Source organism: Fukomys damarensis, unplaced genomic scaffold (genome assembly GCF_012274545.1).
Source record: "Fukomys damarensis isolate Sample0158 unplaced genomic scaffold, DMR_v1.0_HiC HiC_scaffold_6, whole genome shotgun sequence".
NCBI classification, from domain to species: domain Eukaryota; kingdom Metazoa; phylum Chordata; class Mammalia; order Rodentia; family Bathyergidae; genus Fukomys; species Fukomys damarensis.
Genome location: NW_022900918.1, coordinates 13,145,014 through 13,217,102, shown reverse-complemented (window position 1 = coordinate 13,217,102; position 72,089 = coordinate 13,145,014). Strand labels below are relative to the sequence as shown.

General features: G+C 36.0%; 1 long non-coding RNA gene across 1 annotated transcript; it reads right to left on the bottom strand.

Annotated features, from left to right (window-relative positions):
* Positions 1 to 31,452: 31,452 nt before the first annotated feature.
* On the bottom strand, positions 31,453 to 62,525 carry LOC117285113. The gene is made up of 7 exons (XR_004516086.1): positions 61,541 to 62,525; positions 60,337 to 60,422; positions 54,300 to 54,423; positions 45,829 to 45,935; positions 45,557 to 45,664; positions 32,969 to 33,295; positions 31,453 to 31,815 (listed from the first exon to the last, which is right to left on the bottom strand). It is a non-coding gene; the product is annotated as an uncharacterized LOC117285113 (long non-coding RNA).
* Positions 62,526 to 72,089: the final 9,564 nt, after the last annotated feature.

Genomic DNA, 72,089 nt, shown 5'->3' with positions numbered 1-72,089 from the left:
CAAACTGTGCCACTATAAACATGGGTACACATACATCACTGTGATATGATTCTTTCAGTTCTTTTGAAAAGATACTCAGCAGAGGGATGGCTGAGTCAAATGGCACCTCTAGTCCTAGTTCTTTGAGGTATCTCCATATTGATTTCCATAGTGGATGCACAAGTCTGCAAATCCCCCAACAATGGAGAAGGGTTCCTTTCTCCCCACAACTCCGTCAACATTTCTTATTGTGTGATTTCTAGATAGCAGCCATTCTTTGTGGGGTGAGGTAGAATCTCAGTGTTGTTTTCATCTGCATCTCTCACATGACCAGTATGTGGAACATTTTTCATATATTGACTTTCTGCTTTTACTTCTTTCTCTGAGAAATGTCTGTTCATTTTGGATGCCAATTTTTGAATTGGGTCTTTATATTTGGGGGAGCTGATTGTTTTGAATTCTTTATGTTTTATAGATAATAGTTCTTTGAGGAACAACTGGTAAAAGTTTTTTACCACATTGTAGGTGATCTCTTAGTTCTGCTGATGGCTTCTTTTGAAGTACAGAAGCTTTTTAATAAGATGAGATCCCACTTGTTGATTCTATCTGCTAGTTCCCATGCTGCTGAGGTTTTGTTCATAAAGTCTTTTCCTATGCCAATGTTTTCCAGAGTTCTGCCTAATTTACCTTCCAGCAAGTTTAATGTTTCTGTTTTAACATTTAGATCTTTAATCCACTTGGATTTTAATTTAGTGCATGGTGAAAGATAAAGGTCCAGTTTTATTCTGTGGCAGGTTGAGATCCAGTTTTTCCAACACCATTTATTAAAGAGGCTGTCTTTCCTCTACTGAAGATGGTCAGATCCTTTTTTAAAGATCAGATAGCTGAGTACATCTGGATTTGTTTTTGTGTCTTCCAGTCTGTTCCACTGATCCTCAGGCCTCTATCTATGCAAGTACCATGCTGCTTTTATCACAGTGGCTTTGTAGTATAGTTTCAAATTGGGAATTGTTATACCCACTGCCATGTGTCTGTTGCCTAAGATGGCTTTTGCTATCCTAGGTCTCTTATGGTTCCAAATGAATTTTGGGAATCTTTTTTCTAGTTCTGTGAAATATAGTATTTGAATTTCAATTGGCATTGCACTGAATCTGAACAGCAGTTTTAGTAGTATAGCCATTTTCACTATGTTGATTCTTCCTACCCAGGAGCAGGGGACATCTTACCATTTTTTTATATCCTCTTCAATTTCTTTTTTCAGAGTGCTATAGTTTTCAGTGTAGAGATCTTTTGCTTCTTTTGTTAGATTGATTCCTGGATACTTCATTTTTATGGATGCTATCGTAAAAGGAATTTTTTCCCTTATTTCTCTTTCAGTGAGTCTGTTATCTGTGTTTAAGAAGGCTATTGATTTTTTGGGTGTTCACCTTGTATCCAGCCACTCTACTGAATCTGTCAATTAAGTGTAGAAGTCTTTTGGTGGAGTTTTTTGGGTCTTCAATGTAGAGTATCATATCATCAGCAAATAATGACAGTTTATCTTCTTCCTTTTTTTATCTTTATTGCTTTAATTTCTTTCTCTTGTCTAATTGCTGTGGCTAATGTTTCCAGAATTATATTAAAGAGGACTGGTGATAGTGGGCATCCTTCTCTTGTTCCTGATTTTAACATGAAGGTTTTCAGTTTTTGGCCATTTAATATGATGTTGGCTGTTGGGTGTTTTTTGTTTGTTTGTTTGTTTGTTTGTTTTGGCACCAGGGTTCAAACTCAGGTCCTTATGCTTGCGAGGCAGGCCACCAAATTGCTGAGCTAAAGGCTGTTGGTTTTTCATAGATAGCCTGTATTAAATTGAGGTATGGACCATCTATTCCAATTTTTGTAGGATTTTATTATGAATGGATGTTGAATTTTATCAAATGCTTTCTCTGCATCTATTGAGAGGATCATATGGTTTTTGTCCTTGACTTTGTTAATATAATGTATTACATTTATTGACTTCCTTATGTTAAACCACCCTTGCATCCCTGGAATAAATCAGACTTGTTTGGGATTTATGATCTTCTTGATGATCCTCTGTATTCTGTTTGTTAGTATCTTATTAAGGATTTTTGCATCTATATTCATTAAGGAGACTGGCCTGTAGTTCATGTTTTTAGTTGCATCTTTCCCTGGTTTGGGAATCAAAGTAATACTTGCTTCCAGGAATGAATTTGGAAGTATTGCTTCCCTTTCAATTTCACTGAAAAGTTTGAAGTGTAATAGCAGTAGTTCTTCTCTAAATGTCTTGGAAAATTCAGCAGTGAATGCATCTGGGCCTGGGCTTTTTTTTGTTGGTAAATTTTTAATTACATTTTCAATTTCACTGATTGTTATTGGGGCATTTATAATGTTTTTATCTTCTTTATTCAAATTTGGTAATTCAAAAGTATCTAGAAATCTACCATTTCTTCTGTGTTTTTCATTTTATTGGAGCACACATTCTCAAAGTAGGTATTAATGATCCTCTTGATTTCTGTTGGATCTGTTGTGACTTCGCCTTTTTCATTACTGATCGAATGGATCTGAGCCTTTTCTTTCCTTTTTTTGATAAGATTAGCTAAGGATTTGTCAATTTTACTTATTCTTTCAAAAGACCGGCTCTTTGTTTCATTTTCTTAGTTTCCATTGCATTGATTTCTGTTCAGATCTTTATAATTTCCTCTCTTGTTCGAGCTTTGGATTTTTCTTGCTCTTGTTTTTCTAGGAGTCTAAGTTTCATCATTAGGTTGTTTATTTGAGCCCACTCTTTTTTCCTAGTGTGTACATTCAATGTTATCAATTTTCCCCTTAGAACTGCTTTCACTGTGTCCCATAGATTCCTGTACATTGTATTGGCATTTTCATTTAAATGTAAAACTGTCTAATTTCTTCTTTAATTTCCTGTGTAATGCATTGATTGTTTAGGAAAGTGTTGTTCAGTTTCCATGTGCTTGTGAATTTCCTACAGTTTCTTGTGCTATTGATCTCCGGCTTGATTGCACTACGATCTGATAATATACCGGGGATGACTTTAATTCTTTTCATTTATTCAGACCTGTTCTGTGAGCCAATATGTGTTTTATCTTGGAGAATGATCGATGTGCAGCCAAAAAGAATGTATATTCTGATTTTGTGGGGTGGAATAATCTGTAGACATCTATTTAGTCCATGTGTTCCAAAGTTTGGTTCAATTCTAGTATTTCATTGTTGATTTTTTGCCTAGATGATCTGTCAATTTGTAGTAGTGGGATATTTAAATCTCCCACTACAATTGTATTAGTGCTTATTTGGTTTTTCATGTTACTTAATATTTGTTTAATATAGTTGGGGGCATTTATATTTGGTGCATATATGGTTATGATTGTCATCTCTTCCTCTTGTATTGTTCCCTTTACAAGGATGTAGTGGCCTTCTTTGTCTCTCTTAATGAGTTTTGGGTTGAAATTTACTTTGTCTGTGAATAAGATTGCTACCACTGCTTTTTTCTGGGCTCCTGATGCATGGAGAATTGTTTAGCATCCTTTTACTTTCAATCTATGGGCTTCCTTTTGCACTAGGCGTGTTTCTTGTATACAACATATTGTTGGATTTTGCTTCTTAATCCATTTGCCACTCTATTGCTCTTGATTGGTGAATTGAGGCCATTAACATTGATGGTTATAACTGATATGTCTGACTTATTGTCATGTTATTGTCCTTTTGTTGATTCTTTTTACTTTTTCTCCCATCTCCTTTTAGTTTCTTGCCTTGCCTATTTGATTTGGTCTGTTGGGCCTCAAGGTATTGTGACCTTCATTGTCCTTTTCTAGGATATTGTTTAGAATTCCTTATAGTGTTGGTTTGTCATTCATAAAGTTTCTCAGGTGTTCTTTGTCTTGGAAGTATCTTATTTCCCTGTCTATTTTGAAAGAGAGTTTTGCAGGATACATCAGTCTAGGTTGGAGGTTGTTTTGTTTTAGGACTTGAAATACCTCACTCCAGGCTCTCCTTGACCTCAGGGTTTGTGTTGAAAAGTCAGCTGTCATTCTAATGGGCTTTCCTTTGCATGTGATTTGTTTCTTTTCTCTTACTCCTAGTAGTATTTTGTTCTGTTGGATTTCTGGGATCATGATTATTATATGTCTAGGTGTAAATTTTTTTTGATCATGGCTAGTTGGAGTTCTATATGCCTCACTTATCTGTATGTCTAATTCTTCCCTTCTGTTTGGGAAGTTTGCTGTCATTAATTCTGTGAAGAGCTTTTTTAAGTCATTTGTGTTTTCTCCTGCTATTTCATGGATTCCTATCAGTCTTATGTTATTTTTCTTTGCATCATCTAGAAGTTGTTGGATTGATTTCTCAAGTACAGCTATTCTGAGTCTAACAGTTAAAGCTCTGCTAGCCACCTAGAGTTTAATTAAAAGGTATCTTGTCAAACAATGAATTTATATTTTCTTTGAACTTCCTGCCTGAATGAAGTATCTGACTTAGATAATAATAATTTACTATTCTAAAAGACTTTGAAACCTAGTAAATGACATGCCAAAAATACCCACATCCCAAAGAAAATGCCCTTCCAAATAAGAATTTGTAAATATTTCTATTCCTTTGTTGTTATAATCTCTACATTCAAATGACTTCTCCCAAAATCCTGTATAGATCTACATAACAAACTGATTCTTCTGTTTATCAAAATTAGATACAGAGTAATAAAGTCTCAGGTTGTTTCCTGTCCTGAGAGACAAAATTGGTATTAAGAAAGGAAACAATAATCGCTTCTCAGCCTTTTGGCTAAGATCAAGTGAAGAAAGGAAACATAATATTTATATTTAGATATTGAATTGAATGACACTTTCTGAGGTATATACATATTTAGAATCCATACCACTATTATTATCTTGACTCTTCTCGGTATTTTCAGCATTTATTTTCAGGAGCTTTACAATCGTGAACTCATATTAGGTAGTTCAATAAGACATTCTAGTTCTCTCAGTTCTCACCACAAACATACAAGTCATGGTCACAAGACACTTTAATTTTAACTAAATGTAGCACCTTTTTTGGGTTAGGATGTTTATCTTTACCTGTTCTAGGAAATCCATCAATGTTCTCTCTACTCTGGTAGTCTGTAGCAACTTTTCATTGTTACACTCACATCTGATTATCTTTTTGACTTGTAAATTTTTTCCACCGTGTTTCTACTCTCAATTTGAATTTCTTTACAGTGTGACAGTCTTTCCATTTTCTGATAAATATTTTGTTTTTCTTTTATTTTTTGTTTTTTGTTTTTGTTTTTGTTTTTTGAGACAGGGTCTCACTATCTAGTTGAGACTGACCTGGAACTCCCTATGTAGCTCAGGCTGGTCTTGAACTCACAGCGATCCTCCTGCCTCAGCCTCCCAAGTGCTGGGATTACAGGCATGCACCACCATGCCTAGCCTTGTTTTTCTTTTTGATAAACTATGTCATCCTTAATTGAACCTCCTGGATTCCATCTCCCCAGTTGTCAATAATATCTCTACTGTGTAATTCCTTGGATTAAAATTGAAGAAATGTTTAGAAATTCCTAGCCTTTAATCTCTTAACATATTAAACAAATGATTTTTATTTTCTTCTGAGGCAGTCAAGGATTTAAAAATGATGTTTGCTTCAAAAAGGTGATTCTTGAGGAAGATAAGATTCAGGAAAGCGGCTCAGATATCAGATCTGCCTCTGGCCTGCCTGGACCCAGTCCACAGGTCCGGGTAGCCATGCCCTCCCTTGTGGGTGCTGCCACTGCTGCTCCAGCATCAGGAGGGTAGGCACACAGGAGATGCTGAGCACCGCCCCCAGACCTCCTGATTGTGCCAGTCTTTGGACCCACTCCACAAAGGCATAGCTGGTTATAAAGGGTAATTTTCTGAGCTCCCAAATTTGAACACCTTCAGAGAAAGGGTGGGGGAAAACTGTAGTAGAACTGTCTGGAGTTCAACCCTGCTGGAGGTCAGGGAGCTCACTGTGGGCCTTATGGCCTGAGGTCAGTCTGTATCATGGGGGGCTGCCATTGGCTAACTGAGATAGGGGATTAGATTCCGCACATGGCTTCACATGATGTGTATTATGACAGCAGAAATCTAGTCTGAAAGAGGCCCTTCAAAGTCATTTTTTATCCTTTTCTTTTCCTCACTCCACTCTGTAAACTCCTTTTTCTGTCCTCTTTCACCAACTCAGACTCTTGCTCAGCCATATTGTCCCTCATCTGCCTTTATGTTCCTGCTCTGGCCCTGACTCAGATTTCTTCTTTAATCATTTTTTTCTTAATGTTCTTTTTTTCTATCATTGTGCAGAACTCAAGGGTCAGTAGTTTCAAAGGAAAGTGAGCCCCTATTGCTGTTAAGAGGATATATTCTTGTCCTTATACTTGCACTCTATCCATTTTGAGTTTAACAGCTTCCTAAAGATTGTGTGGTCATTCTATGTCCTCTGGCTTCACTTGAAACCTTCTCTAATTCTTTTACTTATTTACTGTTCTCATTCTATCTCTGCCTAGGCCCCCATCCTAAATGGTAAATATGCTATGTTGAGGAGTTTGTTCACTGCAAACATATTTTGGGCTGCTTCTCGATTTTAATTTAATTTACATGGTTTAAAGGTGATAGATAAATAACTACCACAAGTGGTCCATTTGCAAGGACTGATTGATCCTATTGTGTTGCTGATTGTATCAACTGGGATAAAGGATAGGGATTGATTTAATGAGTTGTTTTCTCTGATATTGTGAAAATGAGAATGGCTATGAGTCATTAGAGAATCAAAAGCTAAAATGCAATTATTTCAGGAAAATTTGATAACCCAAAGATTGAATCATGGGCAACCCAACAGCAAATATAAAAATGAGAAAACACTTAAGCAAGACACAAACACAGACTTACATTTCACCAATTGCAAACAGTAGGGCAAAGGAGGATGAAAAGTCTGACAGTGAACCACCAGGACACTCAGAACTCACAGCACAGGAAGTAACAAAACAGAACAATAAGGTTCTAGAAAAATTCAAAACAGAAATAATTTCCCAGATAATCATAGAGATGGTGAACAAAATGAAAGTCATGATTCCAGACTCTAGAACAGAAACTGACAAAAAAAAATAGATGAGCTCAGGACCATGAAAGAAGCCATGAAAGCCCACTATAAGAAAGAAATGGAAACAATGAATGCCCAACATAGGAAAGAAATGGAATCCATTAAGCAGATTCAAACAGATATCCAGGAGATTAAAAAGTCTATTGAAAGTGTGCACAACATAATAAAAGAATGTGAAGATAGAATCTCAGATACAGAAGATAGGATTGCAGACAGTGACAGTGAAAAGAGAGATCTTTTTTATTTCAGCTTTAATTGAGTTTATTGGTACATTTTAGGGATACAGTACAGTTGCATTCATTGTTGGGATCATGTATCTCTACATGACAAGTCTTGATTCTCATTTTTTCCCCTTACCTCTGCCCTCCCTTCACCCCCTCCTGCCCTCCCCATCTACAAACACTTTATTTTCATCTTTTCATTCTCTCACATTTTTTTCTTTTCCCTTTTTACTCTTCCCCTACCCATCCCACCTTCCCTACACCTTTAGCTCCTTTCTTCCCATTTCTAAATGTCAGTAATCTTATTAGAATCCTATGCATTGTTGCAGATTATTCACACCAGGGAAAATATTCGGTATTTACACATGTGTTACTTATTTATTTCACTTAGGAGTATATCTTCAATTTGTATCCATTTTCCTATGAATGAATCTAATCTCTCATTCTTTATGGCTGAGTAATATTCCATTTTATAGAAAAACCACATCTTCTTTATCCAGTTTCCAACGGATGGGCAAATAGGCTGTTTCCAAGATTTAGCTATTACAAACTGTGCTTCTATAAACATGGGTGCACATAATTCTCTGTGATATGATTCTTTTAGTTCTCTTGGAAAGATACCCAGCAGAGGGATGGCTGGGTCAAATGGAACCTCCAGTCCAAGATCTTTGAGGTATCTGCATATTGATTTCCATAGTGGTTGCACTAGTCTGCACTCCCACCAACAATGGAGAATGGCTCCTTTCTCACCACAACCCCGCCAACATTTGTTATTGTGTGATTTCTTGATAGCAGCCATTCTTTGTGGGGTGAGGTGGAATCTCAGTGTTGTTTTCATCTGCATCTCTTGAATGACTAGTGATGTGGAACATTTTTTCAAATATTTTCTTGCTGCTTTTACTTCTTTGTCTGAGAAATGTCTGCACATTTTGGATGCCCATTTTTGAATCCGGTCTTTATATTTGGGGGGACTGATTGTTTTGAGTTCTTTATATATCCTTGATAATAGTCCTTTGTCTGAGGAATAGCTGGTAAAAATTTTTTCCCACATTGTAGATTGTCTCTCAGTTCTGCTGATGGTTTCTTAAGGGAAGCTATACTTCCAAATTCATTCCTGGAAGCAAGTATCACTTTGATTCCCAAACCAGGGAAACATACAACTAAAAAGGAGAACTACAGACCAATCTCCTTAATGAGTATAGATGCAAAAATCCTTAATAAGATACTAACAAACAGAATACAGAGGATTATTAAGAAGATCATCCATCCTGACCAAGTTGGATTTATTCCAGAGATGCAAGGGTGATTCAACATATGAAAGTCAATAAATGTAATACATTATATTAACAAAGTCAAGGACAAAAACCATATGATCCTCTCAATAGATGCATAGAAAGCATTTGATAAAATTCAACACCTATTCATGATAAAAACCCTGCAAATAGAATAGATGGTCTATACCACAATTTAATAAAGGCTATCTATGAAAAACCATCAGCCAACATCATATTGAATGGCAAAAAACTGAAAACCTTCATGTTAAAATCAGGAACAAGACAAGGATGCCCATTATCACCACTTCTCTTCAATATATTTCTGGAAACATTAGCCACAGCAATTAGACAAGAGAAAGAAATTAGAGCAATAAAGATAGGAAAGGAAGAAGTTAAACTATCATTATTTGCTGATGATATGATACTCTACATTGAAGATACAAAAAACTCCACCAAAAAACTTCTAGACTTAATTGACAGATTCAGTAGAGTATCTGGATATGAGGTGAATACCCAAAAATCAATAGCCTTTCTATACGCAAATAACAGACAGACAGAAAGAGAAATAAGGGAAAAAATTTCTTTTACAATAGCATCCAAAAAAATGAAGTATCTAGGAATCAATCTAACAAAAGAAACAACAGATCTCTACAGTGAAAACTACAGCATTCTGAAAAAAGAAATCGAAGAGGATATAAAAAAATGGAAAGGTATCCCCTGCTCCTGGGTAGGAAGAATCAACATAGTGAAAATGGCCATACTATCAAAATTGCTATATACATTTAATGCAATGCCAATTGAAATTCCAACACTATATTTCACAGAACTAGAAAAAAAATCCAAAAATTCATTTGGAATCATAAGAGTCCTAGAATAGCAAAAGCCATTTTAGGCAACAGACACATGGCAGTGGGTATAACAATTCCCAATTTGAAACTATACTACAAAGCCACTATGATAAAAACAGCATGGTACTGGCAAAGAAATAGGCCTGAGGATTAGTGGAACAGACTGGAAGACACAAAAACAAATGCAGATGTACTCAGCTACCTCATCTTTGACAAGGGAGCTGACCATCCTCAGTGGAGGAAAGATAGCCTCTTTAATAAATGGTGTTGGAAAAACTGGATGTCAACCTGCCACAGATTAAAATTAGACCCTTATCTTTCGCCATGCACTAAATTAAAATCCAAATGGATTAAAGATCTAAATATTAAAACAGAAACATTAAACTTGCTAGAAGGTAAGTTAGGCAGGAACTAGCAGAGAGGTCTTTTAAAATAGTACGGGATCATGAGGAATCGTTCCAACAACTCCTAGATGATGCAAAAATGAATAATATAAAACTGATAGGAATCCATGAAGTAGCAGGAGAAAACACAAATGACTTTAAAAAGTTGTTCACAGAATTAATGACAGAAAACTTCCAAAAAAGAGGGAAAGAATTTGACATACGGATAAGTGAAGCATATAGGACTCCAATTAGCCATGATCAAAAAAAATCTACACCTAGACATATAATAATCACGATCCCAAAATCCCAACAGAATAACAAAATACTAAAAGCAGTAAGAGAAAAGAAACAAGTCACATGCAAAGGAAAGCTCATTAGAATCACAGCAGATGTTTCAACACAAACCCTCAGGCCAAGGAGAGCCTGGAGTGAGGTATTCCAAGTCCTAAAACAGAACAACCTCCAACCTAGACTGATGTATCCTGCAAAACTCTCTCAAAATGGATGGGCAAATAAGATACTTCCATGACAATGAACACCTAAGAAAATTCATGAATGACAAACCAAGACTACAAGGAATTCTAAACAATATCCTAGAAAAAGATAATGAAGACCACAACACCATGAGGCCCAACAAAGCAAATCAAATAATCAAGGCAAGAAACTAAAAGGAGAGGGCAAAAAATTAAAGAGTCAACAAAAGGATCATAACATGACAATAAGAAGTCAGTACATATCAGTTCTAACCATCAATGTTAATGGCCTCAATTCACCAATCAAGAGAAATAGACTGGCAAAATGGATTAAGAAGCAAAATCCAACAATATGTTGTATACAAGAAACACACCTAGTGCAAAAGGTTGCCCATAGACTGAAAGTGAAAGGGTGGAAAACAATTCTCCACATGACAGGAGCCCAGAAAAAAGCAGGGGTAATAATCATATTTGAAGACAAAGTAAATTTCACACCAAACCTGATTAAGTGAGAAAAAGAAAAAGAAGGCCACTACATACTTGTAAAGGTAACAATTCAAAAGGAAGAGATGACAATCATAACCATATATGTACCAAATATAAATGCCCCCAACTATATAAAACAAATATTAAGTAACATGAAAAGCCAAATAAGCACTAGTACAATTGTAGTGGGGGATCTAAATATCCCACGATAACAAATAGACAGATCATCTAGGCAAAAAATCAACAATGAAAGACTAGAACTGAACCAAACTTTTGTTTGTTTTTTAATTGAGTTTATTGGTACATTTTACGGAATACAGTACAGTTACATCCATTGTTGGGATCTTGTGCTTCTACATCACAGGTCTTGGTTCACATTTTTCCCCTTGTCCCTGACCTCCCTTCGCCCCCTCCTCCCCTCCCCATTTACAAGCACTTTATTACCATCTTTTCATTTTCTCACATTTTTTTCTTTTCCTTTATTATCCGTCCCCTACCCATCACACCTTCCCTACACCTTTAGTCCCTTTCTTCCCATTTCACAATGTCAGTTACCTCATTAGGATCCTATGTACTATTACAGTGTATTCACACCAGAGAAACTATTTGGTATTTGTATGGGTGTGACATTTATTTCAATTAGGAGTATATCCTCAATATGTATCCATTTTCCTATGAATGAATCTATTTTCTCATTCCTTATGGCTGTGTAATATACCACTTTAAAGAAAAAACAAATCTTCTTTATCCAGTTTCCAAGTGATGGGCAAATGGGCTGTTTCCAAGTTATAGCTATTACAAACTGTGCCACTATAAACATGGGTGTGCATACATCACTGTGGTATGATTCTTTTAGTTCTTTTGGAAAGCTATGCAGCAGAGGGATGGCTTGGTCAAACGGCACCTCTAGTCCCAGCTCTTCGAGGTATCTTCATATTGATTTCCATATGGTTGCACCAGTCTCAACTCCCACCAACAATGGATAAGTGTTCCTTTATCTCCACAACCCTGCCAACATTTGTTATTGTGTGATTTCTTGATAGCAGCTTTTCTTTGTGGGGTGAGGTGGAATCTCAGTGTTGCTTTCTTCTGTATCTCTCAAATGACCAGTGATCTGGAACATTTTTTCAAATATTTACTTGCTGCTTTTACTAGGTTGTGTCTTAGTTCTGTTGATGGTTTCTGTTGCAGTGCAGAAGCTTTTTAATAAGATGAGATCCCATATGTTGATTATTCTGCTATGAACCAAGCTTTTGAATGCATGTACTTATTTGATGTCTATAGAGTGTTCCACCCCACAAAATCAGATATAAATTCTTTTCAGCTGCACATGGGTCATTCTCCAAGACAGACCACATACTAGCACACAGAGCAGATTTGAATAAGTGCAAAAGAATCAAAGTTATTCCCTGCATATTATCAGATCACAGTGCAATAAAGCTGGAGATCAGTAGCATAAGACACTGTAGGAACTTCACAAACACATGGAAATTGAACAGAATCCTGAACAATCAATGTATCACAGAGGAAATTAAAGAAGAAATCAGACAGTTTTTACAAACAAACGAAAATGCCAATACAACATACAGGAAACTATGGGACACAATGAAAGCAGTTCTATGTGGAAAATTCATAGCACTGAATGCCCACCCTAGGAAAACAGAGTGAGCTCAAATAAACAACTTAATGATGAATCTTAAACTCCTATAAAAACAAGAGCAAGAAAAACCCAAAGCTCAAACAAGAGAGGAAATTATAAAGGATAGAGCAGAAATCAATGCAATGAAAACTAAGAAAATAATACAAAAAATAAAGGAATCAAAGAGTTGATTTTTTCAAAGAATAAATAAATCTGATAAACCCTTAGCTAACCTTATCAGAAAGAAAGAAAGAAAGAAAGAAAGAAAGAAAGAAAGAAAGAAAGAAAGAAAGAAAGAAAGAAAGAAAGAAAGAAAGAAAGAAAGAAAGAAAGAAAGAAAGGAAGAAAGAAAAAGATCAGATCCATGCATTCAGGAATGCAAAAGGCGAAGTCACAACAGATCCAACAGAAATCAAGAGGATCCTCAGTACCTACTCTGAGAACCTGTGCTCTACTAAAATGGAAAACACAGAAGAAATGGACAGATTTCTAGATACTTATGAATTACCAAAGTTGAACAAAGAAGATAAAAACATTTTAAACACCCCAATTACAATCAGTGAAATTGAAAATGTAGTTAAAAACTTGCCAACAAAGAAAAGCCTAGGTCCTGTTGGTTTCACTGCTCAATTTTACAAGACATTTGCAAAAGAACTACTGCCATTGCTCTTCAGACTTTTCAATGAAATTAAAATGGAAGCAATACTGCCAAATTTATTCCTGGAAGCAAGTATCACTTTGATTCCCATACCAGGGAAAGATGCAACTAAAAAAGTGAATTACAGGCCCATCTCCTTAATGAATATAGATGCAAAAATCCTTAATGAGATACTAGCAAACAGAATACAGAGGATCATCAAGATCATATATCCTGACCAAGTTGGATTATGGATACAAGGATGGTTCAACATATGTAAATCAATAAATGTCATACACTATATTAACAAAGTCAAGGAAAAAAGCCACATGATCCTCTCGATAGATACAGAAAAAGCATTTGACAAAATTCAACACCCATTGATGACAAAAATCCTGCAAAAAATCGGAATACATGGTCTATATCTCAACTTAATAAAGGCTATCTATGGAAAACCAACAGCCTACATCATATTGAATGGCCTAAAACTGATAACCTTCATGTTAAAATCAGGAACAAGATAAAAATGCCCACTATCACCACTCCTCTTCAATATAGTTCTGGAAATATTAGCCATAGCAATTAGACAAGAGAAAGAAATTAAAGCAATAAAGATAAAAAGGAAGAAGTTAAACTGTCATTATTTGCTGATGATATGATACTCTACATTGAAGACCCAAAAAACTACACTTAAAGACTTCTAGACTTAATTGACACTTTTAGCAGAGTAGCTGGATACAAGGTAAACACTCAACAATCAATAGACCTCTTATACACAAATAACAGACTCACTGAGAGAGAAATTAGGGAAACAATTCGTTTTACAATAGCATGCAAAAAATGAAGTATCTAGGAATCAATCTAATGAAAGAAGCAAAGGACCTGTACACTGAAAACTACAGCACTGTGAAAAAAGAGATCAAAGAAGATACAAAAAAGTGGGAAGATGTTCCCTGCTCCTGGGTAGGAAGAATCAACATAGTGAAAATGGCCATACTACCAAAACTGTTATACATATTCAATGCAATGCCAATAGAAATTCCAACACTGTATTTCACAGAACTAGAAAAAAGAATGCCAAAATTCATTTGGAACCATAAGAGACCTAGAATAGCAAATGCCATCCTAGGAAACAGACACATGGCAGTGGATATAACAATCCCCATTTTGAAATTATACTACAAAGCCACTGTGATAAAAGCAGCATGGTACTGGCATAGATAGAGGCCTGAGGATCAGTGGAACAGACTGGAAGACACAAAAACAAATCCAGATGTACTCAGCTATCTCATCTTTAACAAAGGAACTGACCATCTTCAGTAGAGGAAAGACAGCCTCTTTAATAAATGGTGTTGGAAAAACTGGATCTCAACCTGTCAAAGATTAAAACTAGTCCCTTATCTCTCACCATGCACTAAGTTAAAATCCAAGTGGATTAAAGATCTAAATATTAAAACAGAAACATTAATCTTGCTGGAAGATAAATTAGACAGAATTCTGGAAGACATTGGCATAGGAAAAGAGTTTATGAACAAATCCTCAGTAGCATGGGAACTAGAAGAATCAACAAGTGGGATCTCATCTTATTAAAAAACTTTCTGTACTTCAAAAGAAACCATCAGCAGAACTAAAAGGCAACCTACAATGTGGGAAAAATTTTTCACCAGCTGCTCCTCAGACAAAGGACTAATATGTAGAATATACAAAGAATTCAAAACTATCAGCCCCCAATATAAAGACTCAATTCAAAAATGGGCATCTGAAATGAACAGACATTTCTCAGACAAAGAGGTAAAAGAAGCAAGTAAATATATGAAAAATGTTCCACATCACTGGTCATTTGAAAGATGCAGAGGAAAACAGCACTGAGATTCCCCCTCCCCCCACAAAGAATCTCTGCTATCAAGAAATCACACAATAAAAATGTTGGCGGGGTTGTGAGGAGAAAGGAACCCTTATCCATTGTCGGTGGGAGTTGAGACTGGTGCAACCATATGGAAATCAATATGGAGATACCACAAAAAGCTGGGACTAGATGTGTCATTTGACCCAGCCATCTCTCTGCTGGGTATCTTTCCAAAAGAATTAAAGGAATCATATCACAGTGACATATGTGCACCTATTTTTATAATAGCACAGTTTGTAATAGCTATAACTTGGAAACAGCCCATTTGCCCATCAGTTGGAAACTGGATAAAGAATATGTGGTTTTTCTATAAATGGGTAACTACTCATCCATAAAGAATGAGAAATTAGAGTCATTCATAGGAAAATGGATATATATTGAGGATATACTCCTAAGTTAAATAAATAAGTCACACATGTGTAAATACCAAATAGTTTGTCTAGTGTGAAAAACTATAATAGTACATAAGATCCTGATGAAGTAGTCAACAATGTGAAATAGGATGAAAAGGCCTAAAGGTATAGGGAAGGTGGGAAAGGTAGGGGAAAGGCAGTAAGGGAAAAGAAAAAACTATGAGAAAAAGAAAAAATGGAAATAAAGTGTTTGTAAATGGGGAGGAAAAGAGGGGGTGAAGGGAAGTCAGGACCAAGGGGAAAAAATGAGAACCAAGACCTGTCATGTAAAGTTGCAATATCCCAGTAATGAATGTAACTGTACTGTATACTTAAAATGTACCAATAACCTCAATAAAAATGGAAAAAATGTGATACTTTATTTTGGCCTACATGTGCCAATAGATAACTACAAGCAAAACAAATGACCTTCATTTTGTCCTTTTTTACCTTGAAATTTTGTATCAGATCTTTACTTAGCTCTGCATACACACATGTTAATTATGTAGGGACGATCTGCTAAAAGTTGACAGAATAAGTTTATTAGCTGTATTTTTTAAAAACTATTTATTTCATCCCCCAAGCTTTAAGATCAAAGACACCAAAATAATAAATTCAACTATCAAAGCACACTCAGAAGTCTCCAGTCACTAAAATTACAGTTATGTGAATTCCAGGAAAAATAATCTCATAGAGCCTGAATTGCTCCCTCAGATAATGAGGACTTTTCTTGGAGCCACCCTGTGAAACCAGAACTAAGATACTAATCAACCAGATCTTGGCCTGCCTCAACAAATCCATAAAGGCTGGTCCCCTTCTTTTGTTAAAAGTTCAGTCAGATCTTCTGCATCAGATCTATGCCTCCTTTGATCCTTCCTTTGATCTATGCCTCCTTAAATCCCTTCTCTACTTTCTAAAACTGCTTCATAAAAGTGTCTGTGCCTCTCCCTAGCATGTCCTAAAACACTTTCCTATGAGGAGAGTTGATGAATCTGCTTCATGTGGGATGAGTTGATGTACCCATCTCCCCTCTGGTTAACCTCCATGGACCTTATCTAGTGACAATCTTGCAGAAGGAACTAGTAAGTGACACACAGAGATGCAGAAGTGGGTAAAATGAAAACCTTTACTGTGCTAGCAAAGGGTCGGACTGCACCAAAGGCTGTGCAATATGACCAACCACAAGTTGGTTTACAACTTGCCTTTTATAGGAGTTTCACAATCATGACCTCATTTTAGGTAGTTGATAAGACATTCCAGTTCTCTCAGTTCTCATCAAAAATATACAAATCATGGTCACAAGACACTTTAATTTTTTCCCAAATGTAGCATCTTCTTTTTCGTTAGGATGTTTATCTTTAGAATTCACCTAGTTAGCTATTATAGCCCACAAAAGTGGGGGTCAGAGTTAGAAAGCAGAACTGGTGACATTCTTGTCATCTTAACTCTTTTACAGTCATATGCAGAAAGCTTAGGGTTTACAGTCTAAATGTACTTTGCTTGTAAGGTATGACGATTGTTATCTTAGTTTGAACATGTGGTCTCACCCTCAGGATTCAGCTAAGCACCTTCAGCATTCATTAGTCTTATAACATTTTAAACTGGGGCTATGTGCCATCAGGCTTTGTAGTTAATGATGAAACCTCTGGTATTTTTGTCCTAAGAAACAAGCAAATCAAAGCAAACTACAGAAGTAAAACACAGTAGCTATTCTATATTTCCTTAACATTTTGTGTGTTTCAGACTATTTATAGAGGTTTTCTTTATCAACAGATCTACATACTAAAGAGCCTAATGCTAGAGCTAAAATTTTCTTTCTGCCCATGAAATCACAGAAATATGGGACTGGAAGAAACTTTGATTTAAGATAATTTCAGAAATTGTTTTATGACTTTTCATGTAGCAATAATTACTCTACCTAGCAATTGCTGACAAATTTTATAATAGCTATTTTGTCTTTCAAACAACAATTATATACCTTTCCCTCAAGCTTCCAACTATCTTACTAGGAGTACATTGTTTGTAATATAATACAAGGTGTGATGCTTATCGCTATGTACAATGTAGATCTCTGTTCTTTCTAAGTCTACTATTACTCTCCAGGATCTTAACCCAAATGAAATGATATCATAACCATGTTTCCATCTTTTTAAAGCTTTGTCTTTGTACACAATTTTGTTTTCTTAAGAATAATTCCCAAACTTTTGGCATGCATCACTGTCACCTAGAAAGTCACCCTGACTTTCTGATATAGTAAGTCTACACAGGGGTTTCAAACATTGCAATTATAACACAGCCCCAGCTAGTGGTGCAGTGCTGTGACCACAATTTGAATTCCACAATTAAGGAGTTCTGATATAAGAAACACATTGTCTCAAAATGTCAAAATTGCTTTCAAACCCACCTGCTATTTTCCATATCCATTTTCTTGTCTTAACATTTCTCCCTATAGTAGTAGTCAGAATAATTATCTACAAATAAGCCATAAAGGATTGTTGAGCTTGTTTTTTCCTTTAGCTAAACTCTTCAGAATCTTTCCTTTGCTTCTGAAGTAAAATCTGCTCTTCTATATGCCTCCCTGCCCAGTATGGATTACAGTGATCAGCATAATCCACTTCCTTTTCTAACTCCTTTGAGTGTTATACTTAATCATGAGAGATTATAGAGAGTCACCTCCACTTTGAGACTAGTTTGAGTCCTTTATTGACAGTATTCCAGAACAGCTCACTCTGGAAAAACTCTCAACAAGGAAAAGCACCTTGCTGGCTTCTTTTTAGTTGCTCTTCTAGTAGGGAAAGGTTCAGTGAGGTGGGAGTGCAAGCTGAATTTCATAGAAGCAGAAATTTGCTAAGTTAGTGGGGATCAGGAGAAGTTTCACAGTTTAGATGAAGTATCCTGTTTACAAGGCTGTGAAGATTCTACCACGTGGAAAGTTGTAAAGGTCACATATTGTTGCAGATTGTAGGATGCAGTGGTTTGTCATGCATTAAATGAGGAGACTCCCAGGGTAGGAAAGGGGAGGTACCACTGGGAATCACTGGACTTAGACAAATGGGGTCAGGTTGGCTATCACATGAAGAGCCCTCCATTTCTGGTCCTTTCTCACTAAGCTATTTTCCATCTTGGGCTACTAATTCACAGAAATGCTCTTCTAATGATTCTGGAGCTGCTGACCTCCATGCATGTAGGAGTCAACTCTTTTTCAGAGGCTTTTTCTGACTTCTCACCCTGATCATGGATTCCAGATTTACTTGCAGTGTAACTCTCCTAGTTTGCCCAGGACTGAGGTAGATCTCATAAAATGAGACTTTTAGGGCTGAAATCAGGACAGCCCTGGGCAAATCAGAAAATTAATCAAGTTTTCAACTCCCCAGTTGCAATTTTACTCTTACTTCTTAGCTCCTACATAATTTATAATTGTATAATGTGTGATCTTTTTAGGTGCCTAATATTTAATTAGACAGTAACTCCCTAAGGGATTAAGTAATATCCTTTTCTGCAACCCTCTTGTCACCAGAACCTCATATTTCACTTAACACCTGCTTAATAATTGCTGTTTTTGAATTGTTGGTTACCTGCACCATAAAAAAGAATGCTGGAGCTCAAGTTATGCAACAGTTTGCATTCTTCTTCCTTACTATACAAAACATATCTCACCTGATCAGAACACTTTGCAAATGTAATATCTCTTTTCCCATGGCTCCTAGACTTTTAAAATGTTTCCTAGTTAGCTAGTGCTTGCCCATTCAATTTATGTACCTGGTCTCAGACTTTTGATTTTCTCCACTAAGAGAGGCTGAAGTTAAAAAAGAATACATAGAAGGACACACACACACACACACACACACACACACACACACGCATACACACAGCCACATATCTGATCTAGTGACTCTTAATAATAGTGGAAACTTATTAATGTATGTATATACCCATACCAGTATCTGGGTTAAGCAATACCCATATATTACCCCTTTCAAATGTATACTTATATTGTCCAGGTTCTACAGAGGAAATCGATAAAAAATATATGTCTAATTATACAGAGGCTTGAAAGATCAGAGACAGAATCCATAATGGTCATCTGTAACCTAGAGAGCCAGAGAATCCAGAAAATATTTAGCCCAAGAAGATGAAAGCCACAGAATATTGGAGACAAAGGGTGGGTTAATCTTACTGGGATCTGGAATATCCTTTTAAAGGTGATTTTTTTTAGTTTCTTTCTGTCCTGAAAAAAGAACTGAAGGAAACAAGCATAAACAGTGGCAAAGTTTTTTGTTTATCAAAGTTAGGGGAAAACAATGCTGTATAGAGCAAATCTGGGCCAAGCAAAAGTAGGAAAAGGGAAAAGAAAATATGCTTGTAACATAGGATGGGCTACTGTGAATAGACATGATAGACAATGCTTAACGATGGCTGTCCCTCTTTTATAGCTGCCATGTGACATCTTGTCCAAGTCATGCTATCAAAACCCAGTTCAAGTTGTCACAGGAAGAGCACATGCAGAGCTTTGGCAACTGTTCTGTCCATGTGTCCTAAGATGAATAGACTACAACTACTTTCCCAGCTAGTCTTAACCACACCCTACCTCCCTGTCTCATTAGGGTAACTGCTCATGTGGTACAGATAAACTGCTTTTGGAAATTAAGTGAACTATACTGTAAAGGCAATACCTCCTTCAGTCATCACAATTTATGAGGTAGATAGTGATATTTTCCACTTTTTATTGCTAACAGAACTGAAGCACACACACAAAAAAAATAAGAAAAATATTCCTAAGGTTATGCAATTAGTAAATGATAGAGCTGTAATTGACTGAAAAACTTTGATTCCTGAAATATATTTGTCACTTGTTTTCATGAATTAAATGGTTTTGCAGTTTTTTGTTTTTTTTTCAGGTGTCTCTTTCTTATTTCCACATTACTTGGCATAGCTGGATACCAGAATATGTGGAAGTATCTTTCCATGAAGACTCTGCTACAAGAGGAGGCACTTGGTAATATCTCCAAATATTCATTCTTACATTGCCCATTTCCACTCCCCTTGGCAGGATGATAACAAACCCCCAAAAGCTATTCTTCCTCTCAAGAAAAATAGATTCTTTCTTCTCCTCAAGATCTTACAATCATAAAACCTTGACTAGAGTCTAAAAAAGAAGCCAATACTCCACATTCAACTTAACATGGCAGACTTCAGGATAATCAACACATCTTTTATATGTTTCATACTTCAAATATTCATTATATTGGTTAATTGCCTTTAATTGATGGAGTGAAATCCACAATCACTACAATTCCATGTTGCTAACTGAAACCAGACTTTGGTTCTTTCCTCTCCTTTCCATTTACTGATTTGTACTACTTCCTCCAGGTCTCATATAGATCAATCTGCACTTTTCTTGTAACTGAGTTGTGGGGATAAGGAAACTTTAGAAAGACTTAAAAAATTATTTTCCCTTGTGAAAAAGTAGAAAAGTACTTTTAGTATAAATCACATTTTCAGTTTTTTCATAAATTTTTTGTATCAAGAAAAGGAAAATTGGGATTTTTAAAAAATGATGTAAATGGAATAATTCATCTCATAAATAAAACATTGAATTTGCTAAAGTTGTAGATTTGATTTAATAACCCATTTTTTAAACTCCTCCCTATTTAGTATTTCTCATCTTCACTTTTCTCTGAAGAATTTTCCTTTTCCTATAGTCAAGATAAAATCTGTAGAAAATGATGTAAAGAAAATAGTGTTTCCAGTGTTTACAGATGTAATCAAAACCCCAGAGAGAAATAGTGCTCCTCTTAACACATGGAAATGGTGATTAAATATGCATGAGAGGTAGAGACAAAGAAAAAGACAACATCCACAGAAAATGAGAGAGAGAAAGGCACATTTTCACTAAATCTAGGAATTCTTCCAAAGACAGTGTTCCACAATCTCAAATTATGAGGAAAAATTCCCTGGCAAGCAGTTACTTGCAGTGGTTTGTAAGAAATTGAATAAAATGCTGCTTAACAGCATCAAATGTCATTGGTTTCACTCAACTGTCAAACAACTCACATAACAATAATTGGCTCTGGTTAGTTCAACAAAGATGCTCTTGTGATGGAATTAAGAGGGATATGTTTTTCTTCTTCCTCCTTGGTTTAGGGGATGGAAAAAACAGAGACATAAAGTCAAAGGAAGCCATAGCTTCTTCATCTTCCAACTAGAAATATTTAGAGCAATATTTTATAAAATACTTATTACCCTCAAGGGTAAAAATAGCCAAATTTTTATAGTGGAATTGTACTTTGCTCAAAATAAAGTAGCTATCTAAGGAATAAATGAAGGCAGTTCTTCCAAAAAGATTTCCATGTGACTGTTGGTCAGGTGGCAAAAATGCTTTTAGTTTTGAAAAAATTGCCATTAGTGAATTTTCATCTGGGTTTAACAGAGAATAACAATGATAAGAACAAGCCACTGGTTACAATGAGGCATGATTTACATCTATTTGGGTCAGAATTACTTTCTTTCCTATGAACTCTCAGAAAAAAGAAAGATGTCAAAGTCTCTGCCACCATTTGAATTGGGTATTGATGTCCTTGCTGCACTGGATCATTTGTCAGTATTATTTATTCATGTCAGCTAAAAACTAAATTAAGGAATTAATGGATGACTGGTTTAGGTAGAAGTTGAAGACATTAAACAAAGAGAACTTTAGTAAGAAGTATCTTTCCAAAAGAATTAAAAGAATTATACAACAATGATATATGCACACCTATGTTTATAGAGACATAGTTTGTAATAGCTAAAACTTGGAAACAGCCCATTTGCCCATCAGTTGGAGAATGGATAAAGAAGATGTGGTTTTTCTATAAAATGGGATACTACTCAGCCATAGAGAATGAGAAATTAGATTCACTCATAGGAAAATGGATACATATTGAGTATATACTCCTAAGTGAAATAAATAAGTGATACATGTTTAAATACTGAATAGTTTCTCTGGTGTGAAAAACTATAATAGTACATAAGATCCTAATGAGATAATTGACCATGTGAAATAGGAAGAAAAGGGCTAAATGTGTAGGGAAATTGGGAAGGGTAGAGGAAAGGTAATAAGGGAAAAGAAAAATATATGAGAAAATTTTAAAATGGAAATAAAGTGTTTGTAAATGGGAAGGGAAAGAGGGGGTGAAGGGAGGGCAGGAACAAGGGAAAAAATGAGAACCAAGACCTGTCATGTAAAGGTACAAGATCCCAATAATGATGTAATTGTACTGTATAACTAAAATGTACCAATAAACTGAATAAAATTTAAAAAAAGAGTGTCACTACAAATATCACTACTGGAAACGCAGGGATATTTGCTCAAACATAGTTTCTTTGAGAGACTAAAAATAATTGTTTCTGTTTGTAATAAATACAGTGACATTTGAAAAATTTACTCTGTCTCTTTGCTTTTTTTATATTAAAAATAGTAACAAATTACGTATGGGTGTGCATGTTTGTGTAAGTGTGTGTGTGTGTGTGTGTGTGTGTGTGTGTTCTTAGGACTGTAAAATTAAGTACCAATAACTGGGGTGGCTTAAAATAACAGAAATTTATTGTCTCAGTTTTGGAGAGAAGAAGTCCAGAATTAAGGTGACAGTAGAAATGGTTCATTCTAAAGACTGAAGGAGAATCTTTTCCATCCCTCTCTCCCAGCTTCTAGTATTTTCCTGGCAATCATGGCATGCAGATACATCCTCCAAATCTATATCTTCATGTTCCCATTATTAGTCTCCCAATATTTCTGTCTTTGTACATCTTTCCCATTCATGCCTATCTGTGTCCAAATTTCCCTTCTTTATAAGGAAATCAATCATAGTAGTTTAGACCATATCTTAATGATCTCATTTTAATTTGATTATGCAAATTTTCTACTGAAAGATTTCTGACCACCTCACCCCAGGAAGAATGGCTGCTATCAAGAAATCAAAAAATAACAAATGTTGGTGAGGTTGTGGGGAGAAAGAAACTGTCCTCCATTGTTGGTGGGAATAAAAGCCAGTGCAACCACTGTGGAAATCAATATGGATTTCCACATTTGACCCAGCTATCTCTCTGCTGGGTGTCTTTCCAAGAGAATTAAAAGAATCATACCACAGTGATATGTGAGCACTCATGTTTATGGCAGCACAGTTTGTAATAGCTAAAACTTGGAAACAGCCCATCTGCCCATCAGTTGGAGACTGGATAAAGAAGATGTGGTTTTTCTATAAAATGGAGTACTATGGAACTAGAGTCATTCATAGGAAAATGGAAGCATATTGAGGCCATATTCTTCAGTGAAATAAATAAGACACACGTTTAAATACCAAATAATTTCTCTGGTGTGAAAAACTAAAAGTGTAAGTAATATCTGAGTTGTATAACTGACAATGTGCAATAGGAAGAAAAGGGCTAAAGGTGTAGGGAAGGTGGAAAAGGTAGGAGAAAGAAATAAGGGAAAAGAAAAAAATATAAGAAAATGAAAAAATGAAAACAAAGTCTTTGTAAATAGGGGAGGTTGGAAGAAATGAAGGGAGGGCAGAGTTATTGGGGAAAAAATGAGAACCAAGATTTTTCATGTAAAGGTATAAGATCCGAATGATAAATGTAATTGTACTGTATACTTAAAAAGTACCAATAAACTCAATGAAAAAAAAAAAAAGAATGATTTCTGAAACCACCAGCTCACGACAGCTGAAACCTGCTGAAGTTATTGTGGACTAGAAAGCTGTTCACTTTAGCCTGGGATTCAGCTGTGACTATCTTGCAAGCACAAGGTCCTGAGTTTGATCCCTCATAACACACACACACACACACACACACACACACACACACACACACACACATACACACACACACAGCTGTTTACATTGTACACAGTGAAAGAGTGGTTTTTGTAGAAAAAGAAGCTGTGCTAGCTCCCTTTTGCTTCCAGAAATTTCAGAAGCTTTATTTAAAGAGAGAAGCTATAGAAACTTCACCCATAGAGTTGAGAAGGTAAAGTAGGTGGCTCCTTCACTTGCTTGTCCAAATTCACAGGCAGCAGTGAGTCTCCTTACTCTTTATTCCTAAGGCTTCAGTCACAGTATTTTGGCACCACTATCACCTACCTAAAAACATTTGCTTTTGAAGTTCATACTCAAAAACTCCTCCTCTCCTTTCAATGGTTTGCTATCCTCTGTGGCCCATGCTTAGGTACTGAAATGATAACTACCACAAGCTTTGGAATTTATTTCTACTCCTTTTCCATTCTTGGTACTATAGCCACATTTACTACAATTCTCTGAATTATGTGCAGTTCATTGATTCTATTCATTACATCCACACGCACCCAAAGAGATACACATCAGGATACAAATATACACACATCACATCAGGATATCTATACATACATATATATTTATGTATGTATGTATGTATGTATATACTGATTTATGTTAATAGAATGAAACTCATTAATAAATGCATTTAAAATTATAATCAGTTATTTATGAAAGGATTAAGGCAAATTAAAGTTTACTAAAGGATTTTTGTTTCTGTCATTACTAGTCATAATTACCTAATATAGAGTTAATGCTTTTCAACTTAATTTGCATAATAAAATTATTATTTTATGCTAAGTAAGTGGATGGACTTGGGCAAAATTCTTAACCTCTCTGTGTCAGTTACATCAAAATAGAAATATATTTATCTACCTGGATTTATTATAATGAATTGACTCATGAATTTTGGTAGCCAACTAAGTAATGCAAGTCCTAGTCTTCAGAACAGAAGGTAAGGAAAGAAAGATAATGAGCAGGCTGGAATCCAATTAATACAAGATGAATTTTTTTAAATCTAAAAGCAAGAGTCTCTTAATTTAGCTCTTTTAAAAGCCTTCCAACTAAGTCTGGCCCATCCATATTAACTGGACTAGTTTCTTTTTATATTAAATTGAAATCAGCTAGAGATTTTAACAGCATCTGCAAAATCCCATCACAACAGCATCTAGATTGGTGTTTGCTTGAATAACTGGGAGAGGATGTTTCCTGAAATTAATGTGACAAACATTCTAGGAGGGAGATGACAGTCACTCAGCTTAGTAAGTGGATGCATCAAAGGCCACCATAAACAGATAAGCACATAGGCATACTAGTTCTGCTTGCCACATTTTGGTACCTGGTGACATTATTCATTGATGATCATTCAAAATCTGGCTGGTAAGACAATTAAGAGTGATAAGATGAGAAAATAGAAAATATAATTAAATCAATATTTTACATATGATTATTAGTAAAACAATATGCCAATTAGAAGCAGCCACAAATACTGAGATATTTGCACAATAATAATGACAATGGTTTTTATCTTTCTTAAACTTCACATCTTTTGAATAAAAGATATTGAGCCATATCAAATACAAAATTCATACTACTGAAAGTAAAATATCAGTTAATTGTATGATCTCCAAAACATTAAAATTTGATTGGTAAAACTTAAAGTGAAAGATTATAAGTATGTTTTAGGAAGGAGAAAATAAGATGAAGAAGATTAAGATCACTTTAATAAATGTCATTTATTGCAAGTCAAGGCACAAATAATTTATATGCGTTGCCAATAGCCTTCATACAACCCAAAAGGCCACAGAGCTGGAAAGTGAATGATCTAGAATTTAGTTCTGTTCAGGGCTGCTCTGTCTTCTGCATGCTTTTAACCATGCTATAGTGCCTCTGAAAGTTACTTTTGGTTGTCTGTTTGACTTACCTGTTGGCAATGTGCTTTTCTCCCTCCCTTCCCTTAATGCTCAATCTCTAAACTGCTGTCATGATGTCTTATGGTTGGTTGACACTGGATACTCTGTTACTAATTGTTATAATAGACAGTTCTTTTCCTGGTTTAGTCCTCTTGGTACTTGATGAATGAACATTACAGAAGGCAATTTAGGGCAATGGCTTCCCTCCATGATTTGTGAATCCATTCTACGTAAATAAATAACTGTGTCTGTCCCAGTGTCATCCCCACTCTTCACATCTGTTCTCTTGACCCATTTAAGATGTATTTTGACTGATAAACAAAAGACTGTCTGTAACTGTCTGATCCTTTATTAAAATATCAGCTCCCAAAACAAGTGATAATAGTGTCTTCATTCATAAAAACCACTGCAAGGGGTTTGCACAACCAGCTCCAATAGCCCCCACATTTCCACAGGGAATGCATTTCAAGCCCCCCAGTGGATGTATGAAATGGTGAATAGTACCAACTCCTGTATACACTGTGCCTTTTCCTACATGTACATATCTATATATGCTTTTTCCTATATATACATATTGATACTAAGCTCAATTTACAAGTTAGGACAATAAGATGTTAACATTAATAAAGAATAATTAAATAGAATAATTATAACTATACACTATACTAAAAGGTATGTAAATGTGCCCACTGTCTCTCAGGATACACTACCTTATTATGCAGTTTTCACTCTTCACTGATGATGGGTGATGATACTTAAAGGAAGTTCTTGGACATGACAACTTCTGAGGTATAGTTTCTCTTCTCTACTTTGTCGCCTGCTCCAGTGTGTTCGTGTTCACTTACTTCCTTTTGTCATTCCTCCTTGGTTTTCTCATTTGCATCAATCATTAGGGGCATTATACTCATCACTTGCCTCTCAGAGCTTAGGGAAGATAAATGAGATAATGTGCTAAAAACCTATTGGACTCCTCAGAAACAAGGTGGTACATATGCACAGTATTTCATCCTTATTTATCTCCAGTTTTAAAGAAAATGAAATAAAATGAATGCAGCTGGGGCTTGAGTCAGAGTGAGAATCAGGAGCTGAAGCAATCATTTGGGAAAGTTATTCCTTACTTTAGGGACAGATTTTCTTGTCAAGAACCTTAAAAATTAGATCCTGAACACTTTTCTTTCCTAACCAATTCTGTGCACATGGTGATTTTTACTGAAGCTCATTATAATCTCATAGTTTCCTTGTAGCTTGTTAAGATTGTACTTTTCTTAGAAATTTATAAAAACTTTCTTACAGAAAATGGAGGATTTTTAAAAACAAAAAATGGCAAGATAAAATATTCAAGATAGCTTTTATGAAAAAGAATGAGAAAAAGACATACTTCTATCACTCTGCTCTTTCAAGAAAGAATGTCCAGACATAGAAGCTAGACTTTCAAAACTGTACATGTACCTACCAATACCAAAGCAATTCCACTTCTCAGGGTAAAGATTAGATCTTTCTACATACATTATTAATCCATGGGTTTTTGTTTTGTTTTGTTTTGTTTTGTTTTTGTTTTGGTACCAGGGATTGAACTCAGGTCCTTGCACTTGCAAGGCAGGAGGTGGCACCACTGAGCTAAATCCTCAGCCCTAGATTATTGGTCTAAAGAGAGAAGATTCATAAGAAGCTCTCAAGCCTGGCCCCTTTTACCCCAAGCATAGAGGAGACCCTGTAGCCAACTTTAGAACTAGATTTTTTTACGGAATGCTTGCAATATTTCTTATAATTATATACAGCATTCTGTTTCGCAGTCACAATTTCACTATTTCCCTTATTTCCAAAATTAGATTAAATAACTTGCCTGTGTCCACACAGATAGGAAGTAGGATACCGTGCATCGAAAATGACATGGCATGTCTGTAGCTATCGTTGTTATATTATAATGTTTCTGAAAAGGAATTCAGGAACCAATTCTATATTCAAAATATATCTTATAAAACTGAGTGCATGAGTAAGTCATCCCATTGGCTCCAAGCACTTTTGAGGGCTTTGAATATAATTTGTTTATCTTTGTGGAAAACTCAATCTCAAGTTTAATGTACGTCCACATGAAGAATGTCTTCAGTAAATGGTTATAAAGGAAATACTATAATCTCCTTCATTCAGATTTCAAAAACTGAGGATTTAAGATGTGAAGCAATTATGTCCACAGGTTCCTTTAGCTGGTAAGGACTAAAACCAAGATTTCAGGCCAGGATTTGTGACTTGTTTCTGGTTCTCCTTAAGATTCTGAAGCCTCAACCACTCTTTCCCCGTTTTGATCCCAGGTTTCTAATTTTGTAAGGTTCTGGATCATGTCTTTAAAATATCTACATAGGAAATTTGGAGAAAATGCTGTACTATGTACATTGAACCAATAGGCAGCTCTAGACATTAAAAGACAGAGGAGTAGGTAGAGATTTTTTTTAAGTTCCTACAAGATACCAGATACACGGCTAGATGCGATACTAACCTCATTAATATAAACATTGTAGCTATTACAAAATGTAGTTACTATGGCCCTATTTTATAGATGTGGAAACTAAGTAAATTACTCTTTCAAGGTCACATAATCAGTGTAAACTCAAGTCGCCCAACTCTAAAACCCAAATTCAACTATACAAAACAAGGATGACATAGAACAGAGTCTTTCAGAGCTTTATTTTAATTGAATTATGGAATGAATGACAAAGACTATTTCTATTTTCTTTATTTAAAAGAAAGGATAGATTTTACTGGATCTTGGTATAGTTGTAAACTTTATTATCAAAAAAGTATTATCATTGAGATGTTTGGATATGACCACTATGCATTTATGAAATGAACTGAAAAGTAACAGAAACTGGTAGCAGAAACAATAGGCCTTTGGAGAGGGCCAAAAGTATTGGTATTCATTTGTTCACCTTCTTCCATGTTTCCATGAGTGTCCACCCTTGAAGACCTGCCAGCTCTGTCAAAAGACCACTCTCTCATCAGTGTCAGGTAATAGCTGGTTCCATGTGTCCACCCACGTGGCCATCCATTACAAACCACTGGCATTCTTTCATTCAGTGAGAGCCAGGAACTGCAGTTCCTTTCTTTCTTCAGCCTCACCTCCCTCTTTTTTTTATGTAGAGAGACTTAATAGCTACACTTAAAAGAGAAACTTGTCAGAATGTAAGCAGATTCCACCTTTTGCGCTGCTGCTGTGGCTTCTGGCTAGAAGCCTACGCCAGAGACAGGTGGGTCACAGTGAGCTTCTGGGCACACCTGGGAGAGGAACCTGCTAGGACAGAGGGGTGATGATGACAAATTAAAATACTGTTGAAGCAGAGTGGAACAGCAGCTGGTGTGTAGAGGATGTCATTAAGGCTCTAAATGGGGTCTGAAGGTATGTTTTGAAAATGTAATGCTTCAAATGAAACTTAGAAGCTGAGAATTTATTTTTATGGTTATTTTGCTTCAGAATAAAGAGATGAGATGCCACATATCTGTCAGGTTGTGAAAATTTTTCAAAATTTGCTGAATAATTGCTTCCTTGATTTTTGGATACAGACCACAGTATATTTTATATATCCGTAATGCCAAACTTTGTAAATTTAAAATAAAGAATCTTTCTCACTCCTCAGAATGAATGCTAAACACTACATATATCATACCATAGAATTCCCATATGCACACTGTTGTCCAGGAGAATACTTGTACCCTCTGCATCCCCTAACTCAGAACTCAGAACATTCCTGATGAGACTAGAGAGGCCATACCTGCCCCAGGAACTGGCCAGGATAGTCCTGAGTGTCCTGTGCAGCCAGATTTGGGGCTACCTACAGAGTTTTACGGGTCTTTTTTACTGACTTAAGCTGGGTCATGGGATGGAGAAAACAGAAAACAATCTACTTTATTTCTCCAGTGATATGTTCAGTCAAAATCTACCAAAAATGAATTGGTCTCTCATGTGGTCAGTCTTTTAAAGGGTACCTTCTATTTAAAATAAAAATGCAAGATCCCAACAATGAATGTAACTGTACTGTATCCTAAAATGTACCAATAAAGTCACTTAAAGCTGAAAAAAAAATTTAAAAATGCATCTACTGAGACCAAATGTCATTATCTTGCCAACTCAATATAACTGCAGCTGAGTCATCTTTCCTTGACCCAAATTTATGTATTATGAAGGTCTTTTCTTTCTTGTTTTTGTGAAAGATAATTCCCTGCTTTAGTGTTTCACTCAGTCAAAAAATGTTTTGCAGCTTTAGCCTAGCTTACACAGGTCCACATCTATTCTAGTTACTTAGCACCAGCGGCCCTTCTCCAAAGAACCAGTCTTTCAGCAGAATCACATGTTGTTGGTTTCCGGTTGACTCTCAAGCCCAGACATTCAGTGCCACGTCAGGAAGGCACACGCTGCTATTGAACTGGCTGCTTCCAAATGCTACTGTATAACTTGCCAGCTGCGGCCAATTTAACCTAAACTCTCATCCTGGTCTCTCAAGTTTGAAAATTGAGATGATTTCTGTCACATAGACCATATAGTGGAGGATGTTAGGCACTGCTGGTCCTCTGGATATGAATACCCTGAACACCAAACCCTGACAGCCTGGGATCCACACTTTCAGGCAGGCATTGTCTGAACAGCTGTTAAACTTCACCATCAGCAGCATGACTACATTGAGAAGAGATAACAAGAGGAAATGACGCAAGCATGCATATCAACCAGAAAGACTAGGCAGGGGCTCATCTGAAATTCTAGCTATCTCTAATCAACTAGACAACATCCCATCCACTCCTGAAATGTTTGAAAGAATTCGTAGTTGCAGAGAGAATATACTACAAATAGGAATGAAGCCAAATAAACCTTGTGAATATTAATAATGTTAGCTTTATATTTCAAGGGATGTTGTAACATATGAAACATCTGTTTTACATTTAAACAGTTCAGCCAACCCTCAGTCATTTTACATACAGCCATCCCTTTGACTATAGAACTCATTTAGGATGTGAAGACGAAATAGTTAAGCTAAATCATGTGATTTCCAGAATCGATAATAATTATAAGCTTTTAGATTTCTCTATTCCTCTCTTTCCCTTTAAGATTTTCACTTTCACAACTGCAATAATTTCACCTTGAAATTTAAGTAAGTGAAGAACAGAAAAACTCAAATAGGGACCTAAACACAGATCATGCAAACTTAAATTGCATTTTTAGTCATATATACAATGTTTTTATGCTCTTTTTATTTCTACCACTATGACATTGGCGAATTATGATAAAGTCTATACTTTCAAGGAATGTGAACAAAAGACTATATAATACTTTCACAGTTAAATTCCTTCCCACCTTGACTTCCAAATTTCAGTACAATATTGGCACAAATCAGGCAGCTAAATGGCTTGTTTCATGAGTAAAAAAATTATTATTTGTGGTATCTAATTCTTTGCTAACCTAAGAAATTCTGTTGTGGAGAAAAAAGAATATTTAAGTGGGAGTCAGGAAACCTGGATTACAATCCCAGAGTGACCTTGTATTAATCGGATGATTTCCCTTCTTGAAAAATCACGTACCTTATTTGTCCATTGAAAGAACTGGCATTCATTAGTTCTCTCTCCACTGCTAATGCTTTAAGGATTTTATTGAATCAATAGTGTAGCAGGATTATAGTATCAATAGTCCTCCTCTGAAATCTAATGCAGGCAGAGTGTTTCAGAAGGCAGGGCTGGAGAAAAAATGAAATGTGGAAAGACAAGGAACGATGAGGAGAAGAGGAGAAGAAGATGAAGGGGGAGAAAGCAAAGGAAGGCTCCTTTGGAAGTCATACAGTGCCAGACTGAGGTGAAACTCCAGATGACTATGGTTTGTCTTTTCATTTCTCCCTCTTCTTTATTCATTCAGTTCCTAGCTCCCAGGTTCTCTCCCTCGATATCCAGACAAACCCTGTCTTGCTGATGGTATTATCATCACATCCTCCCAATATCTGCTGTGCCCAAAAGATCCGCACCTCCAAAATCACACCTTTATTTTCTCAACTCAATAACCCATGTATCTGACTTTGGACTCAAGTTGGGAAAGGCATGAAGTATCCCCTAACTGAGAATGATTTATTCTTTAACATTTTCCCACCTACTCAGTTACACATTTTTAAAAAGAAAGTACTTGCAGCTTGCATGTTAAGCAGAGCACAAAGCGAAGGCAAATTCAGGAGATTGGCAGCAGCATTATGTAACTGCCACCAGAGGCATCTAGGTTTCCTAAACTTCTGATCTGCCCCTTCCTCAGAAACTCTCTGGCTTTCCTTGTCTCTTCCCATCTTTTGCATGTGAATACGTAGATGCTTGGAAGCCAGGGTCACATTACACAGCTCCCTTGAGCATCACAAATTCTTCATGAACTGAATCACAATTTACTATAAATAAGCAAACATAACCAAACAAATGAATAAATAATCAACAGTTTCCATGGTGATGACATTAGGGGCTATGCCTCTGAGAGCAGAAGAAGTGTGGGGCTTCTCCTTAAGTCAAAGGAAACTTAGATACACGTAGCAGCAAACTGAGAGAAAGGTGGGCAAGCAAAGTTGATCTGAAGTGGGAAATAATTCAAGGGATGTCTCAGCTCCCCACCCCCCAGAACAGGACCTTGCTCTTGCCAGGCAGGTACTGTGCCACTGAGCTAAATTCCCAGCCCACATCTCTGCTTTTTTTCCCCCTCATTTGAGTTTTGGTACATTTGGACCTTGCTCTTGCCAGGCAGGTACTGTGCCACTGAGCTAAATTCCCAGCCCACATCTCTGCTTTTTTTCCCCCTCATTTGAGTTTATTGGTACATTCTAGGTACACAGTACAGTTACATTCATCATTGGGATCTTGTACCTTTACATGGCAGGTCTTGGTTCTCTTTTTTTCCCCTTGTTCCTGCCCTTCCTTCTTTACCTCTCTCAAACAATGAAGAGTGGGTAACAAGTAGAGCTGGAGGACCAAAGATTTTCCAAGACATAGGGCTTGACTACACCAGGAAAGTCTCGGTGCTTCATTTATTGTGCAGCTGAAAGCCAGGCTTGGGACTATATCTTCCTTCAGAGCCTGTCAGCTGCTCCAGTGCCTGGCCTGTGAGGAACACACATATCCTCTTCTCTTCATGGAGGTTCCCTGGGATGATGTTCCAGAAGTTTTGATGCTGTCTTTTCACTTTCCTTATTTCTACAAGAAGACATAGAGCAAATAATTCACAGCCTAGATTATTACTTATTGAACAATTTCTATATTCCTGGAACAAATATCCATACACAGTCCAGAAAGCCTTCCTACAATTCCCAGAGGTGTTTGGATGGGCTTACCCTAGGCTCCTTGGATTCTATTGGGACAGGCAAATCTAGAGATATCAGATACTGCTGATGGACGTATGGGTGAAGGTAGAGCAGACATAATCTGGTAAGGTAACAAATACCATAAACATTTTATATTCGCTCTATCTTCCCAGACACTCAACCTAAAATGGTGCTTCCTCTTTTCTTTATGGTTCTATCCTTACATTATACATTTCCTTTTGCAAAACACATACCACTACTTCAAATAAGGTGGGAAAATAGGATTCCATTTATTTTGAAAAACATGTTCAGTCTATTTTAAAATAATATACTTAGTGTGTTTTTTAATTCAAATTTACACATATTTTTACTTGATGTAACTCTAAGTTTAAAGCAATGGGACCATTTGTTCATCTCAGAAGTACAATAAAGTATTTTTCTGTTTCTAGATTTTTTGAGTTACTCTTTAGTATTTTATTATATCGCTAACTAAATTTAAATAAATCTCATTAAGAAAATGGGGACTAAAAACACATTAATATGGATACATGTCTATTTGAGTTCATCAATAACATTAGTTATTACATCCACAGTTATGACTGGAATACATAATCTCAAATTCTATTAAATCTTATTCTTCTGGGTCCCAGCAGGTTCCCATATCAACTAATTAACACAAAGGTCATTGGCTCTCATTTTCAGAATACCAACAGATTGCGAAAACACAACACTGATTATGCTACTAGGTTTGGAAATGTACAACAGGAAAAGAATCTTAATGAGAAGGGAGGAGTAGGATCCTTCTAATTATGGCTAAAATTTAATAAAAATAATAACATTCCAATCATATCTCTGAATAGAGAACACCGGACATTGTTGTTAGCACATCACTTCTGCCTGTGGAATTTCCAAGATCCTTATAAAAATGGCGGCCCAGTATATCATCTCAGCAGAAAAGTGACTCAGTAAAGAAAATGTATCACATGCCTTAGTGTTAGCGATGTGCCGGTGGGGTAACACACTGAAGAAGAAAGAACTCCTACTTCTGCTTTTTTAGAGTTCACTCGGAGGTGAACACTAAAATTGGGAATACCAAGATACTCTAATATAAATTGGAAGGTGATCCATGCCAGAAAAAGTTTATGTTCCATTGCGTGACAGAAAAGGAAAAGTTGAGAGGAAACTATTTTTAGTTGGAGAGGAAATATGCAGGGCTTGTATTGTAATACCTAGAAGTATAATGAGCACACAGATAATAGCTCATACAAGAACAAATTACAAAATTACTTAGAAATCTTTCAGCTGGGTCTTGAGAATGAAAAGAATTTGCATATGTAGTGATGAAGAAAAGTGTATTCCAGCACATGAGCACAGGGATAATACAGATGATCCCCAGATATGCAAAGCATAATGTTTATTTATTCAACCACGAGGGACCTGTCATTTCTACTGTCCTAAGTCTTCTCCAGTCGTGTCTTCCATAGATAGGCCTCAGCTTGGCAAAGGCAGCAGAGACCCAAAGGAGTTCTCATTAATGCAGCATGATGGTTCTATTTTGCTGACAAATGGTGGAAAAATAATTGATTGATGAAGGTTCTTTGCAATCACAGAAGCATAGCCGAGAATACAAATTAATGTGACATCTTTGGGAGGAAATCTTCAAACTCTGCCATCAAGTAGGGAAGTTCACCACAATTAGTTATTCTGGCTTTCAGGTGGTAGAGAAAGTAAATAATGGATAACAGTTGTCAGATCGATACAACAACCTGTCTTGAGGACATGGAGGCCACTCTCAAGGCTGCAAGGCCTCTGAGTTAGGTCACCCAGGGGTTTGGAGGAGCCAAAGAGTGGGAAAATCTGCCAAAGAAACATACCAAATCATGTAATCTCTTGAATGCAATGGTTTATTGAGCATTTATCATATTCACACCATGACATGGGGCAATCTCACCCATGGCATAGACTGGAAGCTGGAGGCAGTGCTGACAGGGCAACATCTTGTTTCACCTAGTCTACACACTGTGAGAACACAGGGTGGGAGTGCCTAAAGGGCAGAACTGAAACTTAGAGCCATCTGGAGACAGCACTGGAAATCTCAGTGATCTGGATATGCCGACCAAGCACTGGAACTCACTGAGATCTGGAGATCAGTACAGCCAGAGGGGACGTTCCGGACAAGCCAAGTGATGGTCACAGACAGTTGCAGAGCTAGAGTGGCAGCTCTGTGAAGAGCAGTATGAGAGGCAGGCAGAGTCCACTTGCATGCAACCAGAAAATTTAGAGGAAGGGCAGCCAGAGGCTTCTTCTTTTGCACTTTAGACAGTTTGCTACAAACAACAAGTGCTACTCTTACAGTGGTATACCTATAGCATGTGCTAATCTTGTGGTGCTAAAAATATATTTTTCTTTATGGTACAAATATATGATGGCACTGAAGACCTCAATTACTTCTGTGAGGAAAGGAAGGCTATGAGCAGTGGAAGTTTCAGGTTGTTTCTCATATCACCCACCATCTAATTAGATTTTCAGCGCTTATGGTTGATATGAAGGCATGCTTTTATAAGCTATCTTGTGGCCATTTGAAATGTAATTATTTTGGCATTATTTAGAAACCTTCTCCAAATAAATAAATAAAGTGTAATAACCTAGAATTTTATATTTGCACCATGAAACATAATTCACTTATTTTTAAAAAATGAGTTAGTTCTAGTGACACAGAGTAGTTTCCATTAGTATGAAATCAAGTTAGAGGGGTAAAACTGGAATGAAGCCTATTTTATTTTTGTACAACAAACTATTTTTTAGAAAATATATTTTTATAAGTCTCTTGAAAGTGTACACAAGATAAGTTTTGGCATGCAGGCCATATGGTTATCACACTATATGGTTTCCACACAAGTTTTCTCACAGGCACACTGGTCATTTGACTATCATGAGCTGGTTGAGACCCATACAGTAAGTGTAGAAGCAGACAGAAGCAAAAGATAGTTTCTGTCCTGCTCACACCATAACTCCTCTTCAACTGTATACCTAAAATTTACCAATAACTTCAAAGAGAGAAAAAATAAAATAAAACAAACAAAACCAAATTGCTATTTGGTAATTGAAATAAATCAAGTTTCTACCATTTGGGACTAAAGAGCAAAGGAGAAGTCATGGGGACAGCTCATATATGAAAAAAGCTGACATATTCAGGAAGCTCGGCTTCAAAAGATTGTACTTGGAACACGAGAAAAACAGAAAGAGTACCAGGTAGGATAATACAATGAAAGAGAATCCAGTCTTGATCTTATTTGAAATTCAATATAGCTTCCTACTAAATTTGCATGCACTTTAACTCATTTAAAACTCCTATAATTATATTCTAAGTGTACTCACATGTAAAATTTACATGCATTCATAAATGCAATTACTACACATGTATTTTTTATTTTTAAAGTGTGATATTTTATACTTTTATACTATCTTCCTATCTTCCTTCCACCTATATAATTTTCTACTCCAAGTAACCTTATGAACACATTGTATGTTATTCTACATTTTCTTCATGTTCATTTAATAATTTATATATGTATAAGTAGACATGTATAGGGACTTTTGCAGTCTGTTGTATACAAAAATAGGCTTCTCATTAGTTATACTTCTCTATCTTGATTTCATACTAATGGAAACTATTCTGTGTCACTAGAACTAACTCATTTTTTAAAAAGTAAGTGAATTATGTTTCATGGTGTGAATATAAAATTCTAGGTTATTATACTTTATTTACTTGGAGGTTTCTAAATGATGCCAAAACAATTATATTTCAATTGTCCACAAGATAGGCTTATAAAAGCATGTCTTCATATCAACCATAAACACCAAAAATCTAATTAGATGGTGGGCATTATGAGGAGCAACTGGAGAATTCCACTACTCATATCCTTCCCTCGTGGAGGTAATTGAGGTCTTCAGTGCCACCATATGGGCAGCAGAACAAATAATAAAGACCCACATTTAAATCAACCCTCCAAATTAAACTAGTGTTTGGCCGTTTTCCACTATGTATTCACTTAATAACTAAATTCTGCATAGTTGGAGTTTTCTTTTTTATATAGACAATTTTTGTCTCAGGCTTACTTCTAATATACTAGATTCTCCAACCCACCTGCCATGTCATCAAAAGTACAAACTTCTTTTTTGCCCGCTCGTCCCCTTTTGTTTGCTGTAGTAAGTTTGGACTTCCAGTTGTATAGATGGAGTGATGTAAACAATAAACACTGGTTTCTCACAGTTCTGGAGGCTGGGTAGCCTAAGGTCAAAGTGCCAGCCAATGCAGTTTCTAGTGAGGGTCTCATTCCTGTTGTGCAGAAGTCTCTGCCTTTTGTTGCCCTCTCACATGTCAGAGAGTAGAGAACCATGGCTAGCACTTCTGTCTCTTCTGAAGAGCATTAATCCTATTCATGGGGGCTCCAGTCTTCTCACTCAAAGCTCCACCTCCAAATACCTTGACTTTGGGTATTAGGCTTCAACGTATGATTTAGGGCACATAGTCAGTCCACAGCACTTTCCATGCCAAGATATTTTTCTGGTTCAGTCATCCCCATCCCTGAACTAATCCTCTTTCTCATGTTCCCTGTCTCCTCAGTTTAGTATCTCTGGCTCCCATTCCTCATTATAGACATCATCATAAAAATCATCCTCCTGATTTTCAAGCAGTTAAATTAGAACCAAATCCCTGAGTGCCCTGTCTTTATTACCTTACTCAGTTTTGTGGGCCCAGACACTGCACAGTTTATGGGTCTCCTGCGTGGTACATGCCCAATAGACATTTGTTGGGTTGGCATTGTTGTGTGGTGTTGTAGTTGTATTTTCAACAGCTTCATGGCGACTTTGGCTCACATAGTCAGTCACGTCTGAGCTGTTGGCTCCACACATGCTCCAGTCACTAGCTACCTAGGAACATCACTTTTGCTTTTATTTCTCCCACTTTCAGCGCTTCAGGATAGCTCAATATTTTCCTCCTGGACCACTGTACAAAAGTTCTCTGAGTGGAGTCCTGCTTTCCTCATTCTCTTCTTTCATCTGAGCTATTGAATATTTAGAAATCTCAGCTGTTTAATATGTGCTTCATTTTTTTTTCTCTTTAAAGATGGACCCATCTCTGTTTGTTCATAACTTACCTATTGTGGAAGATTTTGAAGTTTACCACTAGATTCCATACCCTCAGTGAGACCTGCTTAGGTTTCTTTGAACCAGCCATTGCTGCCTAATAGCTCCATTATTTTTTGTTCATGCCACAGCTGTGATTCCTTTTATTATATGTATTTATGGATCCTTATACATTCTTGAGTGTATATTAAAAGCAGCCCATAAATCTATTACATTTAGGTATAACATTTCATTTATAATCATATATATATATATAAATCTATACACAAATGAATACATCAAATACATGGAGGTATGTCCATATATACTTATCATTCTTTTCATTACATATATTTGGTTCCTAGACTATAAATTTTTGAGACTACAGACAGGTACATGCTATTTTTAATCTTTGTTTCTTGCATTACCTGTTTCAAATAGCTTTCTTAAACTTCAATACTTTTTAAAACTTTAGCTACTTTTTATAAAATCCTCAGTAACTTTAGGCATGTTTTACAGAATTTAATAACAGAAAGTTACAACCAGAACTCCGTGTCTAAATATGTAGTATCATAAGATGTTTGTTATGAAACTTTCTAAATTTAAACAAAAAATGACTCTTTACCTACATATTTAAAATAATACTCATGGATATAGAAATCTATCTCAATGAGATATCGTCTACTAATTTTGTGGTGCAGTAGTTTTAGAATATCTTCGGCATATTCAAATTTTTCTAACATATACTATTCCATATGGCATGTTCACTCTTGAAATAATATTTACAGAAAGCATAAATGTCAGAACTGAGCATTTCTCTCCATTTTTTAACTTATTCCTTTTTAAGTTTTAATTTAAAAAATAGCTACATTCCAACTTAAGTAAAAACATATGCTGCCTATGTCTTTATTATGTACAATTATTAGTTTCTAAGAACTGCTTTAATGAGAAAATTTTCAATTAATAAATGAATTTTTTATTCTTATCAGAATCATTTGTGTAATAGCAAGAAAATTTTTTGTGCCAACTGAATCAAAGGATGAAAAGGATTTCTCAGTATCACAGGATATAAGAAGGATTGATAGATAGGCTATCTAGAGACATCCAATCAGTATTCAACCAAATTTTTTTGTGTAAAATTCTATTACTAGGTATCTTTTCTATATGTGAAGTTACAGTTTTGTTTGTTTTGTGTGGCATATTTGACAGTAAAGTAAAATCAAAACAGATAAAATTCAGGGAACTCTAGTTGTTGATCTAATATTCCTTCTCTAAATTCCTGGTGTGTCAGGGGAAGAATCTTCCAGGAAGATGCAAAGTCTCTTCTTATTCAAGCATCTATGCAGCTCTTTATTAATTGCCAGAATTTTCACTGTGAGAATTGAAAGGGAATAGTGATGCTCAACAACGAGGCCACACACACACACCGAGAGGTCCGACTGGAGATTTTATTCAAAGGGTGAGAGGAGAGAGACAGAGCAGAGAGAGAGAGCAGAGAGAGAGAGGAGGAAGAAGACGCAAAAGGAGAGAAGAACAAAAAAGAAAGGTCCTTTTATCAGTTTTGGGGTGGGCTATTGCTTATGTATGAGGAGTGAGCTACTTTTAAGCTATCACAGGCCAGGTTGCTTTTTATGGGTGCAGCCCTGCAGACACAGGTATCAACTTCTCCGGACTGCTGTGGCCTTGGGGAGGGAAACCAGAGATAAGGGCATGAGGTCATTTTAGGAGCCAAGAAGTACCAGGAGAATGCGGCCTGTGAGGCGGCGTCACAGAATACTTTAACATGATCAATTCCCTAACAAGAATTAGAGTGAAAGCACTAGGACTTCAGAGCTCTCAAAGGCACATCTCAGCATGGTGAAATGATAACTCTGTTTTACTTTGCTTCATACCCCCACACATCAGGAATTATGTATTCTTCCAAATATATAATTACTAATATAAGTGCTCCTATTTAAATTTGATTTTTATTTCATTTTGGCTAAGAAGCTTATAGGCAGTGAGGGCTTCTATTTACCTACTTCTAGCCAATTGGATAGTAGCCCACATTAATAGCAGTGTGACTGCTAAAATTCAGGCTAAGTGTTACAGATGACACAGGCAACCAGCACTCTCACGCTCTCTGCTATTTTTCTCAGGACTAAAAGGGAGAATCTTTTAAAGTAGTTTATCTAGAATCTAATTTTCTTGAGACAATTCACAAATTAGCATCAGCTCCAAACATTATACCAAAAAGATATACTAATAAACACAAACCAGCAATTCCTAAATGTAGATTACACTTTCTTATTTAAAAACTATAATCCCCCCCACTCTATCATCAGTACTTTATTTCCCCCTCTGACCTTGAGAATCTTTTAAAGTAGTTTATCTAGAATCTAATTTTCTTGAGACAATTCACAAATTAGCATCAGCTCCAAACATTATACCAAAAAGATATACTAATAAACACAAACCAGCAATTCCTAAATGTAGATTACACTTTCTTATTTAAAAACTATAATCCCCCCCACTCTATCATCAGTACTTTATTTCCCCCTCTGACCTTGGGCTGCTTCTCAGGCCATTTTACTCTTTTCAACTCTCTCTCTCTCTCTCTCTCTCTCTCTCTCTCTCTCTCTCTCTCTCTCTCTCTCTCTCTCTCTCTCTCTCTCTCTCTCTCTCTCTCTATTTCAGTCTATCCTTAGGTGCTAATTAAAATGGCAGGTGTTAAATTGATCATTAGCACATTTCAGCTACTGCTCTGAGCGCAGAAATCCCTCAAGTGATTCTTGGTTTCTCTCAATACAACCCATCTTTCTACAGGCATTTTCTCTGCTTCTTTTCCTTGGTAGTTCTAACTGCTTCTTAAAGAGAAAGCAGATAACATACTATGCCTGCACCAGCTGTTCCACATTTATTTCTCTGGCTCATTTTCTCTGAGGAAATGATACAATCCGATTTGGAGGGGGTGGTAAAGAACCAGTATTTTATTATTTGGGGGGTAATAAAATTCAAAATCACATTATGTGTTCCATGTGCTCCTTATTCAAGCTTCACAATACCATGTGAACAGCATCCACAGGATACCACACTTGAGATCCACACCTTAACAAAGTCCTAAGAGCACAACACAGTATTGTTTAGTGTGGGTACAGTGGTGTACAGGGGAGGTCTAGAACTCACTCATCTTAACATGGTTGATACCTTATACCAGTTGCCCGGCAGCTTTTCTCATTTCCCCTCTCTCCAACTCCTGGAAACCCCTGTCTTACTCCTGTTCCTATAAGCATGACTACTTTAGGTACATTACATAAGTGAATTTATGCCACATAAGGCAAGGTTTCCTCATTTTAGAGTTAAATAATATTCCATTGTTTGAATAGATCACATTTTCTGTCCTGATTCATGGATGGATGGATATTTGGGTTGTTTTCACATCTTGGCTATTGTGATAATGCTGCAATTAACATGAAGATGCTAATATCTCTTCCAGATCCTGATTTCAATTGTTTTAGCTATATACAATGAAATGGGATTACTGGCTCATATAGTAGTTCTATGGCTTTTTTCCCCACTAAGTCTTTTGGTACATTTAAAGCAAACAATACAGTTACATTTATCATTGGGATCTTGCACCTTTACATGATATATCTTGGTTCTTGTATTTTTTCCCATACCCCTGCCCTCCTTTCACCCCCTTTACCCTCCCCTATTTACATGGCACAGTTTGTAATAGCTAAAACTTGGAAACAACTCAAATGCCCATCAACTGAAGACTGGATAAAGAATATGTGATTTTTCTATAAAATGGAGTACTTTTCAGCCATAAAGAATGAGAAACTAGAAACAGTTATAGCTAAATGGATGCACATTGAGGATATACTCTTAAGTGAAATAAATAGGCTTTTGTTAAAGGAAACTCCAGAGTGTTCTATCTCCACTGGCAAAGTCGGATGCAATACATGCTTTGCTTCGACCGAAACAATGACATCCTTTCTCCAACTTCTAAATAAAGTAGATGCTATTAGAGGTTTTCTGGTTCCCAAGAATCCAGGTGAATGAAGAGAGAAACAAGGTGCTTTTCCTGCAGCTGACTCAGTAAATGGCTGAGGCATATAAAGTTTAGCAATTCCTGTACTAAAATAACAAAGTAAGTTTACCATGTTTGAATGATATTTGTGATTCAATATCTTACTTTCTCTTAGGGCAATATTTCTCAAAATTACCTGCACAAAATTTACCTCCAGAGACCATGATTTAGTTTGGGATGTGGCACGGGTTTTAGGATTCTTAAAGCTTCCCAGGAAAACCTAATGTGAAGCAAGTATTAAGAAGCACTTAGGACACCCTTCAACTTTCTTTCAGACTTTGGCTCACACCTGGAACACAGAAAGGAGGCCTGGAGAGCTGCAGCCATCTTGCAATTATAAGGAGGTTGTTCTCACCCTGGGTCAGTACACTAGTGCCTTCCTGCTGGTCCAGCTGGGAGCCTGGCAGGGTTGGCACAGGAAAGGGTAGTGTTTGTCTGCTGAGTGGAGAGTACGCCCAGCTGAAGAGTTAGACACTCTACCCAGGCAGAGAGAGGTCCTGCTGGGGACCAGCAACATGGAGAAAATTGTCCTCTTTCCAAGTTGCTTTACCCCATCTCCAACAGGTCTGCCTTTTTGTTGGAGGAGATATTTTTTTAACTTCCAATTACATGATTCTGTGAGTCTGTCTCTACTTGTATCTAAGAAGGCTTTGCCGGCCGTCCTGAGTGTGCCTCACAGTCATAGCTCCCGTGCTGAGGGGTACCTTCCAGGAAGAGGTCTGCAGGCTCTGGCCATAGCTCATACACTGGAGGACTACATGCTCTTCCTGGGTTTCATGCTAAAAATGTCATCACTTTAACACCTAAAGTTGTTTATGATTGCTCTGAGAGTTCTGCTTTACATGATATTAAAATGCTAAATAATGTGCTCTAACTTTCCAGAAAACAGCTCAAAATGACACAATTTACAGATAATCACCTAATCTGGAGAAATTAACTTCTACAATGTTTATGACATGATCACCATGGAAACTTTGACACAAATAAATAATGTAGTCTATTGTATTAATTCCATGCTCCTAAAAGAATTTCAGTTGGGCAACATAAAATGAAAGCAAAGTTACAAAGTACATATTCCTGTGTGTATACTTCAGTAAAAATATTGTAAAGTGGAAGCCCCATGACTTCCAACCACGGCTCCTTCCTGGCTTTCACACAGACAAGGACTCAGAGAAAATAGGGCTCTTGACTTGTGGCATACAAATGTGTGATTTAATCATAATAAGCAAAGGAACTTTACTACATATATAAGTCAGAAATGGTTATCTGGTTTTCCAGTGACATTTCAATGTTTTATACATTCATAAATCCCAAGACATTGACTGAGACATTAATTATGTACCTTCTGTCTTCCTCCTAGGTGTGGTGTATTTTTGCCTAATTGTGCACACAGGTATTTTTTCATATCTGAGGCAATAAAGAGAGCAAGAGATTTGCTGTAAAACAGCATTAGAAATGTGTGTCTTCACTTGAGTAAATACTGAATAGTTTCTCTGGTGTGAAAAACTAAAAGTTTAAATAAGGTCAAATGGCAGAATTGATAGTGTGAAATAGGAAGAAAATGTCTAAAGGGGAAGTGGGAAGGGGAAGGGAAAGGGAATAAGGGAAAAGAAAAATGTGAACAAAGGAAAAACAAAGTCACTGTAAAAAGGGAAGGGTGTAGGGGGTGAAGGGAGGGCAGGTGTATGGGTAAAAAATAAGAACCAAGACACATCATGTAAAGGTACAAGATACCAATGATAAATATAACTGTATTGTTTGCTTTAAATGTACCAATAAACTTAACTGGGGGGGGAAGAAGCATTCTTCTACCTCAGTTTACCCTGTCACCTATGTGTAATGAGAACCAGAATAAAGAATAAGACTTGTCTATTACCACCTTGGGAGTTTCACATTGTACCTGGAGTTTCACATTGCTACCAATGAGAGAAGCTCTAGTCTTAGACTCCACCATGAAGAGACAGTGACTAATCCTTACATAAGTGTAATTCAGTTGCTGTTTGGGTGAGCCATAATAAAACTTTGCTGTCTATAAGTTGATTATTTCACATACTTATTATAGCAATGGAAAACTCAGCAATATGGGAACCAAAGCAGAAAATTGAGGAGAATAAAGAGAAACATAGCACCGCCACACAAGTAGTTCCACTTCACTCATCAAATTTATTCATCAGACAAGCACCTGTATGAGGCCCTCTACATGGATTAAATAGATAGGTTATTTAAATGGATTATTTGGTCTTTATTCCTGGACAGACAAGGTAACTAAGATTGTCTGAAATATGCAAATTTAGGCAATCCTTTTAGGAGGCAAAAGCCTTACTTTATAAATCCAGTACCAATTTTACGGTTAATCAGTGTATAAACTTCTTTAACAAATGTTAAGTGAACACATCTTCATCACGAGATACAAAGGTAGAATAATAGGGACTACCCTGAGTAAACTACAAATTCATAAATTGTCCTTTCATATTAAAAGTCTGAGTTTTCCTGTTAGCCCACAATTGCTTGTCTGAAGAGCCAGAAGTTAGTGTGTAGGAATGAAACAACTCCCCTCAACAATGGCTACAGCAGAGGTCTCAATGATCTATGACATTGCGATGTCTTGGATGGCAAGACAATGGTCCAGGTAAGGGTAACATGACTCATACACAAAACTTCTGTAGAAGCAAAAATTAATCTATGGGGAAAATAAACAAGTTTCCCATTAATCAATGAGGTGTTCTTGCTAGAATGTCTTGTTCCCTTGTTGCTAGGACCCTGCTCGCATCAGCGCTCTCCACTCCACTGTTCCCTACAATACCCCTTGCTCCTTTAAGAAGCTGTGTGCTTAATAAATCGTGGCGAGCTCCAGGAGACAGTCTCTTCATCTGATAAGAGCTCTGGCCTCCCTGGGCTCCCCATTTCTACAGCAAAGATCCTGCCTTGTCTTTTGTTACCCTGCCTCCATACCTTGGTTAGGTGAGTGGAAGTTCACACAGCTTCCAATAGCAGAAGTTCTGCTTTTGAGGCATTTCCTGTCTTGCAGGTGGAGAAACATCGTGAGGGAGATGACAAATACTGTGAAGGAAGTTATGGAGGGGATATCAGAAAAAAGGAGTCACATTTAGTAACAGTAATAAACACGCACTGCATGCTTACTGCTACCTTACAAAGCTGATGCTGTTTTTTATTTATATTTTATAAAAGATAAAATTGAGCTACAAGCAGTATTTGGAACTTACTGAGTGCAATGGTTGGTTGGGCCTCGGAGTGGAGTTTTTACTGTGAAGCTCTGGTCTTTGAGGATGTGTCTGTATGCAAGTTTTCAAGATAATGCAGTTCTTTTCCTCTGGGGGAAAAAAAAAATACATGACAAGGGCAATTCAGAAAGAACAAAGCTGTGTGACAAAGACACATGAGAGTTAAAGAACTTTTTAAAGTCTTACTCTGAAAGCACTTACATAATAATTAAGTGAAGAGTTCCACTGAGCAGGAAGACACAGCAAAGAAAATATAGCCAGGGGCCAATTCGTGATGGTACACAATTTATCATGGTTCTAAAATTGGGTTTTAAGCTAAAAGAAATTCAGATACCTTGAACGAATCTAAGTAGAACAAAATTTAATCCATTTTGTGTCTCAGAAACATGCAAGGATGACCTGCAGGGAGTTGAAGGTGGCACCAGAGAACTCAATTAGCAGATTCTTGAATTAAGCCACATTGGAGAGAAGATCTAAACTAAGGCAGGAATAGTGCAGAGGAAGGATGACAATAGATAGAGTACATTAAAGAGTGAAATTTGTGACTTGAATGATTAATGATAAATCATGTTTGTGGGAGAGGAAAGAAAGAAGTCTAGGATTATTGAGTAGATGACACTGATATTTACCCACGCATACATTCAGTTAAACAGCATGTATTAATTAAGTGCTTCTGTGTGACAGACACTGCACAAAAGGTTGGAAAACAGTACTGACCAGCACAGTCTGTCTTTAGGAGTGAACATTAGGTAGAAAGCAAACAGGATACAGTGAAGTTAATTAATAACAAGATAATTATAATGACAAATGAAAGTCTAGAAATAGTCTGATAAGAAAGTAGAGAGAATAACAGTTTTAGTTGGAAAGGCAGAGACAAAGAAAACCTACTTGGAAAGGGGATGCAAGAGCTAAAACCTGAGTAATGAGTGTTAGGGAATTGATCATGTTAAAGTATTCTGTGATGCCGCCAGCACAGGCTGCATTCTCCTGGTACTGCTTGGCTTCTAAAATGACCTCATGCCCTTATCTTTAGTTTCCCTCCCACCAGGGCCACAGGGAATCAGAAAAGTTGAAACCTGTTTCTGCAGGGCTGAACCCATAAAAGACAACCTGGCCTGTGATAGGTTAAAAGTAGCCCAATCCTCATGAATAAGCAATAGCCTGCCGCCAGCACAGGCTGCATTCTCCTGGTACTGCTTGGCTTCTAAAATGACCTCATGCCCTTATCTTTAGTTTCCCTCCCACCAGGGCCACAGGGAATCAGAAAAGTTGAAACCTGTTTCTGCAGGGCTGAACCCATAAAAGACAACCTGGCCTGTGATAGGTTAAAAGTAGCCCAATCCTCATGAATAAGCAATAGCCTAGCCCAAAACCAATAAAAGGACCTTCCTTTCTTTGTTCTCTTCTTCTCTTCTCTTCTCTTCCTCTCTTCTTCTTCCTCTTTCTCTGTCTCTGCTCTCTTTGCTCTCTCTCTCTCTCTCTCTCTCTCTCTCTCCTTTTTCTCTCTGCTCTATCTCTCTCTCCTCCCACCCCTTGAATAAAATCTCCAGTCGGACCTCTTGGTGTGTGTGTGGCCTAGTTGTTGTGGCCTCTTCCCTTTCAATGAGGACTCAGTCCTATAAAGAAGAATTGAGACTAAGGAAACCGAAAAGAGAAAAACTCTGAGGAATAAGAAATGGTCTGGTACAGAGATAGTTTATTCTGAGGATGTTTAACGTACAGCAGGATAAGAGAACATAGAACATGAGGAAGACAGGTTTACACAGGCTCCGGATCACACAGTCCTGTGTACCAAAACTAAAGAGTTCCGATTTTATTTCACAGATAACTTGAAAACTGGAGATTTTTAAGTTGGGCATGACACAATCTGAATTAAGGAAACAGAGGAAGAAAAGTTAGTTTTGGAAGGAAGGTGAGAAGCTAATCCTGGTCATGTTAAGTTTGATTAGCCAGTAAGATACTCATGAAGGCTTTTTAATAGGCAGTGCAGAGTATAGGTACGGGACAAGGAAGACTGGTCTCACCCATGGCATCCAGTTTGGGTGTGATCAATACAGATGGCATAGAACCGAGGGTAGAGGGAGAACAGAGCCAGTAATATGACCTAGAAGACACTGACATTGGCAGGACAGAAGAAGAGGGTATCTTGGGAAGGCAGCTGGTGCAGCCAGATTCTGATTGGACGGGTAACTCAAAGGGGGTTATCAAAAATAATTTCAAAGTTTGATATGTTCATTTTCCCCCAATTTATCATGTCATAAAGCTTCAAGGCTTATTTTGATGAAAGTTACAGTGTCTACATTTTAATCACAACCTGTGTATCTAATAAATTCAAGCAGAGATAAGCAGAACTAAGAGATTAAAAGAAAGAGCCCTAATAAAATTATTTGAACTTCCAGATCTATAAAAATTAAGGAAGTCCTGAATAAATGAAGATATATTGTTTGCTCATATTTGGAAGCTCCAATACTGTTAAGATGTCAAGTCTCCCCAAATTGATCTATAGATTCAATGCAAGACCAATCAAATTTCCAGCAATGATTTCTAAAAATAGAAAATGGTAAGTTGATTCTAAAATGGAAAGAATCTAGAATAACTCAAAAAGCTTTTAAAAAGAACAAAATCAAGCAACTAGTACAACATAATTTCAAGAAATAATAAATAGTTATGATGATCAAAACAGATAAACTTGAAGTACAGACAGTACCTGAGATTTATTGAGTGCTATGCTTGTTGGTCCCCAGAGTGGAGTTTATATTAAAATGCTCTAGTACCTGTTGATGTGTTTGTATGCAAATCTTCATGATGATGCAGTTCTTTTTCTCAGAAAAAAATACAAGACTAGGGCAATTCAGAAAGAGTCAAGCTGCATGTGCAAGACACAAGAGAGTTAAGGAACTTAAAAAAAAAGAGTCAAAGAACACACACATGCACACATTCACATTCATGCATACACTACTTAGAGTAATTGCAAATAATGATGTGTCCAGAAATAAGCACACATAGAGACATAGCTGATTCTCAGCCAAGATGCAAAAACATTACATGAACAACACATTTATAAGAGCTATGATAAAATTATCAGAAAGCTCATGCACACCTGTAATCCCAGTATTTTGGGAGGCTGATGCAGGAAGATTGAAAGTTAGATCCTAGTCTGGTCAACTTAACAAGTGAACAGATGTGGGACAAGTGGAATTTTCACACGTTATTAGTTGGAATGAATAGTGGTCTAATCATTTTGGAAAATAGTTTGTAGTTTCCTAAAATATATAAACCTTCCATATGAATTGAATGAAGTTCTACACCCAAGAGAAAAGAAATCTTTATTCACACAAAAACTTGTATAAATAGAAGCTTTATTTGTAGTAGTCCCAAAATGGAAACAACCTAAATATCATCAACAGGTAAATTGATAAACAAATTACATCTTTATGTCATGAAAACTAGAGAGTAAAATTTGAATTATTCATATATGGGTGGAGAGAAAGAGACTGGATTTAGTCATAATTGTAATGAGCTTGGGAGACAGACAACATTGTGTGATTTCAATAATAGAAATGAAAACTAGTCTATTACTGTGGGAAGCAGATCAACTGTGGCCCCAGTATGAGGTAGAAAAAATAAAGGGAAGGAAAAAGAGGAGATGATTACAAAGGAACATTAAATGTCTTTGGGAAGGTAACGGATATTCTGACTATGGCTAAGATTCCACAGTTGAGCACATATATCAAAACTTGTCAAATTATATACTTTACACATGTGCAGTTTGTCAATTGTATCTCAATAGCCCCATTTTTCGTTTTTACTCAGATCTTTGCTCTTGCAAGGCAGACGTCAGCACACTGAGCTAGATCCCTGGCCCTCAAAAATCCCATTTAAATCATCCAGAAAAAGAAATATGGAGCCAAAAAAGATATATAATTAATATATTAATAAAGAAGTAGAGCAAATGGATCAGTAACTATGTTACATCTGGGTTAAAGTTAACTACCTGTGAGAAAACACAGAACTAACAATTATCCTCAAATTAATTTTAGAAAAAAATAACTTTTCTTAAATATTTTAAACAAAATCTCTCACTATTTAATATTTATAAAATCAAATAATATTGAAGGAAATTATTATCTGCAATATGAAAAAAGGGTAAACAAAGGAAGATATATATAATGTGCTCTGTTGGGGCTGGTTAATATCTATAAGTTTCTCCTTCCACTAATTATTGTGCATATTAATATAATATTATATGCTATTCTATTTATAACTACTTTTACAATTCCGTATTTGTGTGTCTTTCTATCTTTGTAAGCAGAAATATTGAACAAAGAGAATAATGAGAAAGCCAAGCATCCTGGAAAATGTAAGTGCCAAAACCTGCCAGGACTAACCTATACCAGAAGCTGCATGTAAGAGCTGAGTGAAAGGAGATAGCACCACAAAGAGTGATAAAAACTTAGAGTGATAGATATGGTAATTATCTTATTTGATCATTACAGAACATATGCATGTATTAAAGGTTCACAGTGTACTAATAAATACATATAATTATGTGTGGCTCAAAACAAAACAAGGAAAAAGGAAAAAGACTTAAAGAGAAGAGCTAACTTCACAATTTCCATTTCTTACTGCTTATCACACAAAAATTCCAAACGGCCTCACTAATTATAGGAATATATTAATAATAAATGCTTGTATTTCTTAGGGTTATAAGAGCAGGCCATTACTCTTAATAAAAAGTCAATGAGTTACACCAAGTTGTAAAAAATAAAGTTATATGTATTTTAGGAGATACCAAATGCAAAATTCACCTAAAGATAAACAGTTATATCATACACTTCAACAAGAATCAATTGATCACCTCAGACATTATGCAAAGTTTTTCTTTTTGTCAAGGTCAATAAAGATCTAAAAGTCTAGGATGATATCGCAATAATACACTTGGATATACTCCTAAGTGAAATAAATAAATCACTCATGTGTAAATACTGAATAGTTTCTCTGTTGTGAAAAACTATAATAGTACATAAGATCCTAATGAGATAATTGACAATGTGCAATAGGAAAAAAAAAGGGCTAAAGGTGTAGGGAAAGTGGGAAGGGTAGGGGAAAGGTAATAAGGGAAAAGAAAAAAATACGAGAAAATGAAAAAATGGAAATAAGTGTCTATAAATGGGGAGGGGAGGAGGGAATGAAGGGAGGGCAGGGACAAGGGGAAAAAATGAGAACCAAGACCTGTCATGTAAAGGTACAAGATCCCAATAATAAATGTAACTGTACTATACCTAAAATGTATCAATAAACTCAATTAGAAAAAAAAATACACTTCGAACTCTGCCCTAAAATAATAAAATAAAAATAGCTATAATAAATAGGAAGATATTGTAAAAGTACAGGAATAAAAAAGAATCAACAATGTGGCTGTCTTAGCATAGGTTTAAATTTAAGTAACATGTTTTGAAATTACCGCACTTTCAAAAAGAAAAAAGAAATTACTGCACTTTCATATGTTTGGCTCCATATTAGGGCATTTGAGGTGATCAAAACAGATTAGCCATAAAAAAACTATAATTGAAGCTTAAATGTTTAATGAAATTTAATCAATCATATTTCTACTCAATGTTAAATATTTAAGAAGTAACTTTCCTCATTCAATGTAACAAATTTTTCAATTAAAAAAATGAACATTAAAAAGAATCCAATAGGGCTGGGGATTTAGCTCAGTGGTTCCGGCCCCTGCCTTGCAAGCACAAGGACCTGAGTTCAATCCCCAGTACCAAAAAAAAAAAGAATACAATAGCTACGTATTCCTCAAAAGACACAGAAGACCAAGAATCTATTCAGCATCTCCCCCAAAAATGAAGCTTAAAGAAAACCTTTCTAACTTATAATGAATGGCAGTAAGGGTCAAAGTGATGAAAACTTGAAGTGCATCTTCCTTTAACCAGGGTCATTTGTTTCCCAGTCTTTCTCAGATTGATGAACAACAGAGAAAAAGCAGGTTTCTATAAAGAGGTGGACACAACAGAGCTGAACTTCATTCCCCCACCAGCTGCTCCACCAAAATATTAATAAAGAGGATGGTAGATGAGGTTGCTTATATTAGTAAATATACATCAGTTGCACTAAGTGAAATTTAACGTGTTGTGTATCATTGAATTTACTCTTAAGTCTCTTGCCAACTTTGAGAAAGCTCATTCCTCCTTGAAGTGAAGTGCCTCTTACATAAATTCTGGTGATTATCTGAAACAATTATAAATCTGTTAAAATTATTTTAGCAAAAAACGAGAAAAGGAAAGGAGGATGGAAAGAGTGTGTACAGGTATTTATTGTTTACTTACAATATAGGAGGAATAAGAAGAATTATGTGTATTCATAAAATAACACAAAAGTAAACTTAGAAGTAACACATAGACTGAGAAAAATATTTCAAGTGTCTTCTAACAAAAAATGTAGGATGGGAGAAGAGGTATAAAAATGTTGTCTTAGAAAATAGGACAAAAAAAAAAGAAAACGGGACATTGCAGTTTAGAATTTCAGTGATGGAGTTGTTCTAGGTGATAAAGTTGTCTTGAGATTGCTTATGGGAATAAGATCACGAACAAAAGACTGGTTTAACAAGCAAATGTTAACATTTGCTTTACCATTGTTCTGGCACTAGTATAAGTTATTCGAATACATTAATTCATTTAGTCTTTTGAACTCTAAACTTTTGAACTCTAAATAAGTACTGTCATTTTCTCTTTCTTATCAATTAGAAACAGAACTTCTTGGGATCATGAGGCCAATAAATAGTTGTCTTTAGATATGATCCCAGGTAGTCTAACTCCCAAAATTCATCTCTTAATCACTGAATTAATTACTCAGCCTCTTTTATAATGACTAGGGATAATACTGGAGCTCAAGATTATAATGATAGTAATAGTTATGTTAACCTAAAATAACAATAGCAAAACTCTCTAGACATGAGTTTACTAAGGAATAAGCAGGGGTCACAATCTGAGACATGCACTGTATCATAAACATATCATAAACATAACCAGGGAGGAAAAAAGAAGACAAGACAGGGTATTTGAAGACAGTTGGGAATAATTCTACATAATTTTTGGGAAAAATCATTTGATTAGGCCTAGTTCTCCTGCCTACAGGCCAGCTATGGTATTGTCAAGACATAACTCCATTTTGGCTCCCAGTCACAGCTAAGACCTCAATGGTCCAGTGATGCTGTGATGCTCCAGAACAAGATTACACCAGCTAAAGACATCCTGGGAGGAACAAAATCTTCCTCTACATAGTTCCTCATTGTTCTAAGATTTTCCCTGCTACCACTGCCCTCAGAGTGACCTTTTACATTTGCTACTCTGATGGACTGAACTCTCGGCCCTGAGTCATCTGTTACATTTGTTTTCCCCTGTTGTATTGAATAAAGGTGTGGCAAGCTGCGGCGAGGAGAATGGGCTGGGTGTTTGTCTTTGCTGCCCAGAGCAGTGCTGCTCAGGCCCAAAATTCAGCTTCTTCTCAAAGTCTCATTTTTTTTAATCTTTCCTGTATAATAAGTTAATTTGGCTTGTGCTGTCATGGCTTGCTGGAGATTTACTGTTCTAGTAATGTTCCTTTTCCTTGTTCCACACAGAAGACAAAATAAGGGAGGTTATGTAAATTATTTAAAAGAATCATTGGTAATAAGTATCAACCACACTGCTGGCTTCAGTCCAAGGTTGAACAGCCAGTTGTCCTGCTGGTGTCTTCCTGGAAGTACCTTTTGTGTAAGGTTGATGTGGCCTTTTACAGCTTGTGATTTGGGAAGTCTTTTGGGATATTTATTGTTATCAGAAAAGTATGCATAGAGCTCCCTCTTCATGGCCTCCTGAATCCATTTTTTAAGGCTTTAATATACACTCCTCCATTTTGATTCTGACAACTTTTGTAGCTCCTGTTTAATGAGCACCTATGTTAGATCCATGGCAAATCTTATATGTACATGTATGCAATCTCTAATATTTGCAACACCTTGCTAAAACTGTAAGAGGCAAAACAACAAGAAAAACTATGCAGCAAGAAGTAGTGAAGCTATTAAATTCTGTCCTTTTTTTCTTCTCATGTCTTCATAATAATGCACTATGAACTGGCCTTTTATAACACAAAGTCTTCTGAAAATAATTCTATTTTAATATTAGCATCTGTGTGTTTAATCATTGTAGAATACTTTTTACTGGAGTAAGGAGCACCTACAGACAATTTAGAATAGAAAAGGATAAGAAAACTAAAAATAGAAAAGAATAGGAAGATATTCATACCTAAATGAAACATGAGCACATCTGAGACAATAAAAAAACAAGATTTTTTTTAATTCAGAAAGGAGAGAAGAGGGGCAGCAAAGGTAGATTTTGCATACTTGGCTATATTTACAAACATTTAAATATAAAATTTCAGTTGATAATTCTGTCTGAAGATACCTAGAAACTGTGAAAGGATGAAAATTTCCACTTTCTCCAAATTGGTTTAGTCTCCATTGTAATCAGACTTCTTCAGTCCAGAACAATATTTCCACATCCAGTTCCACTGCATTTTTTTGAGAAGCTACGAAAAAAATATAAAATGAGAAGTGAGCTGTATTTTTATTATGTGGTGTTAGTGGCCATAGATTTTATGACCTCCTTGAAAGCTGATGTTTGTTTTACTAAGCAAGCACTTCTTTTATAGCCATATTGGCCTTGGCATCATGGGAAATTTAAAGGCTCTGATCTTGAAATAATCACAAACTATGATGGGGACAGCATCCAGATGAGTATTTGAAATATACAGGGAAAAATTCATAGACAAATCAAACATGCATAGCCTTGTTGCAGCAATTCCCTGACCAGCTTTTACAATTGTGAAATAAACTTCCATACACAAAATAGCACTTATTGCTAATATGTTTTTAGAGTGCAAGGAAATCTTTCAAAATCTCTAGTAAATTCACAATATTTTTCCTATGTAATAATTTCATATTAACCTAGATGGACAATAAATCTTTGCTGTGTGTCAGAATAAATGATCTCTTAGTCCTAATTTATCCTTTCACCTTGCCTTCATTCTACTAATGCAGACCAAACCTAGTCTACATTTGATGCCAGAAATCCCAGGCCTTGTGCCTAGAATATCAGTACCTATCCTATATTGTTTGAATTCTATGCCCTACTAGACCATCTGCAAGTGATCACTTCTCTAAGCTTTGTTTGTTTGTTCATTTGTTTGTTTTTTCAAATAGCATTTATTAAATTTTGTCACATGCTATATTATAGATAAATAAAGTTACTAAACAAAACAGAATTATTTCTCTTGGAACTTGATGTAGTATAAAACATAACATACTAGAAGACTAAAAAAGTAGAAATAAGAGCTGTCATAAAGGTTTTGTAACTGTTTGCTCAGAGTTTAAATTTTTACCTTTTATAATTTTGTGATATAATTTTGTATTTTCAAAGGGATGGTACAATCTTATATTAAAATTATTGGAGATTAGCCTGGCGTAGTGGAGCACTCCTATAATCCCAGCACTCAGGAGGCTGATGCAGGAGGATCACTGTGAGTTCGAGACCAGCCTGGAATACATAGTGAGTTCCGGGTCAGTCTCAACTACACAGTGAGACCCTGTCTCAAAATACCTCCCCCCCAAAAAAATTACTGGAGATTTTATCTTGATTCATCAAGACAGAGACTATGTTTTGCATATCATTATATGTTATACAGTACTTTCAAAGCCAACACAGATCCTGCATGCATTTTTTTTATTTTATTTTTATTATTTTTATTTTTTTTCTTTTTTATTGAGGTTATTCATATAATCTAGGTATATAAATACAGTTACATTCATCATTGGGATTCTGTACCTTTACATAATAGGCCTTGATTCTCATTTTTCCCCTTGTCCCTGCCCTCCCTTCACCCCCTCCTCCACTCCCCATTTACAAACACTTTATTTCCATTTTTTCAGTTTCTCATATTTTTTTCCTCTCCCTTATTACCTTTCCCCCACCCTTCCCACTTTTTAAATATAGGGAATCCTAAAATAAAACTAAAAAGGAAAGTAAAAGAGAAAAGGCAATGATGTAACATTAAAATAATCCTTAATTCTGGAGATGAAAATGGATTTGTTAAATGTAGCAGAGACAATAAAGATCTCCCATTAGAAGCTAGAGCTTTAGGGCTGGGGATTTAGCTCAGTGATTCCGATGCCTGCCTTGCAAGCGGAAGGACCTGAATTCAATCCCCGGTACCAAAAAAAGAAAGAAACTAGAGCTTTAAAAAGCTGAAGGAATCTACTAAGTAAGTAAACAACTGAAATTGAGAAAGCCCAATGAATTCACATCAATCCTATGTGCAATTGCTTAATGTCAAGCCAAGAAAGTTCAGCAAACGTGATTGATGAAAAGTTCCCTTAGCAATGTGTACCCGCCCACGTTGCACATGTATAGGGTGTTTAACACTAATTAGTGTATTTAAAAGAGCCTTTAATAAGATAGAATATATTCAACCTTATGTTGCTATGAGAATTTACTTGCTGTTTAAACTTTTATAAAAATAATTTTATCACAAACATTTATAGAAAATTATTTTTCATAATAACCCTGGAATATGAAGGAGGGTATTTTTGAATTGTCACATAAAACAGAGCATCTTTTAGTCTCACAGTAGTATTGCCTAGAACAGAAATGAGATGACGGATGTTTCCTCTGTCTTTGGAAAGGAAGGGCTGAGGAAGAGGTAAAGAACATGAAAATTGCTGTCCCTGTCTTGTGGTCTAAGCCAGAAAAAGTGAAGACTGGTGATCTTCAGTCCTGATGGAGAAAGAATGCCAGAAAAGAAAATGATAGAGAAAAACCTTATGGCCCTGTCTTCACAGGGAAGATCTGGTCAGGGTCAGCCTGGTCAAACATTTGTGAAGCACTTTAGACATCAGCCTACTAAATTGGCTCATAATTATAGATGGGTCCTTTAAGAAACAGTCCTGTTTGAAAGGTGTAGAAGATGAATTCTTGCCATGACCCAAGGATCCATTCCTGCTATTAAACATTCTAGTCTATGATTTCCTTGAGATACAGGAGTTTGGCTTTAAAATGTTTCCACTGGGTGTATTCTCATTCTTCAAAATTAACTTTTCTTAAAAGGGGCATAAAAAATAAAAGAAGTCACACGGATAATAATCCCACACTATTTTTTATAACTACTTACTGTGTTCAACACAAAGACATTTGAGTTTAAAATAAACGTTGCACCTGAAGCTAATTAGAGGAAAGATATCATTATTTTCTTACTGTTTGAATGCAATTTTTAAAACCTTGCAGGGGATATTTAGATAGCAGTAAATTTATTGCAAAGTATTTTTTCACCGACTACAAGGCAATCTATTATGTTGGAAGTTAGACTGGCAAAACAATTGAGATGATAACAATAATAGTAAGCAAAATAAGGGCTATATAGAGAAGAATCTCTAAATCAATATTATGACTTAGTCCAATTAATATGTACTTTGATATTACCAGGTAAGATTAACGTACAAAAGCATAGTAATTCCATCAGTCAAACTTATTAGGAAGGTTAAATTAAGAGCAGGTAAATTCTGATAGTTATATTACTATTTCAGTGGGTTAGCTAAGTCCTCAAGAAGCCAACAATTTGATGATATTTTTTTAAAAGAAGTAATAAAACATATTTTTTAAAGAAGTGATAAAACAGATTATCTTTGTGAAAAGATTGGCAAAAGAGGAATTTGTTATCTAGTATGAATGTGACATAGGATGAGCTTGTTCTCAGCACATATTTGGGAATAATGGAATCTATTCTTGGAAATAGACCATCATTGCCTACAATTATCAGAGAATCCAAGACTGGCCAGAAAGGCTTAGCAAGATGATGCTCAGACCCTGAAGAGCCATAACTAAGCAGAGTTAGTGTGAGGCTCTCAGAGAGTGGGGGAAAAAAAAAACATGGAAATCAGTAAGAGTTTATAGGGCACCAAGTTTAGGCCAGCAGAGGTCAGTTTATGAGTCTAGAAATTTTTGGTGAATCCGTGAATCATGTTCAATAGTAATAATGACCCATTTGTCCAAACTATAGAAATTTGGACAACCACTGTTCTCATTAGGAGTTTTTCTTTTTAAACATATGAAAAAATACTTATTACTAAAGTGGAAACTGTCCTAGTTTCAATGCTTGAGAGCTTTTCTCACCTAGCTAGGACATAAAAATAAGATAAGACTCAGTGTCTAAATTAATGTCTACAATGACTCTCTTTAATTCTATCTAGAGGGATATATTTTGTTATTGCTCTCAAGATACAACAAAATAATTTAGTTAAAAGAATATCATTAATAATAGACAATGTTCATTTGCTTATATTTACATATAGTAATACCCAAGAGCATTAACCTTTTACCAGTTAATTTAAAATAATGTTCAGGGTTAACTACCGTGTTTCTAGGTGTCTTACTAGGGAAGCTAGGACTAGAGCTAGATTCTTGAAGGTTCAGGAAAGAATAAAGCCTTGTATATTCACATTTCCTATTCACAGTTCCAAGAGCTCCATATTGGTAGAAAAATATTCATGATTCTATTTCTATTGTGATCTACATGTCTAGTGATATTTGCACACCACCAAAATATTGAAAACAGTGAGATTTAGCTGCCTAACTCTTATGAGAACTGGTCTTCCTCTGAAATAATGAGCTTCCTTTGTGAAGTATAAGCAGATGTGCCTGCCTCTTCCTACTACCGAAGCTCTTTGCTTATGGTTTGAATCTTAAAGGTCCCTCCAACTTCATATGTTTAAGTCTTGATCCCCAATTCAGAAGTGTTTAGAAGCAGGGCCTTTGGGAGATGGTTGAATCATCAGAAGTCATAATGTCCATCTAGATGCCTCTGTAAGCCTCATGAACTTGAAAGAGTGGCTCTTGAAAGGTGATTAGAAAATGGGGGCTTATAGCTGACTTGCTTTTAGGAGGCAGGATCTGGTTGGAAAAGGCAGGTCACTGGGGGCATGGCCTAGAAGGGTTCGTCTCCCTCCCCACCTTGGCCCTTTGTTCTACTTCTGTGCAGCTATGATATGAGCAGATTCTCCTCTGCAACAGGGAGCGCTTCTGACTTGAAGCCAGAGAACTATGGATGGAAACTGCTACAAACTGTGAGCCAAAATAAGCCTTTCCTACACTAATCTGTGTGTCCAGTATTGTGTCCCAGCAATGAGGAAAATAGCTAAGACATCAGGGCTTTCATTTCATCAATGGATTAATTCATTAATGGATTCATAATTTAATAAGCTTTTCATGGGGCCAAGCTAAAGAAAGTAGGTCATTGAGGTGTCTTCTTGAAAGGTCTCTGCCCTATCCCTGATATATTCCTCCCTTTCCCTCGCCTTCCTGTCAGCCATAAGGTGAGCAGCTTGGCTCTCCAACAATTTCCCCATCATAATTTTCTGCTTTACCACAAGCCCAGAAACAGTAGAACCAAGTGACCATGGACTTAAACCTCTGAAACCATAAGCCAAAATAAATCTTTCCTCTTTTAAATTGATTTTCTGAGATATTTTCTCACAGATATGGAAAGCTAACATATCCTTCTTCTAAGATTACCATAGCAGCTTGATTGGAAATGCTGATTATCTTTCTATTTGGGCAAAATTTTGATGTTTAGAAGTTTAACTCCTACTCTGTGCCCTCCCCCCTCCACTTACTAAAAGAGTACTCATTCTCTGTGATTGGAACCACTAATTAGATATTGGTCAATATAATTAATTAGGAAGCATAAAAACACAATTGCATGTTAACTAGTTAATCAATAACAGTCCTCAGTTTTTGGCTCTGGATAGCGTATGCATATCTGGATAGCATAGACATATAGTCAAATATTTGTATCAAAATATTCACATCAAAATATCAAGTTATACATAATGCATGTATTCTATGAAAATTATTTTAAGATAATATTACTTGATGGATAATAATATTTTTATCAAGAAATATACATCAATTCTTACTCAAGGAATAAGTATTGAATTTGGATTGACATCTACAAATATGTCAGATTTTTTAAAAATAATAAATGCCAAATTTTTCATCCATGTCTAAGTCTGTATTTCAAAAATCCCCCTTCCATGAAATTAAGTGCATATTATGTGCTCCAAACCAAGCAATAATTGGCTGTTCTTGGGCATTGTATTAGTACACTTCACCTTACTCTAACAAATTATCTGATGTGGGCTGATAATGAAGTAAAGATAAATTTATTTGGGCTTATGATTCTGAAGGTTCAAGTTCAAGATGAACCAACCCCAGTGATTTGAGCCTCTGCTATGGACAACACGTCATAACAGAATCGTATCAGAGCAAATACATTTCGAGCCAGGAAGCAGAAAAATAGAAAGCATGGTCTGGGTTCCTGAAATCCCCCTCAGGACATGCCCCTGGGACATAAGGATCTGTAAAAAGCTCTGTTTATCAAAGATTGCCTCACCTGGGACTGAGCCTTGAACACATGGGCGTCTGGGAAACATTCAATATCCACACCACAACAGGTATGCTCACCATGACTCCATGCTCCTGCCAAGAATATTATTATTTGATTATTTAATTAGTGGTTCCAGTTTCTAAAGAAATTTACAATATCTGTCAGAACTACTTTAAATTAATTATTATAGTACACTAGTGTTTCATCCTAAGCACCGTATTAGCTAAAATTTACACAGCAATAAAATATATAGTGGAGCTTCCAAGGAATTATTATTAAAACAATGATATTTCCTGCTCTAAAAAAATTAATTGACTCTAGTAATATTTTAGAATTGTCACTGTTTATTTGTGGAAGAATATTTTAATCACAGTTCTAGAGGCTTTATTACCTTTAGTTTAGAAACTAGAATATAATTTTTACTAGTCTATGGATTATAATCTTTTCTTATGTCTTAAAAGCATAATTACTGGCTTTAAAAAACTAATTAAAATGTGGAAACATTAGGAATGTCACAGAACTAATCAATGGAGCCGTTATTCAATTTTAATGGTACACCTACAGCAATAATCTAAGAAATAGGGAGAGTCAGTCTGCTCTTTACCTAATCTTCATTAAGATCCATTTTCTGAGATATGATTATTCATCTCTGAGAAAACACCAAAGGTTATAGTATATGATTGGAAAGACTGGGAACTCAAAATTTTTCAATCAAGATGATGAGGGAAAGCAAGCTATGGATGTCCAAAATTGGATTAGAACTTCAATTTGTTAAGTAGAAAACTAGTCAATATAACTGCAGAATTGGCGGGGGGAGTCTGTGCGATCAGAAATGGGACAACCAACTAGAGATGTAGCTCAGGCAGACTGCCTATCTTGCTGTTTGTAAGGCCCTGAGTTCAATATCCAACAAAAAAATTTTTAGAAAGGAAAAAATGAATGGCCAAAGATGTTAAAACAATAATATAGCTAAAGCTATAATAAGTCTAGTTCATAATAGTTTCAGCTTTGTTACAAACAAATCATCTAGATGACTTTGGCTTGTAGAGAGTAAGCATTCAAATACCACAACTAACTTTTCTTCCTTTCATTCTACTTATAATTTTACTATTCATAAAGGTTAGAAAAGCCTTAAACTACTAAGATAACCATTTTTCATGCATTTATTCTTCCACTTAGGAGTTCATGCAACAAATATTGATTGCCAAACCCTTATATATCCTCCTCTGTATTGCAGGAAAGAACCCCTGCATCCAATCGCTTTTTCTAAGATTTTGGTTTAGGGTCTGCACAAAAGGCAGATTTCTCATGAGATCTGGAAGACAGTAGAGAAGGAGATATCATTAGTGTCTAGCAGGAGTTGCCAGGAGCCCCTTGGCTGTGGAGCTGAAGTAAAGTTCATCAATCATTTCACATGAGCAGGTAAGGGTCAACCATGTTGGTGCAGCAGGAAGCTGACATTGGTGGCAGTTACTTCACTAACTATTGCTCCTTCAGCTGCTCCAACAGTGCACAGACTTTATATATGGATCAAGATATTTTTTCATTAGACTTCTTAGAGCAGTTTCTGTTTTATCTACAAAACCCTGACTTATATATGAGCATGGTTTAAATGGTTTTTGCCTTTAAACATATGTTTTTATAATCACCAGAAACAAATCCTATTAGTTTTTATGAAAATCCCATATGATAAGGGTAATTTATATTTTCCCTAAAATTCTCTCATAATTAACAGTTGTCATAAAAACAAAACTACATATCAAAAAGAAGCAGATGAACATCTTTTTGTTTACATTTTTTGCCTCTTTTGATTGTGAAACACCATTTGAATCAAATCATGCCTGATGCTTAATGGTTAGAGAAGATAAGGATTTAATGCAATCTAGTGTTTACTTAACTTTGACCCGAGTACTTTATGTTCCAAAAGAAGTGAAAAGATTCCCTTGAGTAGTTCTTATTTAATAATATCAATAACACAAGTTGCAGAGAAATTTCTAGCATTCTAAAAATAGTTAGATGCCTTCTCAAAACAATCAAGAATTTTCCCTCAGTTATAAGTTTGTCTTTATCATTTCAAGCTGATTAGCCATTTTCCCCATCAAGTTCTAGGATTTGTCTACCCAGCTTGGAGGGGGCTTTATGTTTGTTTGTTTGTTTGTTTGTTTGTGGGAAAAAGTTTAAAATGTGAATCCTTCTCCTCTTCCTCATCCTCCTCCTCTTCCTCTTCCTCTCTTTCTTCTTCTCCTTCTCCGTCTCCTTCTCCTTCGCCTTCTCCTTCTTCTTTCTTCTTTCTTCTTCTTCTTCTGGGAAAAGAGTTACATAATCAGACATCATTATTACTCCAGACTCGCCTTCCTTATATAGCAATAACATAGATAGGGTTAATGATGATCATTTAGGGAAACAAGGTTGAAGTAGACAAGATCAGATGAGGATGTGATTATCAGAGTGCGCAGATGAATAGAAATTCTACCAGAGCAGACATTAGTAGTTTAGCAGTTAAAGTCACTTCTCTTCAAAGTAGATGTGAAGTGTTCACACTGCGTACACTGCATGTTTGAAAGAAAGTATAGGAAGAACCAACTGGGGATCACTATCATTTTATAAGCCTATATAGTAATGAAATAATTCATGGTGGAAATAGATTTTAGATTTTTATTCTTGTTAAGAGAAGGCCTTAATCACCATTCTTTTCTTGCGGAGCTCTTCTGATTATCTCTTGGCTGTCTCACTAAGATTAACAACTTCTACCATCAAAACCCTTTCACCATCTGGCCAAATAAAGAACCTCAAGGGCATGGCCTTATTGAACTGGTTGGCCAAATTATAATGAAGGGGATTATAGGTCAGGAAAAGTATTGCATGTCATCAGAAAAGAACCTTTTAGTTTCAAATTCTTTGAAAACGCTAACTCAAAATGTTAAGCTCTTAGAAATTTCCAAAATATGCTGTCCTGGTGTGAACCAGGAGCTTTCCCTCCTGCCTGGCATGTTTATGCTCCAAACCAGGCACTTGTCACATGTGTAACCTACAATTCATTACGGATCTCCATTATTGTTGCTCTTCAGATGACTAAACAAGGTACCATTGTTAAAGTAACGTGGAATAGGAGGTCGTTGCCAGCTGTTGTCCTAAGACTTCAGCTATAACTGAGCCAGAAAGTTCTGTATTTTGACATCCTGTTAAAAATATATTTGAACATATTGCTATGTTAGGGGTACATATGTGTATGTGTATTGTATATATGCCTGTATATGCTGTTGTCTGTGTCTTTCACTCACACTTGTGTTTGTATCAATGAATTATGATACAGGAGTTTATAGAGCTGCTTCTCACTGTAACCTTTGTTAAATATGAGATTAAAGTAAGACTTCTTTTTTTAAAAAGGGATCCTTAGTCTGGTCAGTACGATGGAAGCAGATAAACATGTTGATGAAAACAGATAGATACTTTGTGAAGTGAGAAATGCTACCATAAGGCCCTGTCAATTAGTGAAAGAACAGAGGATACCTATGTTAAATTGAGGATGTGACCAAACAAGCACTCTTAAAACCAGTGGTAGGTCAGAACAAGGAGCTTCAGGGAAGCAAGGGGAACGGGGAAAAAGTAAGATCCAAGATGTGTTATGTTACGTACAAGATCCCAGTGTATGACTAAAGTGTACCAATAAAAATATTTTTCGAAATAAGGAGCTTCAAGTTAATGGATAGTAATTACAACTCACTCTATTATTAGCAGAGCATTCCTGGGCTAACTAAAAAAAATATGTGTGAAATTATTTTTGTGTTATATTGATACAACATTTAGAGTTTCCTGCTTCTTGTACACCCTTCTGTCCACTCTAAGTGTTCAATACACTCTGAAAATGACTCTTTCTGTATCTTACCAAGAGAAAACCAGACTTAAGAAACCAGCCTACTCAGGCAGCTGTATATGTTAATCAAGAATAATATTGTTCTCTAGAGTAGAGGCAAGTTTTAGTAAAACTGTATTGTAAAGAGGGCTTAGTTTAAGTCTCCACATAAAAACGTCTGTGATACATCAAAATTCAGTGAGAAAGAAATCTTGAATTGAGTGTCTTGTGACTGGGTAAATGAAAATCTGCAGACTCCAAGAAAATTTACCCTTGAAAAATCAGTTCAGTTGTAAGGAAAATGCTTATATGTTGAGAATCAACTTTGAAATTGAGAAAAAAATGGCGAAATAATTATATTTACCTAAATAAAGTAGTGATTAAAGAGAAATTTTTGATCTATTTTAATTTCTCATTGTTCTTTAGATACTTAAAAATATTGTTTTCTGCATAAAAATAGAAATATTTTCATAAGCCACTCTACTTTAATAAATATTATACTACTAATTAAACTTCACTGACACCTTAACATGTACATGTGTTGGATAATATTAACACATTAATGCTTAATATTTTTAATCTTTTATGAAGGATTTTACCAAAGGTTACACTTTTATTGAGAAGGCAACAATCAATAGTTTAGATGGTAAAGATGCACAGATTTGCACACCAACTTTTCTTATTTTAAGAGTAAATTTAGTATGATTATCATTCAAAGTTCAACTAGTGTTGATGTCTAAGGACTTACTAGAAAATTCAGAGATTTTAAAGATATTTTGGAATTGACTGTAAATTAAAACTCTGTCTATGTACTCTGAGAATACCCCTTAACAGGAATTCTGAGAAAACTTTTAGTAAACTTGAAATATATGAAAGATAAAAATATGAAACCTGAAAAAGTGGGGTTTACAGGTCTGAGAAGCTGGTATTAATCTCCTAACTTCTAAGAGTACCCATAATCATCTTTAGAACAGCATATATCCATATTTAACATCAGTGCAAAAAACTTAAACTGAAATTTATTATTTTTTTCTTCATAAATGAAGATATATGATATATGAATTTTCTGTTCTTTGTAAAGTGAAAAACACAGCTAGGAACAGATTCCTGTGACACTGCGTGTGCTGACATCTCAATGTCCTTGGTGAAGACTCTTAAGGCAACTCTCAGCACACTAAAGTGTTTTCCCCTCCTACAGATAATGATCTCACTGTTGGGTAAGGTGATTTGGTCTAATAAAGTTAGTGCATTATTCATAGAATATTGTACAGAAATTCACCTGCTCCCCAGAGAGAATAGGCCATGGCTGAAATGAAGTGGTGAGGCCAGCCTTACCATGTGTTTATTATAGGCTGGTCATTTAATTTTTGCAAAGAAAAGATTAGGGTAAAAGAGATGGTGAGACTCTTTCAGATTATCTACTTACAATTCAGTTACGCCTAAGTCCTTGAAACATGTTATTTTTCACTCATTTTGCATTTCAAGCTTCCTCATCCTCTCAAATATAATTGAATCTTTTCATTTTAGGGGTTTTTTTTGTTTTTTTGTTTTTTGTTTTTTTAATGGTACTGGGGATCAAACTTGGGCCCTTGCACTTGCGAGGCAGGTGACGGAACCACTGAGCCAAATCCCCGGCCCTAAGCTTTTAATTTTATATTATCCATACTTCCTGGTATTTTTCCTTCTCTTCATCATTTTCTCTTCTCTGATATACAATTTAAATGTTCCTTCATGAAGTATTCCTTATTTGCATCTTTTCTCTCTCCTGGGCTTTGTATTTTCCTTTGTAGAATTCATTCATCCTCATAACTACAACAGCTATCTGTAAACTATGGATATCAATGTATATTTTTCCATAATAGCTACCTCTTCCAATCCTGCTTATTCACCTGTTATGAAACAAATGTCTATCAGCCTATGCAGCATTTACTTTTAATTATGGACATTGTTAGTTTTTTATACTCTCCAACTTCTGGTGCACAGTACAGTTGGGTTTCTCTGAACCTCCTCCACCATGTACTTATCCATATGAATATCTTTTTGATGAAATTGACCAGAAAGTGTTTCTCCATTTACATTGGAAAACCTTGCAGAGCATATTATAGTAGGAATATGCCCTTTCCTGTCTTGGCTTTCAGTGAAGCCTATGCCTAGAGATGACCCACATTTCATTGGTCCTCTGAGTTACTGAAGTGGGCAGAGCCTACTACTGATCCTTGTTGTACTTAAAGCAAAATAGAAATAAATCTGTTCTATTAAGCCAACAATCTGAAGAACTCTTATTTCCTTTTCTTAACCTAGCCTAACTTGACTGATAATATTCCCATCATACATTTTAAATTTCATATGCTCTAACAAACTCTTGCTTTCCTCTCAAATCATTAATCTGTTCATAGCTGTCCTATCAGTCTTTCAGTTTTTATAGTCAAAAATATTCTCTCAATTTGTCAACAAATCTTTTTGGCTTTACCTTCAAAATGTATTCAGCTTACATAGGAAAATGGATGCATGTGAAGCCATACTCTTAAGTGAAATAAATGAGACAAACGCGTGTAAATACCAAATAGTTTCTCTGGCATGAAAAACTGAAAGTGTAAATAAGATCCAAATTGTATAACTGACAATGTGAAATGGGAAGAAAGGGGCTAAAGGTGTAGGGAAAGTGGGAAGGGTAGGAAATAAGGGAAAAGAAAAAATATGACAAAAGGAAAAAATGGAAACAAAGTCTTTGTAAATAGGGGAGTGCAGATGGGGCAAAGGGAGGGCAGGGGTGTGGGGAAAAAATGAGAACCAAGACCTGCCATGCAAAGGCACAAGATCCTAATGATGAATGTAGCTGCAATGTGTACTTAAAAAGTACCAATAAACTCCATAAAAAAGTACCGATATACTCAATGGAAAATAAATGTATTCAGATTAAAACCACTTATTCCAACACCTACAGCACCACCACTTTTGCCCAAGCCTAAGTTTTTTCAATAGTCAACTTATCTCCCTATTTTCCTATGCTTCCTATTTTTCCAACTGGACCATTATAAACATTTTTGTAGATAACATCAAGAACTATCATTTTAAAAATACATCAGGGCTAGTGTGTAGCTCAGTAGCAGAGTACTTGTCTAGAATTTTCAAACCCCTGAATTTAATCTCCAGCACCGAGAAAAAAAAAATCACCATATTAGGTGACTCCTCTGCCTCAAACTTTTCAGCTACTCTTTAATATATGACTAAAATTTAAAGTACTTGCATACTTTATAAGAGCTACTTCATCTGACCCACTTCTAATGATCTGATTTCAATTCTTCCTATCTACTACTCTTCAACTCACTTCTTCATTCATTCATCTCTTTCCATCATTTAAACACCAAGTTAGCTATTATATTAGGGACTTTTTACTTGCCTGTTTAATTGTTTACATACTGATTACATTAATTTAAATTAAATATAAATTATTTTGAGTCTTATCAGAAGAAAATTTCTAAGTATGATTACTAAGAAAAAGAGAGTTCCTTATAATTCAGAGAAATGTGCTGAAATTATTCTGCCATCTGTCAAATTGTGATCTGGAGAATATAGATAGATTAAAAATTTTAAACCTATGTTTATTAGAGTGCTTTTTTTAGAAAGGCCTTTTCAGTTAAATTTGTAAACCAATTTTGGTAGATTTAAAATCAGACCACAAAATCTTAAATACTTGTCTTCTCAATGAATAGAACCTAATTCTCCTCAGTTGAGTGTGGGTGGTACTAAGTGACTTTAACGAATAAAATGTAGTAGAATTGACTGTTTCTGCAGCTTTCTCATTTTTCTCTCTGATATTCTACTCATGGGTATAATGATCAGCAATGTTAGGTGGACACTCAGGCAGCTCTATTCAGAGGTTCACATGATAAGGAACTGGGATCTTGTGGTGTCAAAAGTCAACAAAGAACTGAGGCTTCTGGCTAGCCACAGTGAAGGGACACTCTGGATCCTGCACCAGAAACATTTGCTTACCTCTCACATTCTTTACTCTCAGACACTGTGTAAGATGATAAATATTTATTGCTTTAATCTGGAAACTTTTGAGGTAATTTATTATGCCAAAATGGATAACCATATTATTTTGTCATTTGTGTCATAATTGTAGTAAAATATCAATATCGTAATTAACATACTGTGACTTAGTAATCTTGTCCAAATAACTTGAACAATAAAAACACTATATAGATTACCTTAAATATAAGAGCATCTGAAAAATATTTGTCTTTGCAAAATTATTTTGTAAATAAAATAGAATACAAGCACATTCATTCCAAAACGCACACACTCTCTCTCTCTCTCACAGTGATGCAAATAGAAAGGAAATTTAGAAAGTGAAAATAAGGATCACTTTCTGGGGAAGGTAAATATGAGTCTCTGTAAAGTAGAATATAAGAAATGGAGGGAAAAGGCAAATAACTTGCCTCCAGGCTACCAGTTACTCTCAGAACTTATTAAAATATTTCTCAGTAAGGTTACCTCTTGGTTACTTTAAATTGTCCCTAAGTTCAATTAAGTTAAAACTGACCATGTACTATGTACCAAGAACTAAGCCAACTTTTCAAAGATAAGCAAGACTTAGTTTATTTCCTCGAAGAGTTCAATGGGAAAATAAGAGCAACTGGGATTAATGAATAAACACATCAGAGATGTGATTAAGTGGAGACGTCTCTAGGGCACCTGCAGGCTTATTTTGGGCTATTGTAATTGAACATGCAATTAAGTGTTAGGCTAAAAGGTAAATCTAAAATAGTAACCCAAAAGTAGATCAAACATCCTCCTATTAATCCCATAGTAAATTATTCTTGTGGCTTCAAGGTTATCATGATGCTCCCCTCTGCTCCATAAATATAAAGATCAGCTTTCCCTTTCCATTTTTGATGTTTTCTTCTCCATCCATGCAAACAGCGAAGAATGTGGTGGATGAGAACAACATACTACCTTTTGGGTCTAAAGGAAAGAGCCTCCCTTTGATAATAGAAAGATATGTCTGATCAGGTTTATAAGCAGTTCTGATATTTGCTGCTCACGTTGTTGTGGGATCACCTGAGATCCCCTCAGGAAAGGAGGTTTGGAGACCATCTCCTAGCCAACACTTAGCAATAGCAAATATTATATTATTTATCTGCCATTCAACTTCATGATGCCATAAGTGAATGCTAGGCAAAGAAAGAAAAGCAGCACCCAAAACAAAGGAGTGAGTGGAGAGGAAAAAAACTGTGAAGAAAAAGTGGAAACAAAGTACAGATGGGGTACTTGGGGGGAACACTGGAAAGCTATTTCTTTAGGTGAATAAATAACTTTTGTTTTTTCAGCCTTAGCTAAAATAACTGGTGAGGCTCTTCATAGTCATGAGTTGAGAGTTCCATGTCTTCCATTTCTGCCACATAACTCTTCCCCAAACTGCTAGTTTTCTTTCCCCTTTAGGAATGTGCATGGTGCAGACGGTGGAAAGCTGATGCTCATTTTGTTCCCATGTAGGATACTGTCCCTCTCTGAGGTCTCTGACCTGGCAGGTGCATGACTGAAGCTGTAGCACACATAACTGAGGGATTAGCAGACGTTTTATAGAAAGATCTTTCTTATGCTGCACACTGCTCCAAGAGACCAAGATGGGCTCTGGGATGGTCAGTCCCTCTAGGCATGCTTCGGGTACAATAATCACATCTTTCTGCTACCATGCAAACTGGCTGTTTGCAAGCAAGAGCTTTCATTATAAATACCTTCAGGATTGTTAGAGTACAAGTTGTTGAGCCCCACACTCATAGTTCCTGAGTCATTAGCTCTAAGACAGGCTCAGGAGCCTGCATTTGCAATTGGTGTCCAAGAGCTCCTAATGTTGTTGGTCTAGATCTTTCATAGAATATTTGTCATTTTCAGAGTCACTGACCTAAGCCATACCAATGAGCTTGCCATTTTCTGTTTTTGCTTAGTGACACCAGCATTTTCTAACATCTTCTTCTCTTTTCTTTCCAGCAACATCTGAGAAGTCAAGTCAAAAACCTGTTTTCTTCCCAAACATCTAAAGTACAGTATTGATGATGACTGTGATGAAAATGGTAAAAATTACAAAGCTAGCTTTTGCACTGTGTACGTGTAGATTGAAATATGCACAAAACAGTACATATGCACTAATATTCAATTTTCATAGAAAACATAAGTACTGTTAATATTTTCATGCCAAAATATTATAGCTGAGATTTGGATAAGCTTGAAACTTACAAAGGTCAAAAAGAAATCTGAAAAACACAATAAGAATTTGATGATAGGTCTGACTTCAAACTTTTTACAAACATTTTGAAAGAGGCACTCTCTTCTTTCCCTGGGCAATGAGGGGTCTTTCCCTCTCTCATTCTATTTCTTCGTACAATCAATTATGCAACAAATCTCTTCCAAGCTCCGTATTTGCTTCAGGTACTATTCTGGAAGCTGAGAATCTAGTGGCTGGAGACATTGCCTGTGGAACAAAACTGAATAAACACAATCTGAAGCATGGTAAGTGCTGGGCAGAAAATAGTACAGTGTAGTTCTAAGTGATAAAGGGGCTCTATCAAGCAGGTAAGGAAGAGCCATCCTGGGGAGATAATATTTGCAGTGCGCACTGAAATGTTGAGAAGGCACCAATGGAAATCTCGGTGGAAAAAACAAAGAAACAGCAGGTTCAAGAAGTGAGAGAAGGAAATCAGTGTGATGTGAGCCAGAAGCTCAGAAAACATGGAAGTACAGAAGAGACTGGGAAACGAGTATAGGATAAATGAGAGGAACTCATAGGCCAGGATAGAGTTCAGAAGTTTCAATTTTTTTCTCTTTGCTGTAAGAAAGTATCACAGGGCTTCAGCAGGAAAATGATGTAATCTGATTCATTCTTCAGGAAGGTGCTGTGAGATCAATGAACCACACAGCTCCACTGAGGTTAGAAAAGCCAGGAGGATAACTGCATGCCTGTTGTAGCTGTCTGAGGCAGGCAGAAGTTGGCAAATGGGAAAATGAGGTTTATAAATTTAGTGGTAGAATCCACAGGATTTACTGGTGTATTGAATGCAGTATAAGAGGAAAGAAAAAAGGAAATTACAAATAACTTTAAAAGATTGAGCCTAACAATGACAGTGAGACATTTACTGAGATGGGGAATGTAAATCAGGAAACAGATTAAGGGGGCAAGGAATACCAGTGTGGAGTGGAGGATGGAAGTCACAGTTCTGATATTTAGTTTCTGATGTCCATTCAGCATCATAATGGAGACCTCAAGTAAAGGATGGATATATGAATCTTGTACACAAGGAACAAATACAAATTCCAGATTAACAGAAGTCATGTGATATCTGTGGATCAGGAATAGGTTTGTGGCCATGGAAGAATAAGAGTTGAAGACATAGTCGGGAAATGCTCTAGGCAGCAAGCCCTTTGGCTCATTATCTTATGCAAACCTTCAGTATGCATCTATTTTAGACGAAAAACAAAAATCTGGGAGAAGTTAACTTGACCTGTACTTTTCAATCAAGCAGAGCAAGGATCTGACCTCTTATGGCTCAAATGAAAAAAGCTATATAGTCTTGGCCACTATGCCAAATAAGAAATGTCTTCAATGTGATGACTAAGTACTAGATCTTAAGTCATTTTTAGATCATCATATAAAAAATATATTAAGAAGTCCATGGAAACATGGACTAATCACTTAAACAGTGAGGAAATATACTGTAATGTATTTTACTTGATCTCTGATAAGTCTAAGCAATAATAAGGATATGTCATTTATCTCTTAAAAAATTTAAGAATTTGATAAACGCCAAACCCATGATTGCACTTATCTTAAAATAACTAACTCAGTGAGGTTTAAGTGTGTGTGGAGGGGGCAGTGTATAGAAGTGGAATCACTCTGTGTGAA